This window comes from Loxodonta africana, chromosome 6 (genome assembly GCF_030014295.1).
Source record: "Loxodonta africana isolate mLoxAfr1 chromosome 6, mLoxAfr1.hap2, whole genome shotgun sequence".
NCBI classification, from domain to species: domain Eukaryota; kingdom Metazoa; phylum Chordata; class Mammalia; order Proboscidea; family Elephantidae; genus Loxodonta; species Loxodonta africana.
The window spans coordinates 14,374,987-14,447,075 of NC_087347.1; the positions used below are offsets into that span (position 1 = coordinate 14,374,987).

The 72,089-nt window shown below is 41.2% G+C and overlaps 1 protein-coding gene across 1 annotated transcript; it reads right to left on the bottom strand.

Moving 5' to 3' along the window:
- Nucleotides 1–650: 650 nt before the first annotated feature.
- On the bottom strand, nucleotides 651–35,468 carry DAW1 (dynein assembly factor with WD repeats 1). Its single transcript, XM_064286607.1, has 12 exons — nucleotides 34,990–35,468; nucleotides 30,970–31,114; nucleotides 29,161–29,219; nucleotides 26,155–26,277; nucleotides 20,188–20,287; nucleotides 16,275–16,382; nucleotides 13,574–13,680; nucleotides 12,581–12,683; nucleotides 11,704–11,818; nucleotides 5,452–5,528; nucleotides 2,436–2,598; nucleotides 651–1,455 (listed from the first exon to the last, which is right to left on the bottom strand). Exons 1-12 carry the CDS (start codon nucleotides 35,142–35,144, stop codon nucleotides 1,421–1,423), a joined length of 1,290 nt encoding a protein of 429 aa, XP_064142677.1. The 5' UTR covers nucleotides 35,145–35,468; the 3' UTR covers nucleotides 651–1,420.
- Between the last annotated feature and the right edge of the window lie 36,621 nt (nucleotides 35,469–72,089).

Consider the following 72,089-nt stretch of genomic DNA (forward strand, 5'->3'; position numbering starts at 1 on the left):
CAGGAACGTGGAGCACAGTGCTGCTCTGACACAGGTGGGGCGGTCATGAACGTGGAGCACAGTGCTGCTCTGACACAGGTGGGGCGGTCATGAACGTGGAGCACAGTGCTGCTCTGACACAGGTGGGGCGGTCATGAACGTGGAGCACAGTGCTGCTCTGACACAGGTGGGGCGGTCATGAATGTGGAGCACAGTGCTGCTCTGACACAGGTGGGGCGGTCATGAATGTGGAGCACAGTGCTGCTCTGACACAGGTGGGGCGGTCATGAATGTGGAGCACAGTGCTGCTCTGACACAGGTGGGGCGGTCATGAATGTGGAGCACAGTGCTGCTCTGACACAGGTGGGGCGGTCATGAATGTGGAGCACAGTGCTGCTCTGACACAGGTGGGGCGGTCATGAATGTGGAGCACAGTGCTGCTCTGACACAGGTGGGGTGGTCATGAATGTGGAGCACAGTGCTGCTCTGACACAGGTGGGGCGGTCATGAATGTGGAGCACAGGCTGCTCTGACACAGGTGGGGCGGTCATGAATGTGGAGCACAGTGCTGCTCTGACACAGGTGGGGCGGTCATGAATGTGGAGCACAGTGCTGCTCTGACACAGGTGGGGCGGTCATGAATGTGGAGCACAGTGGTGCTCTGACACAGGTGGGGTGGTCATGAATCTGAACCAACTTGGTGGCAATGGTTTGCTTTTTATAGCTTGATCCATCTAGAATATGTGTGCTATCAAATGGGGTATATTTTATTTTCGCTATAAGCTTCCCTGATTGGATTTAAAATTTTTTTTTAATATGGTGTAAATACACAACTTTTGGGGTTTTTTTTGGTGGGGGTGGGTAGGAGGGAGATACATTCTTGACGATGAGGGAAGGAAAAGTTAAGCTTCTATTCCAAACTTGTGGTCCTCATTCTTAGCTCCAAAATGCAAAATAAGGAAATAAATAACAAAGCTGCTAATCAAATTCCCAACACACATCCCCTTGAAAACATACATCATGAATATAGACATATAATTCAAAGAATTGTTTCCAAAAAGCTTTACGTAACAAATTATAATAATAACAGCCTTTAAAGTAAAATTGTGGAGACACATTGTTAAATTACTCTGGTTTCATTTATCAGTATCATGATGCTATTCATATCTTTAAAAAATTAAACAAAATTGACATAACCAGTGACGTCTGTCAAACATTATGCTGTTTCCTATCCTGGCCATCAAATAATATAAAAGAAACCACAGAACTACATCAGTTTTAATAGTCATGAGTGTGAAGCTAAGAAGACAGTGTGTAAACAGCCAACTTAAAAAAATAAATAAAGTGTACAAAGTATCAAAATAGCTTGCTTGCTATCTCTGAAGTTCAAATTCTTTATCACCATCACTGGCAAGTTTGTTCCCCGACAGGCTTCCTTCAGTCAACGCCATATCCTACAGGTGTTATCCTTGCTGCCTAATAAAGCAAATTTCACAAAGTTATTTCTTCTTATATTTTATTCACTGCACTTTCTCCTTTAGTAGTTGACATTTTCTGGGTCATTGTCAGGTATCAGTGTGTGAAATGAGCCAGATTCCTGGCACCCAGCTGCGTTTTTGAAGGCATGTTCCTTTTTTTTTTTTTTTTTTGCATGATGCTAGCTGGTGTTAAACGGGCCGGTCCCGTCGTACTCACGCCAGCAAGACTTAGGTCATCTTAGGATTGAAGAGAACCTGAGAACTCAGCCTCCTCAACCACCCGCTTCTGCTTCTTCCTTCTGCCCTCCCCCCAACATGCTGCCAAGTAGAAATGCAGTGAACTTGGAACATCTCCAGGTTTGGGTGATTCACGTGCCATGAAGCAGCACCTTCCACTCAGAACGTTTCAAAATGTCACTAGATTTTTTCTTATACTCAGCCAAAATGTGAAATTTGTCTCCTCTCCACCCTCCCCACTCTTCCAAGGCAACCTTGACCCCTCCTCTGGGGGCGCCATTCACCTTCCATCTACGGAAATGCCAATCCTGGCCTGGAGCAGTGCTCGGTGCTGCTGGTTCCCTAACCTTCAGGGTCCAAAAATCAAAAACCAAACCCACTGCCATCAAGTCAATTCCAAATGATAGTGGCTCTATGGGACAAAGCAGAACTGCCTTATTGAGTGTCCAAGGCTGAAATCTTTACGGAAGCAGACTGCCACATCTTTCTCCTGTGGAGGAGCTGACCTTTTGGTTAGCAACTGACTGCTTAACCACTGTGAACCATGGAGGGCAGAGCTCACTCCTGTGGTTTCTGAGCAACTATGATTAAGTAATGGAGCTGGAACAGCGTACCAAGATGAGCCAGGGCCCGAGGGAAAAGGGGCAGTGGTGGGGTAAACTGCTTTTGGTACTCAGCGTGGGAACACTAATAGCCAATGTAAAAGGAAGGCTGAGCCTGTGGAGTTTACTTCTCCCGTACCTGTGATGATGGTATCGCCCTTATAGTTGAAAGCACAGGAGAAGATCTCATCTGTGTGCCCCTCCAGAACCTGGAGGCACTGGCCAGTGTGAGCATCCCAGAGCCTAGCTGTTCTATCAGAGCTGCCAGTTAAAAGACGGTTTCCTTGGGGGTTGAAAGAAATCTGCAAAGGAGAAAGAAATAAGTAAATTTAAACACAGTATTTTATGAACACCAGATTGGTGTGATGAGTCCCAGTATGTTTTTAATCAGCACAAAGGGGGCATTACTAAAAACCTGTCACCTTCTCAACTTGGCATTTACTCCCACACAGAACAGTTCCTTTATGATAGGAAAAATCTTGCAGGGATTAATACACCCTCTCCTCACTTATCACCATGGTTAGGTTCCAAAGACTGGGTCGTTATGTGAAATCAGTGTTATGTGAAAATGGATGATGACTACATCATTTCATAGCCGCCAAATTACATCATTACATAACTACTAAACCACTGACAATCATGGCCCAGCCAATTTGACACGTAACCTTAACCATCAAGCTAGCACCTCGTCATTCATTACTACCAGATGTATGCCACTAGTCATAAATGTGAAATGTCGGATGACAAGATAGTCGGTAAGTGAGGAGAAAGCGTATGTGAAAAGTTTAATGATCAAGCCACCCTTGTAAGCTGAATACCCCTTCCTTCGGCCTATCTTCCTTCCAATGCCCCATGATGCCTCTCTTCATGCAAAGCTAGAATCAGGGCCCTGGCATTGATGAGAGCACAAGTCAGGTTCCTTCGTACCTGAATCCCCATGCCATCCCTGCTACCCAACTGTTATAAAAGCAGGCAGATCCTCTGCAATCTGTGTCATAGAATAAGTGACATCCCATCTATTGCTATCCAAAGCACAGCACTTTCCATCAGTATCTTCTGAGGGCCTCCCATGTGCAGGGCATTGCAAATTAGTACCTGAGTGGCTGTCAAAGGAACCTGCTAGTTATCCATCCTTAGGTGTCGCCCTTATGTCCCCCTCTAAATCATCAGAAGACAACTCTTTGAGCCACCTCCCCCATGACTGCAGGTTTGTTGAGGACACAGCCATCGATCACAAGGGCCAGGCACAATGCCTAGCTCCAAGGAGCTCTCACTAAGTATTTGATGAAGGAACAAATAAACGAATGCCTTAGCTTTACCCCTCACTGAAATGCCATTACCAAAACCAAACCAGTTGCCATTGGGCCAATTCCAATTCATGGCAACCCCATGTGCTGCAGAATAGAGCTACGCTCCATAAGGTTTTCAAGGCTGTGACCTTTTGGAAACAGACCACCAGACTTGTATTCTGAAGGACCTCTGGGTAAGTATGAACCGTCAACCTTTCAGTTGGTGTTCGATTGCTTAACCGTTTGTACCACTCTGGGACTTCAGAAAAATGCCATCACCAAATGGCAATTCATGAAGTAATATATTCACTTAACATAAAATGGAATAATATGGAGTTTGAAAAACTCTTTGTATTTACACACACACAAGAGATATGTGTACTTGTTGAGTGGGATACTTCAGGTGTGTCTATAGCTACCTGGCCAGCCACTCAGAAACATGGTTCGAGCTGTCCTCAGCCTACCTCCCACATCCACGCTCTTCACCCCCTTCCTGCCAGTCCTGAAGGCTTTCCAGCCTCCCAGGCTGTGAAAAGCCTCTGCCGTGGAGGCCAGTGTTGACAGGCCCAGGGCAACGGCCACCAGGATTGGACACAGAGGCTTGTGAAGACAGTGCGGCAGAGGCGGCCTGGGGTCTGGACAGAGCCTTCAGAGACCTGAAACCTTTCAGCTGACATATTAGAAGGAAAGGGAAAATCTGATCTCAGGTATGAGGCCAGGGAACTGGGTTGAGCTGGGAGGCAAAAGTCACTGAGTCCCAGCTGACTCTTCAATTTTCTGATCTAAACACATCTAAACCTCAGATTACTTACTGAATCACCCTGTTCTGCTAATAAGTTTTTTGGGGGGTTATGGCACTACAGTTAAGCACTCTGCTGATAACCCAAAAGTTGGCAGTTTGAACCCACCCAGTGGCTCTGTGGGAGAGAGACCTGGTGATCTGCTCCTGTACAGATTACAGCCTAGACCCGAGGCAACAGGAAAACTGGTAACAGGGAACTCACGGTTGAGAAGGGACAGTGTTGACACGTCGTGGGGTTGTTAACCAACATCACAACATCACAGAACAATGTGTGTACTAACCATTTGATGAGAAACTAGTTTGCTCTGTAAACCTTCATCTAAAGTACAATTAAAAAAAAAAAAAGATTACAGCCTAGAAAACCCTATGAGGCAGTTCTACTCTATCACAGGGGTCACTACGAATCAGAATCAACTCAACAGCACCCAGCAACAACAACAACAACATAGAGGATTCTCAGACACAGGTTTAGTGTTTCAAAATGGACAATTTTATACTTTATGTGCTAAATATTTCCAGATAATACTTCAGGTTCACCTAATTTATGGAATATTTGATACTCACTGCAAGGCACGATTTTATATAATACAAACATCTGTTTACTAGAGATAGGAAAAGCACTTCATAAGCTTCTTAAATTGCTTTAGTAAGTATTTTCGGCTAGCTAAATCTTTTCCTGATGGCTGAGCTGAAAACCGTTTTATATTTTTTAAAAGCTTTTAGAAATCACTTACCTTACTGCATTTGAGAACACACTTAAAAATTAAGTCTTTAGGTAACTGATTTCTATAAAGAATAAGACTGAACAGGCCTTAGTACCTCAGTTGCAGCAAAAAAAAAACAAACCCATTGCTGTAGAGTCGATTCCAGCCCATGACGACCCTAAAAGTGCAGCTGGTGGATTTGAACTGCGGACCTTTTGGTTAGCAGCTGTATCACTTAACCACTGCACCACCGTTCCAACAAAGACCACATTAAATAATAGGTCTGTTATACTAAGCATATTGGATTTTTTTTTTCTTTTTGTAAGTAAATAAACTGCTCCAAATGAGAAAGCAACTCACCTTTGAAATTTCACCTTCGTGCCCTTCCAATTTGGTAATGCATTTTCTTGTGGCTGCACTGAACACTCGCGCTGTTCCTTTTTAAGAAGGGCAGGGAGATGTGTAAATTTATCTGAAATACAGAACTTTGAAGCACAGACCTTGAATTATCCAAATATCTATCCCACTGACATGCGAGCTTTGCTCTAAGTTTGTCTTCTCGCCTGAGGTGAAGGCCAGCCACTAAATACAAGCTGTCCCACGGTAGGAGAGGAGGGTGGAAAGGGCCCAGTCTCCAGGAGGCTCTCCAGCCCTGAGCTTATTAGAGGAGACAGTGGGTTCCCAGGTAGAAAAGGGAAAAAAATCAAACAGAGAAAGTTTTTGAAGGGAAAGAAAGGAATAAAAATAAATTTCAAGACAGAAGAGCAGCTAGGCCAGCATCATGCACCAGGTATGAGTCCACAGGTCTGGGAGGTACACGAGACCTTCCAAAGAGGCAGCAGCAACCACTACTCATTGTACAGACAAGAGTCACTGTTGTTAGCGTCCACTGAATCAGGGGTTCAGGGTGACCCCACGTACAGCAGGATCACACCATTGTGATCCATAGGATTTTCATGGGCTGATTTTCAAAAGCTGATCACCAGGCCTTTCTTCCTAATCTTTCTGTCTTAGTCCGGAAGCTCTGCTGAAACCTACTCAGCATCATAACAACACACAAGCCTCCACTCACAGATGAGCAAGCGGTGGCTGCTCATGAGGTGCACTGGCTGGGAATCGAACCCAGGTCTCCCACATGGAGGCAAGAATTCTACCACTGAACTACCACTGTTCTCTAGGAAACTCTTTTCAACAGAAAGAACTAATAGGGCGTTTTCTTCTCTGCTGTAGCTCCAGTGACTAGGAGAATGCCGGGTACACAGGAGACAATAAATAAACGTAGGATGGGTGGATGGGAACTTGGATGAAAAATGTAGTAAATACATTTTCTTAGAATTAAGGAATAGAGGAGTTAAATAAATGTAGAAAGAGAAAAGCAGCAGCAGTGAAATTTTTTAATGGTTACATAGCAGATAAACCGTAAATTTGGTGAAGTGTAGGACAGTACACAATACTGCAGAAGTCAGCTCAACTTGACCAGGGCAAAATCACAGAAGCTTCACAGACACCCCCACACGCCCTGAGGGACAAGCTACTGGGCCAAGGGCTGCGAACCTTGATCTCGGGGGCATCTAACTCAGCGAGCATAACATAGTCTATGAAGAAAATGTTTTACATCTGACTGTGGTGAGTAGCATCTGCGGTCTTAAAAGCTTGTGAGCAGCCATCTAAGACACATCTACTGGTTCCATCCAGGTTGGAACAAAGAGGAATGAAGAAAACTGAAGATATAATGGGAAAATTAGCCCAAAGGATGAATGGACCACAACTACCACCACCTCCACCAGACTGAGCCCAGAACAACTAGATGGTGCCTAGTTACCACCACTGACTGCTCTGGAAGAGATCATAATAGAGGGTCCTGGACACAGCAAGAGAAAAATGTAGAACAAAATTCAAATTTACATATACACACACACACACACACACACACACACAAAGACCAGGCTTTCTGGCCTGACAGGGACTGGAAAAAACTCCAAAAGTATGGCCCCCGGAGACCCTTTCAGCTCAGTAGTGAAGTCACTCCTGAAGTTCATGCTTCAGCCAAAGATTAGACGGGTCTATAGGGCCAACAATAACACATGTGAGGAATGTGCTTCGTAGTTCAGTCGTGTATATGAGACTAATGGGCACACCAGCCCCAAAGCAAAGACAAGAAGCCAGGAAAACTGGATGAATGGAAACAGGCAACCCAGGGTGGAGAAGAGGAGAGTGTTCGCGGGGTTGGCAACCAATGTCTCATAAAGATTTGTGTATTAACTGTTTAACAAGAAATTAACTTGCTCTGTAAACTTTCACCTAAAGCACAATTTAAAAAAAATGTTACAGTTCACCTGGTCAGACGAACAATGTTCTCTTAATTCAAATTAAAATATGACATAGAGGTAAAATACTTAATTTTCATATGTGGTTTCAAGGAGATGAAACCTAGTGGAGAATCGTAAGTTTTCACCAAGGAAATGATGAAGACATGATACAGCATCTAAAATGATCTTCGGGGAGACAATGGCTGGAGGAGGACTTAGTGGAACATCATAAGTGGTTTCAAGGTGACGACACAGTCATAACATAGCATAACACACAGTCTTCAGGCAGAAGATGCAGGCACACTTGGTATCATAGATAGTCATCAGGGAATTACATAGGCACAGTGTAACATACTACACCATCATGAGGAAGATGACCTGGAGATAGCGTAGCATCATATGTTAGATTTCAGGATCTGACAGAGATTGGTTGTAGGATCATACAGGGCTATCAAAGAGATGACATGAATGTAATACCATATGTGATAATAAAGGAGATGACATAACACAGCATCATACATGGATATCAAGGATATGACAGAAACATAACATAGCACCATTCATGTACTTCATGTAGATAACGTGTAACATCAGAAATGATTATAAAGGATATGAAACATAAATAGCAGAGTATCACATACTGGGGATTCAGGAGAGAACACAGACATAGCACAGTGTAGCATTATACATGGATTTCAGCCAGATGGAGCACACACAGTACAGTTTTACACACAGTTAATCAAAGTGAGGTCTCAGAAATAGTGTAACGTAATACATGGTTATAAAGAAGACGACATACAGTACATGTATCATGGTTATCAAGGAAATGAAGTATAAGTAGTACACCGTTATACGTGGCTATCAAGGAAATTGTGCAGACTTGTTGCAGCATCGTACCTGATGACAAGGAGATGATACAGACAATGGGTAGGGCCATACACAGTCATCAAGATGATCCTCAGTATATCACACAAATGGCAGAAAAAACTTAGACTACCTTAAACAGATTGCTGGTGGAAATATGGACATTAAAGTTGCTGCAGGTGAGGGCTCAGAGGGAAGTGAGGCGCATGGTAGTAAAAGCTTGTATCATCTTAGTGAATATTTAAATTGTCAAAAACAGAATGCTGGTTGAAATACAAATGTAAAAGGTGACTGCTGGTGAGGGCTCTGAAGGAAACGAAAAACATTTTATTTGAAAGTGGAAGAAAGGAGGCCCTTGCTTTGTAGCAGCAGTAAGTTTAGGTGAATTGTGTCTTAGTTATATGGAAAGCAGAACTTGTAAATAATGATGCTGAATACTTAGCTGAGGAGATTTCCATGCCAAGTGTTGAAGGACTGGCCTAGTTTCTTCTTACTGCTTAAGTAAAATGCAAGTGGAGAGACATAAATTGAGGGAAGGAACATAAAAACAAAATAGAACCAAGACTTAGTGATTTGGGAAAACATCTGCCTATGCAGATTGCTAAAGATGATTCAGTCAGGAGATTCACTGCAGAAAAGGGTTCACCAAATACAGACCCAGGTGTGTGGTTAGACAACCTTTTGGTAGTAATTCAGAAGAGCTAGAAGTTCAGGATACGCTTTTACACAGAGGACTCTTTGATGAAATTAAGTATGCAACTCTTGGATACCTTCACCTATCTCATGAAACACCAGAAATAAAGATATTTTCCAGGAAATACCTATGGAGAATGCTGTTGTCTAAGAAAGTGAATCCCCATGACATAAATGGGAGATCCACAAGGTTCTTGAGGATACTATCACAGAAGAAACACTGCCAGGTTGGATTCAAAGACAGAAAGGAGGAAATAAAAGAAGGCTGTTGGACTCTCAAAAGTCCACAGGCAGGAAACAGTCTACTATAACTACTCTGCAGAAAAAGCATGCTACCCTTCATGAAAAAAGAAGGTTGGCTCAGTGAGCAAACCCTTGTCTTAGTTACCTAGTGCTGCTATAACAGAAATACCGCAAGTGGATGGCTTTAAGAGAAATTTATTTCTTCACAGTAAAGTGGGCTAAAAGTCCAAATTCAGGGTGTCAGCTCCAGGGGAAGGCTTTCTCTGTCAGCCTTCTCATCAATCTTCCCCCAGACTAGGAGCTTCTCTGTGCAGGGACCCCAAGTCCAAAGGACACACTCTGCTCCTGGCACTGCTTTCTTGGTGGTGTGAGGTCCCCCTTTCTCTCGGCTTGCTTCTCTCTTTTATATCTCAAGAGATTGCCTCAAGACACAATCCGATCTTGTAGTTTGAGTCCTGCCTCACTAACACAACTGTTGCGCATTCCATTCTCCCTCATTAACATCACAGAGGTAGGATTTACAACATATAGGGAAATCACACAATACCAGGAATCATGGCCCAGCCCAACTGATAACACAGTTTTGGGGAGACAATTCAATCAATGACACCCTGGGCACAGAAGGTGGATGCTTTGGCCCTGAGGGTACAGCCATGAGTCCAGAGGATAGAGCCATGAGCCCAGAGGATGGAGCCTTGAGCCACAGAGCATTGTTCCCATCCCTTGAAACTGAATGGTGTTTCCCCAGTTGGGTTTCAAAATTGCTTGGAGCCAATGACTCCATTCTTCCTTCCATTTTCTCCCTTTTGGAAAAAGACTGTCTATAACTGTTTCCTATTGCTATACCACCGCTATATTTTAGGAGCAGATAACTTGCTTTCTAGTCTCACAGGTCCATAGATGGAGAAGAATAGTGGCCCAGGATGAATCATATGGAACTTCGCCCATACCTGATTGATGCAGAGTGAATAACATCACATATGCAAATCATGGAAATCAAATACGGTACTTCAGAGATGATGTATGTGTAGTACAGTGTCAGAAGCATATATCAAAAAGATGACCAGACATAATGTAGAATCATACATTTTCATAAAGGAGGTGATGCAGACATAGTGTAGATCAGACATGGTCATCAGGTAGATGAAACAGAAATATTCTTCAATCATACGTGGATTTCCAGGAAATGACGCAGATATGGCATAGTATCATATATAGTTATGAAGAATTAAAGATATAGTGTAACGTCACAAGTGGTTTTAAAGGGAATGACAAAGACATAGCATAATGTAAAACATAGTAGTGAGGTATATGATGCAGACTTAGTGTAGCTTCACACACGGTCATCAGGTGGATGATGGAGACACACGGTAAAATCATCTGTCCTCGGACATAGAGATATCACAGACATAGTGCAGCTTCATATTTGGTTGTCAAGGGGATGTCTCAGAGAACAGAATGACACACTGTAGACTCACTGTTGCATCACATGTGCTTGTTGAGGAGAGGATGCAGACGGAGTGCAGCATCATCCGTTGTCAAGGAGATGATGCAGACATAGTATAGTACCAACATGGTTATCAATGACATGACGTAGGCGTAGTGTAGTGTCACACAGGGGTGTCAGGGAGATGATGCAGAAATTGTGTAGCATCAGGCGTGTTTGTCAGACATACGATGCAGACATAGTGTAGCATCATAAACGCTTGTCAGGGAAGTAACACGGACAAAATGAATCATTATATGTGCTTTCAGAGAAACAACACGAACATAGTATAGCCTCATATATGGTTGTCATGAGGATGACCCATTGTTTAGTATCATAAATGGTTATCCAGGATATGACGCATACATGGTATACCAATATATATGGTTGTCAATGAGATGATGTAGACATAGTATAGCACTACGTACAGCTTTCACGGAGATAATACAGACATAGAGTAACATCATACATACTTGTCAGCAAAATGACTCATAAAACAGCATCATACATGGTTTCCAAGGATGTGATGTAGGCTGAGTATAACATCATATGTGGCAAATCAAGGCACTGATGCAGGTATAATGTAACATCATACCTGCTTTTTAAGAAAATGACACAGGTATATGCATTATCATATGTGGTCATCAAGAAGATGATGCAGACAAACATAGTATAGTGTCTACCTGGTCATCAGGGAAATGATGAATACCTAATACAGTGTCCAGATGGTGATCTAGAACATACCATCATACGTAGTTATCAAGGAGATGATGCCGACATACTACGGCATTCTACATGGTCATCAGGAGCTGACTTGGACATAGTATAGCACCACATGGGGTTGTCAAGGATATGATAAAGACATAACATAATACAATACATGGTCATGGAAACGAGGCAGACACAGTTTCCATTATAACTGGTTACCAGGGAGATGACCCATACTGCAGAATCATACATGTTTACCAACAAGGCATACATCTCTCTGTAAATTAAAAGGATGAACTAGTTACCTACCATCAGCTGAAGCAGTTGCAATAAACTTTCCAGTGAAATCAAAGCAGCTGTCTAGTATTTCGTCATCATGGCCTGTTAGGGTTGCCACACATTTTCCATTTGTAGCATCCCATAGCTGCAATTAGAAAATTAAAGGACTGTGATTTCCTGTCTGCAGGGTAAATATGGCCGGAAGTAGTGTTTACGACATGCTTATGACTGGCTAACTAACTTTGCCAAAATCACGTGTGTAATTCTTGTGTGTTTGGTTTTACCGTAATTCATGGTCAGAGACCGCAGCCAGCCATTTAGCAAGACACGTTTCAGTTATACAGAAAACCAAGGCAGATATTTGAATGGGTCCATGCAAATCTGCCACTGCATTAGGGAAAAATTCTGGAAGTGCATGCTTTACTGATGAGTGGAGGAGTCCTCTCCGCATACAGATCACATCACGATAAAACCACAGTTCCCGGGAGTGGAAAGTACACAAGATTCAACAACTTTTTACATATAACCAAATAATAATTTCAGAGCATAAGCTCTCAGCCATTTTTAATAGTACAGTAACTTAGAGGCAAGGAGACCCTGTGTTGAGACTCCTTGAGGTTTACACTAATCAAAGTTTATAAATGAACGGGAAGACATTTAAAAAAAAAATACTGTGTCTTCTGAAACAAGATATTTAAATGAATTTGAATAAATTAAAATTACTACATCGTAATTTCTTCCAACTGGGGAAATCAGAAACTTGAAGTAAAAACAATGACCAACTATTACTCCTAAATTAGTATTTTAATTTTATAGCACCTTTGCAATGTGTTAATGTTACAATGAATAGTCTGACACTGAAAAAAGGACAGATACAAGAATTAGTGAAGGTATTTCTTTAGCTCACCATGCAGGTCTTATCCATCGAGCCAGTTAATATTAGGGAGCAGTCCCAGTTGAATAATGCACTGCTAATCTCAGCACAATGACCAATTAAGGTATACACCTTCCTACAAAATGGAAAAAACATTAAAACTGGTGAAAGACACCTGACTTCAGGATATGCACACAAATAATGAGGTCAAGTCCACCGATGGAAAGTAACCTAAATTTTGGTTTATACAAAACAGTGTCCCTGATGACAAAGCAAAAAGAGTTCTGCTATAGCTCAAAAAGAGCCAACCCAGCTCCTAATTTTATTTCAACAAAAATTTTAAACAAAGGTAATAACACTTAAGACGTAATGCTTCAGAAAGGAATGGGTAAAAAATACCAAAGGTAGTACAACGCTCTGGAAGGACTCTTAACACCAGCTGAGTAAATCCCCAGTTGCTCAGGAGCTACTCATCAAACATCTGAAAGGCCCTGGCTTCTCTCGCCTTTTCTTATTGCATACATTTTGGTCATTACCCGGGGTAATTAGCTCCTCCATCAAAATGCAGACAAGAGTGGAGTTTTATAACATAAAGAGGCTAATTTAGTTAACTTCTTAGCAACTAGAACTAAAAACCATCAGGAAGGAAATTGAAGCTCTGTAACTAAATTGAATTTGGGGAATTAGCTATGAGTTTTATTTATTGATGATATCCATGCCTACCACAATGACAGGCCACTGGGACTTCATTATATAGAACAGGGAACAAATCATCGAGCTATAATACATCACACTCCTTCTAATATTCTCCTTTCACGTTGCTTTGGCATTATCTGCCAAGCATTCCTAAGAAACACACATTTTTGTGGGTTAGAAATATCCCTTAAAAGAATAAATTAATTTATGTAGCCTATGTTTTTATTATTCCTATAAAAAAATATTCCTATAGAAGTGAATATTAGATTAAACTAATAAATAACAAAGAGTTTCTTCGTAACGGCCTGATCCAGGCTAAAAAATTCATACCTCCCCGTCGCAGCGTCCCACACGGAGACTGTGTGATCAAAAGAGCCCGTGATGATTCTGTTTCCAGCTGTGTTGAATGACAAGGAGATGATTTCAGCTGAATGTCCCTAGAAAGAGCAGGTATGTACACCCCTTAGATAAAACAATTTCTACACATGTATGATAACACAGCCTAAAAGGAAATGACAGAAAGGGCAAATCTAAAGAGGCTAGAAGTAGATAAGTAGTTGCCTAGGGCTGGGGTGGAGTCCTTGGGTGGTACAAATGGTTAATGTGTTTCATTGCTAGCGGAAAGTTTGGAGGTTCGAGTTCACCCAGAGGTACCTCAGAAGAAAAGCCTGGTGATTTATTCCAAAAAATCAGCCATTGAAAACCCTGTTGGGCATAGTTCTGCTGTGATACACATGGGGTTGCTACAAGCTGGAGTTGACGGACTCAATGGCAACTGGGTTTTTTTCTGTCTGTCTTTATTTAGGGTTTGGGTGGGAATGGGGAGTGACTGCCAATGGGCATGAGGTTTGTTTTCGGGGTGATGGAATTGTTCTAAAATTAGATGGGGTGATGACTACAAAACTGTAAACTTACTATATATCACTGACTTGTACATTTAATACAAGTGAAAGTCACGGTCATAAGTCTACCTCAATAAAGTCGTTTAAGAAAAAAATTCTAAGGAAGAACAGACGTGGAGGACATGCCCGGGGATAACAGAGGGCTTCTTTTGCATTGCCTTGGGGAGCTCTAGGAAGTATTGTATCCTTCAGGGGCTGATAGTAGATGATACCCACCATCCCAAAAAGAAAACCCAACTACCATCAAGTTGATTCCGACTCATAGGGACCCTACAGGACAGAACAGACTATCCCATAGGGCTTCCAAGGCTGTAAATCTTTACGGAAGCAGACTGCCACATCTTTCTCCCACAGGGTGGCTGGTGGGTTGGAACCACAGACCTTTCGGTTAGCAGCCAAGTGCTTAACCACTGCACCACCAGGGCTCCTTATAGCAGGTGATCCAGGCAAAGAAAACTGTTTACTAAGTAAAGCTGACAACTTTTTTAAAAGGGAATTCATATAAATTGACGTTTTATATGAAACAGATAAATGAATGCCGGGCCTTGGGCCTGACTTCGGCCTGGCTACAGTCTAGCGCTGCTAGGTCCAACAGTAGATTCGCTGCAGCAGATTCACTGATAACAGGATCCCACTTGGGGTATAACCCTGCTGTCTCTAATTATTTAAGTAAATTGACATCATTGCACGTTTAAAGTAATACAAAGAATTAGAAAAGTTCATTTACAAATTTGTTTTCTGGCTGATTCCAAATGACAATAACTAAACGCAGTTGCACGTTAGAATTCAAAACACACCAATGCCTTCTCTGGTGGCAGACAGGTACGCAGCACAGGATTATTCCTTCAAAGGCTCTTAGACACAGCCAGTGAAAGGAAGGATTTTAGCCGAAGCTGCAGGCATTCATGGGGCTTTTTCCTTCATATTTTGCCTGAAAGAAGAGGTAATAAAAAGGTAGGGGCCCACGAAATAATAAGAACTAAGGTCAGAAAGGAAACCCTGGTGGCGTAGTAGTTCGGAGCTACGGCTGCTGACCAAAAGGTCGGCAGTTCAAACTCACCAGGTGCTCCTTGGAAACTCTACGGGGCAGTTCTACTCTGTCCTATAGGGTCGCTATGAGTTGGAGTCAACTCGATACCAACAGGGTTGTTGTTGGTGGTTTTTTTTAAGGTCAGAAGGAGTGTACTTATATTATTAACACTCGGTACTCAGATTTAAGAAATAACTGGATGTTATTTAAACATGGTGCTTTTTCTCTCTTTTCAGACCATTATTTGATTTTCTTTGAAAAGGCTTTCTTGGAAAAGGGGTTCTTTTTTTTTTTTTTTTAAATCCACCAATAACTCTGATTGCCAGAGAATAGCCCTATTACTGCTTTGGAAGTTTGGGCTGGGGTGGGATGAAGTGAAGGGTGGTAGGTCACAGGAAGGTGCTAGGAGCGTGGTGGGGGTGAGTCAGGGATCCTGGGTATTTCCTCCAGCAGCACTCAGTCTGTGGGGCAGTATTCTTTCACCCTTTTACCTCCTGTCACTTGCCCCTTGGCATTTCATACTTAACACAGGAGGGTCCTACACCTGGAGGGTAGAGGAGAAGACTGTTAACTGTCATTCCTTAAAGGAATCTTCTGAAATGGTTCTCTAGTTCTTCCTCATCCAACAAGCTCTGGCCTTCATCTACTTTGCATTTAATCAGGTAGATACCAAAAAACCAACTGCTGTCAACTCGATTCCGACTCATAGGGACCCTATAGGACAGAGTAGAACTACCCTCACAAAGTTTAAAAGGACCACGTGGTAGATTAGAACTGCTGACCTTTTGGTCAGTAGCCGAGCTCTTAACCACTACGCCACCAGAGTTTCCAATCAGCTAGAGGACAAGGGGTTTTAATCTATAGTTTATGTTTTACAGACCAAAGTTAGTCAAAATAAAATGCTTTTCTGGCTTCCCTGGCATTTCCATCCATGTCTTTTGGAACACTCTTACATTACAATTTGAAAACCAATGGCTTAAAAATATCTTCTAGCTTAGAATTTATTTTTTAAACAAAAACAACACAAACAGTAGGCTTATCCTAAATAACAACTAATGAACATATAACGCCTTTGAAACTGTTGACATTGTTAACATACTGTCAGGGTGAACACCTCCTCTCCATTCTGAACATCCCACAGTTTGGCAGTTGTGTCCATACTTCCTGTAGCCACCAATGTGCTTTGGGGGTTAAATGATAAACACACCTAAAGTACATGAAACAGAAGAAATTTTTTAAAAGATAGAGTTTCAAACTGTTAATCATATAGGGGAAAAGTTTCAAGATGCAACTACCTCGGCAGATTCCATTTAGTTCCTTGTACAAACGCATAGCGAAGCACCAAATATGAGTGAGTAACCTGCAGTCTCCAGGGAATCCAGAAGCAACTCCCTCTTGAAAAGAGGTTGCCTATTCTCCTGCATTCCCCAGCTCGGGCGCAGAGGGGCGCTGGCTCCCTCTGCCATGTCCAGACCAAAGAAGAAACAAGAACAAAAGCAGAACTCTTCTTCCTTGAGATTCATGCTATCTGGGCCTCATTTTCCTTATTGCTGCCATCACAGTCTTTTCATGCACCTCTTCACCCATCAAGGGCTTTGGCTGCTGGCTCACAGTCTCAACTCCAAGTTCTAGTGGCCAGGATCTTTGTGTAGGTAATTCATCCAGTATCCTAGATTCTCTTCCGTAATCCCTCCCATGGCCAACCTGGACCTTGGCATACCTTCTCTAGAAGATTCAACTCCAGCACATTGTCTCCAGTTACAGCTTTCTAATGTGTCAGCTTCTCTCTTCCATACCACCCCAACAGTATCTCTTCCATGTCATTGGACCCCTTTCTTCTCTCCTGGTTCATCATCTCATGTAGCCGGCACCCTGTGAGGCTTCACTCCTGCCAGCTTCCTTGACACCCTTAGTACCTATCTTTCAACTGCACCCTTCATGCACACTCATGATATTAACTTTTATCAACCTGGGATTTTATCCAGTCATCTGCTCTCCCTGCCTCACTACTCAGCTAAAGTAGCTAAAGCAAACCGCACAGCAGATTATTGGTATTGTTCGTTCATGCCTTCTGTCTTCAGGTGAGTCCTGGGTACCACTCCATACTTTGTTCTCATGTGTCTGCCTCAGTACATTCCCCCATTCTCCACTCTTGTCCTCAGCCATGTCCTCATCCCTCCTGGGCAGATAACCTGGCCTCCTGCTACTTCCCTGAGGACACTGGCCTGTTAGGTGGGACTTCCTTACCTGGCCCTCACTTTCCTTCCTTCAGTCTCAGATGAAGAGTGCAATCCCTTCACTCATTCTAGAACCTTACCTTCCATGTATTCTGGCAAGAGGTACCCACCAACTCTTCCTGCCCTCCAGACTAGATCCTTGCTGGTGGCCTACGAACATGCTTGAGTTTCTCTCACATAATAAACAAATCCTCCCTTGACTCTCTGTACGTGTCCCTCTTAATTTACCTTTTTTTCCCATTTTACAACCAGATTCCTTGAAAAAATAAGTCTGCTAGCAATGCTTTTCACCTTCCATTCACTGTTTCTAACTCGCTCTCCTATTCATTCTACTGGAACCCTGGTGGCACAGTGGTTAAGAGCTCAGCTCCTAACCAAAAGGTCAATAGTTCGAATCCATCAGCTGCTCCTTGGAAACTCTATGGGGCAGTTGTACTCTGTCCTGTAGGGTCACTATGAGTCAGAGTCAACTGGATGGCAACGTGATTCATACTACTAAAACCAGTCTGGCTAAATGTCCAATCCAAGAGGCTCGGTTGGTCATCCCATTTAACTTCTCCGGCATCTGGCACCTCTGACTTCTTGGTTCTTGATATTTTCTCCCTTCTTGACAGCTCTCTCCTTTTCTTGCCATGCTTTTCTTTTCTGGTATCTTGTGAAGGTTTCTCCTCTCCTTCTTTCCAAGATTCTGATAGTCTTCTCTCCATACTCTACTTTTCCTCTGGGAAATTCAGTTGGCACAGAGGTTTCAACTGCCACCCCTATGCCAGTAACTCACAAATCCATATCTCCTTCCCAGACTTCACTTCCAAGTCCCAGCCCCAAAGAGCCAAATGCCAAACGGCTGCCCCTATTTGGACATCATCAATCAGCCTAAGACATAAGTCAGATGAACCAAACTTGTTCCTTTCCTTTTATTTAGGAATTGGTGAATGGTGCTGCCAGTCACTTAGGTCCAAAATCAGGGAATCATGCCTCTTATCTACCTGGTAACCAGGTCCCACTCATTCCATTCCCTTAATATCTCTCACAGTCTCCTCATCTGCCTTTATCATTTATCACTTGGACTGCAATAAGATCTTATTTATCTCCCATTCCTCCTTCACCCAACCACAAGAATGATCTTCCCAAAGAGCAAAACTGATCATACCATCTCCCAGCTGAAAAGCCTTAATAGTGCCAGGTTGCCTATAGGATAAAGTCCAAATTCCTTAGCATGGTACGGAAGGTCCTCTATAATTCCGTAATATGGTCCTCGCCTGACTCTTCATTCGCCCCCACCTTATGCTCTGGCCTTGAATGGGCTACAGGTGTGCCAAAGCATTGACACCCTTAACCCTCAGCCTGCTGGGGGAGGCCGGGGTCCTTACCTGTCACTTCCGGTCATGGGCCTCAGACAGACAACCACAGTGTGTTGCATGCCCGTATTATCGTATTCTGTGCATGCCATCACGTGGGGGAGGTAGGGTGGCACTGCACTGGCCCACAGAGCCACACAGGTTCTCAGACACACACCACTGCTGGCCACCCCTCTGGGCACTGGCCAGTGCTGTTCCCTCTGTGTGAAATGCTTGTAGCTCCTCTCTGTGAAGTCTTTCCAGGACACCTCCTCCTGCCCAAGGAGACTTGACCCCTCCCCTCTATGCCCTCACTAAACTCCTTGTCCACTTCTAACATACCTGTGGCACTTCTTCCGACTTAGTCATTGACACCCAACTCCTTCTACTAGACTGCAAAGTCATTGAAGGGCAAGAATTGTGTCTGATCCTATTTTGGTGCCTCAGGCACGTAGGCCAAGGCTGCATGAAAAGTCAATATTTAGTAAATATTTATTGGACAGATGTTGTTGACAACGAAAAATATGTCTTCCTAGAATCTATGTAGAAAGAAAACCTTCTCAAAATCCCAAAGTGTATGTAAGTATGGTTACTCTCTGAGAACAAGGATTATACCTTTCTTGTGCCCTTGAACAAGTTACTTAAGCTCTCTGTGACTCAGTATTCTCAACTGCAAAATGGGGACATAACAACACCTACTTTCTAGGGTTGTTAGGAGACCCAACTAAGCCAATAAATGCACAGGGCGTGTGACAGTGCCTTGCCCACGGTAAGCGCCATTAAAGTGCTAGCATGCAGCCAAGTGCCTGGAGCACCTGTTGGATGAATATACCATGAATTCAAAGGGTGAACATAAATAAATTTCACTCCTAAAAAAAGCAGGCTATTTACTTTTAAAGGCCATCACTTGTTTCCTAGGGTGCCAATTATCTTACTAATTGCTATAAAATGTAACACAGAATTGGCCAAGGACAAGGGCTTCCCAATAGTGAAAGTTATTTACAGTATCAGGAACTATTTATGCAAATATGAACTCTAACGATATCAAGAAAACAATCAGCCTAAATATTTTACATGATAATAATAAAAAAGTTGTTTTAAAAGCTATTTTAATAACTTCATCAACTCTCATTAAGCCTGTCCTTTAAAGACAAGTCAATGAAGAAGAAAAAGTAAGACTGCATATTGTACTCATGTGTTTATCATACGACGTGTCTACTCAGTCAATGCAGGACACAGGTCCTTGCCACTATATGGGAGATGTGACAACCTAATTTTTTTTTAATTATATCGACACCACCACATAAAACATATATAGACTAAAGCATTAGGAAAATTAGAAAATTAATTATAAGGGCAGATCCACTACCTTTATAATAGAATTCTAAAAGAAGAAAGTGTAACATAAAAAATATAACAAAATGTAAAATATACTCACTATTTCTGCTGTATGGCCCCGAAAGGTATGATAACATTTTCCTGTCTCTACACTCCATAGTTTACATGTCTTATCGAAGGAACCAGTGGCAATTTTGTCACTAAAAGTAAAAAATATATATATATATGGTTATTAAATACAATTTAAAGTATAGTATTGATACACTGAATTAAGACCAGAAATACTAATATATGAATCTAGCCAAAATGCTCCTTAGATGTGAGGACGGTGAGACCTCCCCTCACATACTTTGGACATGTTATCAGGAAGGACCAGTCCCTGGAGAAGGACACTATGCTTGGGGAAAAAGAGGAAGACCCTCAATGAGACGGACTGACACAGTGGCTGCAAAAATGGGCTCAAACACAGCAACGACTGTGAGGATGACGCAGGAAAGGGCGGTGTTTCATTCCATTGTAAATAAGGTTGCTATGAGTCAGAACTGACTTGACAGCACCTAACAACAACATTTAAAAATTTACTTCACTTTTAGAATAATAAACAGTCCGTTATTTGTTTCAGTGGATGATAAATGTCCCATCTTCTAATGCCACCATGTTTATTTTAAAAGATTTTACATTAAAGGTATAAAAGTATTTGTTTAGGATTATAATAATTTTTAAATTAACAAATGTGACAAAGTATTTAGTTTGGAAAATTACTAACAAATGAAAATCAATAATGTATATAGTAGGGACTATATGAACATAGTTGTGATGGTTAAGGTTGTGTGTCAGCTTGGCCAGGCCATGGTTCTCCGTGTTTATATGTGATCACTCCCATGACGGATTTGCTGTGAGTAGCCAACCAGTCAAATGGGAGGTTCCTTGGGCGTGTAGACTGCATCCGAATATAAGTGGATGTTCTGGCTTTTGCTGTCTCTGTATCCTGCAGCTGCCTCCTGTTCGTCTCACTTCCAGTTCTTGGGACTTGAGCTAGCAGCTCACTTGCCAATCCTGGAATTTGTCAGTCTTCACAGCCTGCGAGCAAGAGTCCTGCTCTCTGACCTGCCCATCTCGGGTTTTCCAGCCCTTGCAGCTATGTGAATTAGGAGAAGCCTCTATCCTGATCCATGGACTTGGGACATTCCAGCTTCTATAATCTCTTGAGGCATTTCCTTGATATAAACCTCTCTCTCTCTCTGTATTTACATATCTATATATATACATATATATATATTTTTTTTTTTTTACTGGTTTTGCTTCTCTAGAGAATCCAGCCTAAGACAATAGGAAAATTCACTTAATATTATCCATAAAATGATAATACTGATTTTCAAAGGAGAAAAATGAAAAGATCGTAATCCAACTAATCAAATGGCTAGATAGGGCTTTGAGAAGTTATATAGTAAGTGTCCCCTTGGAAAAATAATATCGGTATCATGCCAGTTGTAAGGTCTTTTTGAAGGAAAGTGGGTTTAGACAGGAGGTTTGACAAAGGCCACAGTCACTTTCAAACAAGAGGTTTCGTACGTTTACCGTGGGGCAGGTCAATACCCAACGGGGAAGAGGAGATTGGCCCATTCAGCCTTTGATCTTGGGACTAAGACCTTTTCCTTCTCCCCTGACCTAAGTCTGTCTTTTATAGCAAGTCCTCAAAATGGATCATTATTTACAGTGCAAGCTCGTTGTTCATAAACATCAGGAGTCTTGAGACACGATAGCTATATTCTACAGCAAAAACCCTGGTGGCGTAGTGGTTAAGTACTATGGCTGCTAACCAAAGGGTCCGCGCTCCTTGGGAACTCTATGGGGCAGTTCTACTCTGTCCTATAGGGTTACTATGAGTCAGAATCGACTCGATGGCACTGGGTTTCTGGGTATAGCAAATTATGAGTGCTCAGCCCAGCTTCACACTTATATCTGTCCAGCCTAATGCTGATGTCTTGCTTCTCTTCTTGGTTCTGAATATCTTTGTTCCCAGGCCACTCACAGAGTATTTCTGTGGTGTCTCATCCTAAAGGATGCTCCAGGGACGGCTAAGGTTTCCTGACACCCAGGGCTGGTTCTCACATCTGAGTCTCTGATCGGCTCTCTCCTTTGGCTTCCAGCCTCGGGCACTTTGATCAGCTGCTGATGTCTTCTGACTTCTGCCCAAGGTGAGCTCAAAGCCCTGTGATGTCTTAGTCAGTTGCCTCGCTCCATTTTTCCAACCTTCCTGTCCCGCAAACATATTAGGCTCAAGTTACTGTTGCTTCTTGATCAATTTCTATCCTATCATATTGCCATTCTCTACATCCATATAACACGTTTTATAAAAACCAAAACCAAACATATTGCCATCAAATTGATTCCAACTCATAGCGGCCCTACAGGACAGAGTAGAACTCCCCCTTAGCGTTTCTAAGGAGCAGCTGGTGGATTCTAACTGCTGGCTTTTTGGTTAATAGCTGTAGCTCTTAACCACTGATTTCAATGTTTTTAGAATTACTTTACTATTGAATCAAAAGCTTAGTCCTGACCTCATATATAAAAGAGATAAACACTTGAAGTTTTTTCACATACACACGACAGGTTTTTCTTTACTCCTTGGTGGGTGTTATGGTTTGAATTATGTCCCCCCAAAATGTGTGTTAGCTTGGCTAGGCCATGATTCCCCATATTGAGTGGTTATCCTCCGTTTCGTGATCTGATGTGATTATCCTATGTGCTGTAAATCCTGATGTGATTATCCTATGTGCTGTAAATCCTGGCCTCTATGATGTTAATGACGCAAGATTAAAGGCAGTTATGATAATGAAGCAGGACTCAATCTACAAGGTTAGGTTGTATCTTGAGTAAGTTCCTTTTGAGATACAAAAGAGAGAATCGAGCAGAGAGGAGAGGGATCTCGTTACTACCAAGCAAGAAGAGCGAGGAGCAGAGGACATCCTTTGGACCCAGCGTCCCTGCGCTCAGAATCTCCTAGACCAGGGGAAGATTGATGACAAGGACCTTCCCCCAGAGTCAACAGACGGAGAAAGCCTTCCCCTGGAGCTGGTGCCCTGAATTCGGATTTCTAGCCTCCTAAACTGTGAAAGAATAAGTCTTTGTTTGTTAAAGCTATCCAGTTGTCGTATTTCTGCTATAGTAGCACTAGATAACTAAGACAGTGGGTGACCTTGAACTGACTCTGCTGAAACCCTAATGCCCCAAGGTGGGATGAAAAACACCTCTGTACCCCATATATAAACTATCAGACTGGATAACTATTTAATTACAGAGGGGGGCTTTTCATCAGGGGTTCTTGATAGAATCCAATAAAAGGGTCAAAAACATTCCTCACCTCTCCACCCCATGAAACTTTTTTCCCTAGTAAACTTCCAAAGATAATAATAATAATGGCTGTTCAGTAGACTATGAACGGATATGGTATCATATACTCTAAAAATTCTTCAAATAACACTGCAATGAAAGTAGAAATTATACTAAAAGTAAAACAATTATCATTTATAATTTCAATAAAATCTTTCTCTTTCACAATTTGGTACAATAAGGCATAAAAACTGTCATTCTCTAGAATCTACAATTCAAAGATCAGAGTTATATGCTCCGTAATTGAGTATTTAATCATTTTGAAAGTACCAATTCAGTGTGTACCATCACAATTAATATATTTTGAAAGTGTATTACATTTTTAAAAGACATGACATGAGCAACCTAGATGCCAAGTTTTGAAAAATTGCGGTATAAAATCTCTACTTTAAGTGAATCAAATGCTGATAAAATCCCTGCCATTTCTTCTGTCACTATCTTGGTCTAAGTTTTCATCATCTCACCAACATATTATTGTATGTCTCCTAACTACTCTCTTTGTCTCCTGTTTCTTCCCATCTCAAAATCGTCTGACCCCCTCTCTGCAGAAGCAACGTTCACTGTGACACTCCTTTGTTCACCAATCTTTGATAGCAACTCAGTCCTACGGGATGGAGCTCAGACTCCAGACTGCCCTCGCCTCACCCACTTCCCGTTGCTCAACCTGAAATCTTCACTAGAGAGTCTGGTCACCGAGCATGCCTGAAGAATCCTCACCTAAGCTGCTAAGTCCCTGCACGCAGGCTGTCTGGTCTACTTCTCTCCATCTATCTGGTACACGCTCTAGTCTCACAGCATCCTGAAAGACTCTCTACCCAGGTGAAATCACCATGATCTCTTTCTCCCCTTAACTTCTGAGCCACTGACTGTTCTGTTCTAGTTATCATAACACTGTAGTACAAGCTCTTTGATTGAACCAGCTGGGTTAGTGGAAAAAGTCCCTTCAAGTGGGCAATCATGAAAAAAAGGATACACAGGTCAAGCATTTTAACTTAAGTATATGCGAATGCACACTCATTTGCCAGCGTCCAGATGAGAGGAGAAGCCCTTTTCTTTGAATGTGGGGCAGCTAATGGGAGTTCTCCATCTGCCTTACAGAAATCACATCCAACCTCCACAATTCCCAATTTTCTTTAAAGTGGAATTAAAACTTAAAGGACTTAAACATCCTTGCAGAACAATCCAAGCACAGAATTCTTTTAGGTTTTATGACATCTTTTCTAACTTCTACACTGAGCTCATGCACAACTTTATTTAATAACAATTTTCTCAAAGACTTACCTTTAAGTTTTCATGGGAAACAGCAGCTTCCTTTTCACAATCAGATTTCATGTATTTATGTTTTATTTAATTAAATTTGTTGCTGTTATTAGCTGCCGTTGAGCTGGCGCCCAACTTACGGCAACCCCTTGCACAATGGGATCGAGCCATTGTGATCGATGTGGTTTTCATTGGCTGATTTTCAGAAGTAGATGGCCAGGCCTTTCTTCCTAGTCTGTCATAGTCTGGAAGCTCCGCTGAAACCTGTTCAGTGTCATAGTAACATACAAGCCTCCACTGACAAGTGGTGGCTGTACTTGAGGTCCCTTTACCAAGAATCGAACCCAGTCTTCTGTACAGAAGGTGAGAATTCTACCTCTGAATCATTGTTGCCTTATTAATTAAGTTACACAATTACAAGTGAAAGCTCAACCTGCAAAAGCAGGTTTGGGAGAAAATACAGCCCACTCTTGATAAGCCTAGAACTCGACCAGTGGGAAGAGAAGTTAAGCATGCCAGTGCATAACCTAGCTGCTGCAGGCATTCAAGGAGCCATGAGTAGAGGTAGAACAGCATACAGAAAGGACAGAGAACACTTATTCATCTATTGGACCCGTTAACTGGAGGTTGGTTTAAAAATGCTTCTCTTTTACTTGGTATTGTTATTTAGCATGCCATCGATATACATTTTTTTATTTCTCCCTGGCAAGACTGTAAAGAAGCTTCAAACAAAGTAAACCATGCTATGTATGTACGTTGAATTCTCCAGAGCCATCAGCCAAGCGTATAAGCACCACAGAACAGCCTGTCAGAGAACTCCCAGGTGCCTAAGAGTCAGCCTTACTTGATCTTGAACTCCAGTTCTCCTCTTTACTTCTGTATGATCCTGGGAAGGGCACTTGAACTTTATATTCCGCCTGGCAATATAATTCTGAAAAGTCAGTCATTGAAAATCCTATGGAGCCCATCGTCCTCGAGCCCTCTCCTTCCCTCACACCGCACATCCAGTCTGTTAGTCCTGTTAACACAGGCTGTGTCTACTCTGACACACATGAAGTCAACCGGGAGTTCGACTTGACTCAACAGCAACCAGTTTACGTTGTTGTTAGGTGCTGTCGAGTCAGTTCTGACTCATAGCGACTCTACAGGACAGAGTAGAACTGCCCCATAGCGTTTCCAAGGAGCAGCTGGTGGATTCGAACTGCCAACCTTTTGGTTTGCAGCTGAGCTCTTAACCGCTGTGCCATTAGGGCTCCCAAAGGGCTTTTATAAGTCTTAAAGGAGCTATTTTAAAGACTTCCAAATCATACATCAGGCACTCAGTAAATGCTGTTATCTTCTTCCTTCCTCCCCCAAGAGATGGATGAATGAATAAGTGAACGCAGTAAGGAATAAGTGAAAGACGTCCATTTACCCATAGGGATTGTTGAAGGCTATGGCATAGACCACATTCCTGTGGCCCTCCAGGGTGTGGAGCTCCTCTCCTGAAGCGGTGTCCCAGAGTTTGCACGTCCGGTCATAGCTTCCTGTGATAAAGCTGACACGAGAATACGTTGCAGGGTGAGAGCACCAGTGTCTTACTCAACACTACGTTCACAGTAATAATCCAATTTACTTTCCTTTTTACAATGCAGGACAAATTTAGTGAAATTGGGAACAATTTCTGAATCTGTTGACTTAGAAACTTTCCACTTTTATCGCAAACCCAAAAATGAGTCATGAAATAAAATACAGTAATGCTGCCAGCAATCATTTTTATTTTCATAATATGTTATTATATGTTATATGTAATTATATACTCTGTGCAATAATCAGTGGGAGCCCTGGTGGCATAGTGGTTAAGAGCTCAGCTGTTAACCAAAAGATCGACAATTTGAATCCACCAGCTGCTCCTTGGAAACCCTACGGGGCAGTTCTACTCTGTCCTGTACAGTTGTTATGAGTCGGAACAGATTCGACGGCACCTGACAACAATAATCAGTAACGCTTGTGAAGCTCTAATATATCTCAATAAATTGCATCGCCATTCTCCCAGTTGGTCAGACCATAAGATCTTGGCATAGTCCTTGAGCCCTCTCCTTCCCTCACATCGCACATCCAGTCTGTTCGTCCTGTTAACACAGGCTGATTCTCCATAACTCCAATGCCTCCATCCCTTGTCTAAGCAAACAAAACAGAATTCTAATGAGTCTCGGCTCACTCATGGCCCTTACAAATCTATTTTCCACTAACCTGCCTCAGATAGCTTCCCAGCAAATCTAGAGGAAAATCCAAACTTCCATGCGCAGGCTGCAAGACCTCCAGGGCCCTGGTTACCTCGGGAACCTCAACTTCTCCCACTGCACGTCCTGACCAGTCACGTTCACTTCCCTGCTAGTCTCTGAAGAGTCAGACTGTTTCTTTGACTCATGCTTTTCCTTCTACCCATTGGGTTTGCCACCACCATCTGCAGGAGCTAGCACAATGGCTGGCAAACTATTAAATGTTCGATAAATATTTATAAAATAAGTAAGTTGATCCTTTTAAAACAGCTACTCTACTACAGGAGCAGTTAGTATATTTTAAAGTAAAATAACAATATCTTAGTCAATCTTTCAATATTCTAACAGAAAAGAGATTTTCATTTTTTAAATAAATCTCTGAAATAGAAATTGTTTCAAAAGTATAACAAAAAGACTTTTTTTCTCAAAACAGAAAAAGAAATAGACAAAATTGAAAAGCCAGTCTAGATTTCAAATGATAATGAGAAAAAAAGAAAACAAATTCTAGAACCTAAACCCAACTAAACAGGCGTGTTAACAAGGTAACGCGTATCTCTTATTCTCTTCTAAGCATTCTCTTTCTGGCTGCTTCTCTGATGACCTTCCTTTATATTTACAAGTACACATATATGCACATGTACCAAAAAAAAAAAAAAATCATTGCCGTCAAGTTGCTTTTGACTCATATCGACCCTATAGGAAAGGGCAGAACTGCCCTATAGAGTTTCCAAGGCGGTAATCTTCATGGAGGCAGACTGCCACATCTTTCTTCCATGGAGCAATTGATGGGTTCAAACTACTGACCTTTTGGTTAGCAGCCAAGTGCTTAACTACTAGACCATCAGGTCTCTTTATGCACACATAAAACCCGTTGCGGTCAAGTAGATTCCAACTCGTGGCAACCCTGTAGGACAAAGTAGAACTGCCCTGTAGGGTTTCCAAGGAGCACCTAGTGGATTCGAACTGCCGACCTTTTGGCTAGTGGCTGTAGCTCTTAACCACTATGCCACCAGGGCTTCCATTATGCACATATACATATACACGTTTATATTTGTCTAGATCAAGACAACCCTTCTACTTCATCTTTCCTACTTAGCACCTTAAGGTTACAAGATGGTCAAAGGCATACTCAAAACAGGCTTGAAGGTCCTATTGGTCACACCCCAAGACGCTGATCTAGGTGGAAAACACCTGCTCTGAATCTGTTCATTACAAGCAACCATGATGCTGCCCCTGTCTGACTGCTCCTAATACCAAGCCGAATATGAGAGAGCACCCCTTTCCCATGCTGCTTCAATGTCCACAGAAGCAGCAGTCAAGAAATCAGACAACATACTGCACTGGGCAAATCTGCTGCAAAATACTTCTTCAAAGTGTTGAAAGGCAAGGACATTGTTTTGGGGACTAAGGTGCGCCTGACCCAAGCCAAGGTATTCTCAATCACCTCATATGCATGTGAAAGCTGGACAATGAATAAGGAAGACTAGAGAATTGATGCCTTTGAATTACGGTGTTGGCGAAGAACACTGAATATACCGTGGACTGCCAAAAGAAAGAACAAATCTGTCTTGGGAGAAGTACAACCAGAATGCTCCTTGGAAGCAAGGATGGCGAGACTGTGTCTCACATACTCTGGACATGTTATCAGAAAGGATCAGTCCCTGGAGAAGGACGTCATGCTTGGTAAAGTAGAGGATCAACGAAAAAGAGGAAGACCCTCAATGAGATGGACTGACCCAGTGCAACAATGGACTCAAGCATAGCAAAGGCTGTGAGGATGGCGCAGGCCCAGGCAGTGTTTCATTCAGTCGAACATGGGGTTGACTCGGAGTCGACACGACGCCACCTAACAACTACAACCTTCCCCATACACACCAGGAACACCTGACCCGTGCCACAGTCACCTTATGCAGCACCTGTCCTATCTGCTGACGTCTCAACATGCCCCCCACCCACAGGTTACCACAATGCACAAACACAGAAAGTTCAGATTTAGGGTCAGAGGAGAGAAGGCTTATATTTCTCCTCTATATTCAGTAGGGTACCAAAATAAGAGATATGAGCACATTATATACTTAACTGGCATCTTCGACAACCAAAGCCTTAGAAATTTTCTATCCTTTGATTGTTGAAAATCAGAAATAAAAAGGGAATCTTACCATGAGCCCGACTTGTTGAGCGCAACATTGGTCAGTGGTAGAATGTGTGCTCTGAGGACCTTTGGGGAAAGGAAACACGGTTTTAAACCCAAACCAAATTCAATCCCATTAATTTAAACTTCAACTAATTCAATGTTGTGATAACTATATGCGATAAATGGACAACTATCAATATCTGAACAAATGAGAAAAAAATACACCATACCTTCTATTTTTAAGACCAATAATATATTTCACGGCTACTGATAATTGCAAAAACATGACTCTGTGTTTTCCATCAATTTAAGATAAATTTATGGATATTAAATAAGATGCCCAAACCCCAAAAAACCCACTGCCGACGAGTCGATTCCAACTCATAGGGACGCTAGAGGACAAAGTAGAACTGCTCCACAGAGTTTCCAAGGAGTGGCTAGTGGATTCGAACTGCAGACCTTTTGGTTAGCAGCCGAGCTCTTAATCGCTGTGCCACCAGGGCTCCAAATAAGATGCCAAATAGCACTAATTTATGATATTTTCTTGTACCTATTGCATATGGGTCTGTGTATTTGCATGCATACAGTAAATAGAAAATATATTAAATGTTTCAAATATAGATTTTACAATGTATTATTACTTTTTGAATCCTAAAGTTCCTTGAGAATCGAGGTGACATGTTATTTTCTCTTATTTATCTTTCAATCCCCACATTGTCTAGCCCATAAAAAACATAGCAGATGCTTAATAAATATTTATTGAACGGATATGCATAAACTGGATAATCTGTTTACTGAGTGATTTACTAGGCTGGGACAGTCCTGGTTACATCTGTTGCCAGGGTGTAACTACTAAGAGTGTCCCCCTTCATTATCAAAACTGTTCAGCCTTGGAGGATAAATTACAAGGTCAAGCTATGGCGCCTATATTTGAAGATAAACACTGCCACCTGCTGGACAAAGGGATACTACAAGAGTAACCTCACCCTCTACACTTGAACAGATGACTGCAAAAGATTGCCTGGATATTTTGTACCAGATAGAGTATGCTGAGTACATAAATCATAATATTTTACTATAATAATTACATTTAAATCATGAAAAAGAATAACAGTGTAATATGAAGCAATCAGGATAAACTATTAAGTATTATTGAATAAAGAAAATAGCTGTTCTTAATGACATTTGTTATATTCTTTTAATTAAACTACAAAAAACCACAGAGTAAGCATATTTACAATTAACTAAAATTATATAAGCTATAAACAAAAAAAAAACCAAACCCAGTGCCATCGAGTCGATTCCGAGTCATAGCAACCTTAAGGACAGAATAGAACTGCCCCACAGAGTTTCCAAGGACCGCCTGGCAGATTCGAACTGCCGACCCTTTGGTTGGCAGCCGTAGCGCTTAACCACCAGGGTTTCCATAGAAGCTATAGCAGTACACATTGTACTGAAATACAGTTTAAATCATATGGAAGTAGAAAATATGAAATGTTGACATACCATGAGATACAATTTCTTAACAATTTAAACCGACCTTAATGGTACTCCTTAAAACGTCATTACACTGAGGAGCTAAAATTACTACAAATCTTTTTTTCAACCTCTCAAGAAATAAATGTTTTGAATTTCATTTATTCATTCAACAAACATTTATTGAGAGTTACACTTAGTAAACATAGATAAGGCACTGAAATAAAGCACTGACAGGTATTTTCTTGGAAAAAATGTTTTTAGGGAAAGAGAAAACATGGTTCGTATTTTACTTCAGATTAATACAAAACCAGTTTCACAGAAATTTTTCTACCTAGTATTTTAAAACATACATTACCTTAAAAAGATAGAATTTGTGGTCCTTGTGCTGGCCAAGTTTATCCTGTAATCTCTGTATTAAAAGTTTCACTTGTTCTGTTCGTGAAGTGGTGATAAGAGGTTCCGCTTTCTGGATCTCATCTACTAAGGCCCTGACATCAGTACTGAAATTTACCAAAAAGACAGGAATAATAGTAAGTCACTTTTCTTGTATTTCAAAAATTGCACATACATTCATTACATGAAAAACTGTATTGGCTTATGAAACATGATATTTATAAGATGTTGGGGATTCCATCATCTTTCTCAAGAAATTTCTAGAAAAACAAATCTATTACATAAACCAATAAAGGACATTGACACATGAATGAAAGAAAGCCTCTCGTATTATGTAGATGCTTTTTTCAATACCTGAGACCTCTCCCTTGGAAGGTGTGCAGAGATTCTGATTTGTTCTCCTAGGAAGGCAGAATGTGTGCTGGTTCTCAACATGGGCTCTTTTTCTTTCTTTTCTTTTTCTGGCTTCTTTTTTTCTTCTAAGATAAAATGCATTACATGTGCTGGTGATACCCGGGGTGGGAGGGAGGGAGTAACATGGAGCCTTTGTTTGGGAAGCATTGTCTTTCTGTTTATGTTGTTGTTGTTGTTAGGTGCCCTGAAGTCGCTTCCGACTCATAGTGACCCTATGCACAACAGAATGAAACACTGCCTGGTCCGGCGCCATCCTCACAATCTTTGCTGTGCTTGAGCCCACTGTTGCAGCCACTGTGTCAATCCATCTCATTGAGGGTCTTCCTCTTTTTCGCTGACCCTCTACTTTACCAAGCATGATGTCCTTCTCCAGGGACTGATCCCTCCTGACAGCATGTCCAAAGTATGTGAGACACAGTCTCGCCATCCTCGCTTCCAAGGAGCATTCTGGCTGTACTTCTCCCGAGGCAGATTTGTTCTTTCTTTTGGTAGTCCATGGGATAGTCAATATTCTTCACCAACGCCATATTTCAAAGGCACCAATTCTTATTCTGTTTTCCTTACTCATCGTCCAGCTTTCACGTGCACATGAGGTGGACTGAAAACACCATGGCTTGGGTCAGGCACACCTTAGTCCTCAAGGTGACATCTTTGCTTTTCAACACTGTTTATGGTGAAGGAAATTTGGCAGCAGATATTGGTGACGCTTGTACAACATGACGAATGTAATTGATGTCACTAAAGTGTACACATGAGAAACCTTAAGCTGGTAAATGCTATGCTATATACGTATTTTACAACAATAAAAAAAAGTGCCGTACTATACTTTTCACTTTATACATGTTCTCTCATTTAATCTTTATAGCAACTCTCTAATGCTTTCATCATAAATATTTTAGAAATGATGAAACCAAGTTCAAAAAGATTAGGTTTTTAGATAAAGAGATTAATCCAGTGCCCAAACAAAAATAAACATCCAATGAATTACAGTTAGTAATATTTCTTACGGGCTATAAGTTCCTGAAAGAAAACTGGTTTGAAAACAATTTACAGACTCAAGTGTTTCCCATGGTATTCAAAGAATCCATAAAAATTCTGGTAAATTTTTCTACTCCAGAATAACATTAGTTGAAAAAAAAAAAAAGAATCAATGTACATATACCATAAAAAAACAGCCATTTTGTAAAATACGTCACAAACATGTCCCCGAGATACACTCCCCCTGGTCTAGACGGGACTCACGACCCAGCTGTGAGGAGTTTAGTTGGCTGACAGCCTCCAGCTGTGGCTCCTCCCGCACTGCCTTCAGCATTTGAGCCGAGGGCTTACTCTTCTCTGGTGGCCCTCGGCCAAGGACTGAGCACAGGGCTGGTGCCAGGCCTGGCCATTCCTGCCCCACATGGGGCTTCTCTGGCAAGCTTTGCTCCAGAGTTCCCCTCTGGGCCAGGCGACTGTCATGTCTTTCTGTTGGCGATCTGATTGTTCCGCCTGCCTGATCCTGCTTCATCCCCAGTCTTTCAGGGGTGCCATTGCCCAATAGGCCTTTTGCCCACCTAACTCCATCTCAGAATCTGCTTCCCAGAGAACCCTACCTATGAAAAACCTCATCTCCTCATCATAAAAGGCTGAGCTCCAGTTCTGGGCAAAGCACTGAGTTAGGTTCTCTGAGGAACACGAGGATGGATGAATGAGACTACTCATTCGGTTAACACTTATTGGATTCCTACTACAGGCTTGGAGCCGTGGTGGGGCAGTGGTTCAGAGCTCAGCTGCTAACGAAAAAGTCAGCAGTTCAAATCTACCAGTCGCCCCTTGGAAACCCTATGGGGCAGTTCTACCTTGTCCTGTAGGGTCGCTATGAGTTGGAATCGACTCGATGGCAACAGGTTTACTATAGGCTCAGCCCTGGGAGCATGAAGGATGTGGTTCCAGGCCTCAAGATACAACCTATTTACAATTCAAAGGTAAGAGTGAATGATCTGAACTGAAATGAATCAGAGAGAAGGTTTATAATTATGACTTTGATAAACTCCAAGGGACTCAGTTGTCCAAACAGTTAAATTTTCATAAGACTGAAAAGGATAACGAGGCCTCTTGGAAAGGTTTCTAACAACAAGTATGAATCAAAACCAATATTCCAACAAGATCTAAATGAACCAGGTACTTACTCAGTACATCCTAACCCTGTAGTATTCTAATTAACTGCTATTTTCCAGTCCAGTAACTCCAGTATGTCGTCTACAATGAAAGCGTTTTTAGGAGCAGAACATGTCCAGATTCTCGGGCACAACTAGAAATAAGACCTGGACTTTTTAAATTTAACACCTGTGCTTCTCCCGGCTCTCCAGCTGGAAGTTATTCTCTCCCGCAGAACTTGATCTGTCCCGCTTCACGAGGTTCCATGTTGTACGTGCTGTTTCTCCAACTTGACAATAAGCCCCTTGAGGGTAGGTCTTATGCTTAGTATCTCGGTAATCTCTTACAGAATCTAACCTACAGCTTTGTATCTAACCCAGTACCCAGGTCTAGTAGGTGCCAAATATATATTTGCTGATGGAATAAATGAATGTCTAACAAAACATTCTGCGTGCTGGCATAGTCACAAGAATCAGTATTATGGCCTATCTACAAAAATCACAAAGCTTGAGTTGATATTACACCTTGTCTTCCCCCCCAAAAATAGATTAAACAGGATTGTTGTAGACAAAATTCAATGACATTTTATGTGCCACTGTTCATTCTTTGATTTAAATACATGTATATTAATTAAAAGGACAATCACACTGCAAAATTGGTTGTTTCCCTGGGCCATGCCTCTGAAGCACATACGGTGGTATTTTTGTTCAGTTTTTATTTTCACCTATTGAAAATATCTGGACTTAGACTCCTATAGGTCTGATCACTAATCTGTCTCCGTCTTTTGAAGTGGAGTTCGACATAACATTTCCTGACCAAAGGAAAAACCAAACCTATTGCCATCAAGTTGATTTCAACTCAGAGCAACCCCATAGGACAGAGCAGAACTGCCCCATAGGGTTTCCAAGGAGTGCCTGGTAGATTCAAACTGCCAACCTTTCAGTTAGCAGCAATATCTCTTAACCACTATGGCATTTCCACTCTATAGCCAGTACCCCCAAAACCCACTGCCTTTTAGTCAATTGTGACTCATAGTGACCCCATGGGGTTTCTACGGCTGTAAATCTTTACGAAAGCAGACTATCACATCTTTCTCCCACAGGCAGCTGGTGGGTTTGAATCACCAACCTTTCAGTTAGCAGCTGAGTGATTTAACCACTGTGCTACCATGCCTTCTTCTATAGTCAGTAAAGGTTGTTTAATAAAGAAAAAAAGGGCAAACTGATCATACCTTTTCCCTCCTTATTCAGCAAGACACTCAAGTAGAACACATTGAAAGTGAAACAAGAAATAATACAAAGGGATTTTTTTTAGCAATAGATTTTCTATTAAGTTTATTCAGCTCATCCATACACCATTCATGTCAGGGTTTTTCAATAAAAAATTTTGGAGTTGAAATACATGTTGCCTTTACATTATATAGCTCACTTACCTAGGACTGAGATCAAGCAAGTCTATGGATCTGGTCTTCAATTCTCCATTTTTTTCATATTCCAACATAATTCCTATAGAAACGAATAAACATGCTATAAAATACATATGATGACAGCCCATGCTGAAAGCTAATCTACTGTGATATTTTTTCATTTATATTCTTCAATTTGAAGATTTTTCACTGTAAAAAGTATACAGTGATGTTTGGTTTTGAAACAAGATGTTGTAGACTCACTATTCCTTGGTCCTCCCCTCTAAATACAACTAAATTGTCCAACAGACAACAATAAAAGGACTCTGAAAGCTGGATAGAAGAACGTAGACTGGCTAGAGACCTCAAGATTTAAAGAATGACAATATGGTGAGTTTCCTTTACAACTTCAAAAGAAATCACTGAATACCTAAAAATAAAATCAACAAGAAAGATGCAAGACCTAGTTGTACTACAAAAAAAAAGTTGATGTTGAATCAATTCCAACTCATAGTGACCCTACAGGACAGAGTAGAACTGCCCCATAGGGTTTCCAAGAAGCAGCTGGTGAATTCAAACTGCCGACCTTTTGGTTAGCAGCCAAGCTCTTAACTACTGTGCCACTATAGGATATACTAAAAGGTTTAGATAAATGGTGAGATACACTTCTGGATGAGAAAAAGCTATGTTGTAAGTGTATCAAATTAACCTCTGGAGTTAATATTGTAAGAATATGATTTTTTTAACTTACAATTTTAATCTACCAGATATCAAAAAGAACTATAGAACAATAAAAAGTGGTTCTGACAAAAAATATAATAGAATCATCTATATATAGAAATTTAAAAATAAGGTGAAGCCAACATTTCATATTAATGGGGAAAGAATGGATCATTCAATAAATAATGATGGAACAATCAGTTGGATTTTGGAAAAATTAATAAAATTAGGTTTCTAGCACACACTCCGTACAGAAATATATTGCAGGTTGATTACAGATTTTAATATTCAAAACAAAACATAAAATATTCAAAACAGTAGAATATATTTATATCTTAGTGTCTGTAACTGGCTTTTAAGCACGATGTAAAGCACAAAAACTACAAAAGAAAAAATTAACCGATTTACGTGATATAAATTTTAAACTTGGGCACAATAAAAGTTACCACAAAGATAATGACAAATAATAATCAGGAAAAAAACACAAAGCTTTGTGTGTATGTGCGTGTGTCTTAAAGAACTTAATACAAAAAACTTTGAAAATATTTTTTAAAAAAGGCATGAAGAGTAAATCTACAGACAAAGTACGACAATGGTCAATAAACACATCAAAATAAAAGGTTTGCAACTTCATTAATATGAAGAAACGCAAAATAATATAAACAGGTCTGTTTTTCAACCCATCAGATTTGCAAAGATTCCAAAGACTAATAATACTCAACATTACAAGGTTGAAGACACAGGCATTCTTGTATACTGTTGGTGGACATGCTAGGTGGTCCCTTTCACAAGGGGGCCACAGAACACTGTCTAACGAAATTTTAAGTGTCATATTTTTGGTGTGATATCCTTTGTTTCTTGAATGAATAAGTGTTAAATGGTTCAGCAATTTCACTTCTAAGAATTTATACTAAAAAATATTGCACAAAGATGTAATATTCAAGGTCATTCATTCCTGCATTGGTCATGATAATGAAATTTAGAAAAATCTAAATGTCTATCAATAATGAATTGATACAATGAATTATGGTAGTTCCTAATCAAAAGTCAATCAAAAGGATAAGTCACACATGTTAGATATGGAAAGATGCTCTAAAAGGGTTTTTTTTTTTTTCAGTTAAAAAAGGTAAGCAAAAAATAATCTTATTAAACTTGAATTCCTTAAAAAAAAAAAAAAAGCCAGACTTACTGGACCCATAGGGACTAGATGAACCCCTAAGACTATCAGCCTGAGATACCCTTTAAGCTTGGAACTCAAACCACTCCCAGAGGTCACCTTTCAGCCACATGACAGATCAGCCCTATGATCATTAAGGTTGTGTGTCAACTTGACTAGGCCATGCTTCTAAGCGGTTTGGCAGTTATGATGTAGTTTGGCAGTCATATAATGACGTAATCACCACCATGGTAGATCTCATATAATCTGATCACCTTCATGATGGGATCTGCTGTGAGTAGCCGGTCTGCTGAAAGCGAGTTTCCTTGGGGGCATGGCCTGCATCCAATATAAATGGACTTTCTGGCAAGGCTCGTAGTCTTTTGCTTACTCTCAACCCTACAGCTGGCTCCTGTTCACCTGACTTCCGGTTTTTAGAACCTGAGCTAGCATCTTACCTACCGATCTTGGATTCAACAGTCCCTGCAGCTATATGAATCAGGAGAAGCCTCCAGCCTGTTCCACAAACTTGGGACTTTGAGCTTCTACAATTGTGTGAGCCTAAGACAGGCCCTTAAAATAATATCACCCGTGAGTACTATGCTCTTCAACATAATCATTTAAATGAAACCAAATGTTAAACATTTACCCTAGACCAAAGGTAAGACGGCAAGGGGAGGCAGGGAGGCTAGATTAATGGAAACAGAACAACCAGAAAGGAAATAATGAGAATGCTGCTGTATCATGAAAAATGTACAAATGTCACTAAACAAGACAGAGAGAAATCCTTAAATGAGAACCTAATTTCCTGTGTAAACTTTCACCAAAAACACAATTAAAAAATTGTATTACATTGTATGTTGATATATATGGATAAAAAAGTGGCTTTGTCACGGACAACTATTTGCAGGGGAAAGAGGAGTCAGGATAGGTGAAACTTTTATGCATTAAATATTACATATTCCTATAACAAGCATGTATTGCTTTTATAATCAAAATTTCAACTTTTAATTACGATGAAAGTTGACATGAGTAAGAAATGGCAGTTTCTAAGGTATTAAACAGTGTGACAGGCCATTTTATTTTAATGTATATGGGTGCAAAATGAGGAAAAGAACAGAAACTAACAGAATCACCAGTGATTCTTATTTTATTCTTTATATCAATGTATTTTTCAAAAGTTTGGTTATAAGTAAATATTACTTTTATAATGAGAAAAGTAACAGAAAATAAGAAAAGGGGGAAAAGGAAAAATATCATAAAGATCACTGCTATTAGGATATAAACTCTTGAAGGTGAAGATCCCCACAAGGTTATTTGAAAACTCAAGTAAGATACAGAACTGTGAAAGATACAAAGTCTATATCAATGCAATGTTTCTTTTACTCTTACACAATTACATATTTTTTTTAATTAATTTTGTGCATTATCCGTGGCCTCTATGATAGAAACAACATTGGAGATAGCATGACAGAATTTTGTAAGACCAATGACTTATTCATTAAAATACCTTTTCTCAACAACATAAACAGTGGCTATACATGGAGCCCTGGTGGTAAAGTGTTTAAGAGTTTGGCTGCTAACCAAAAGGTCAACAGTTTGAATCCACCAGCTGCTCCTTGGAAATCCTATGGGGCATTTCTAGTCTGTCCTATAGCGTTGCTATGAGTCGAAATCAGCTCAATGGCAATGGGTTTTATACACGTGGACCTCACCTGACGGAATACACAGGAAATAAAATCAACTACATCTGTGGAAAGTGATGATGGAGAAACTCAATATCATCAGTCACAACAAAGCCAGGGGCTGACTTTGAAACAGACCATCAATTATTCATATGCAAGTTCAAGTTGCAGCTAAACAAAATTAAAACAAGTACACAAGAGCCAAGATATGACCTTGGGTATATCCCACTTGAATTTAGAGACCATCTCAAGAATAGATTTGATGCACTGAACACTAAAGACAAGCTATGGAATAGCATGAAGAACATCATATATAAGAAGGCAAAAGTTTGTTAAAAAGACAGGAAAGAAAGTAAAGACCAAAATGGATGTCAGAAGACTAAGTTTCTTGAACATCAAGTAGCTAAAGAAAATACAAGAAATGAAAGAAATGATGAAGTCAAAGAGCTGAACAGCAGATTTCAAAGGGCGGCTCGAGAAGACAAAGTACTATAATCATAGTACAAAGACCTGGAGTTAGAAAACCACAAGGGAAGAACATGCTCAGCATTTCTCAAGTGAAAGAACTGAAGAAAAGCTTCAAGCCTTTAGTTCTAATATTGAAGGATATGGTTAAAATATTGAATGACATAGGAAGCATCAAAAGATGGAAAAAATACACATAGTCACCGTACCAAAAAGAACTGATAGACATTCCACCGTTTCAGAAGGTAGCATATGATCAACAACTGATGGTATCTGAGGAAGGAGTCCAAGCTACTCTGGAGGCATTGTTGAAAAACAAGGCTCCAGGATCTGACAGAATATCAACTGAGATGCTTCAACAAACTGATGCAGTGTTGGAAGCACTCACTTGTCTATGCCAGGAGATTTGGAAGACAGCTATCTGGCCAAATGACTGGAAGAGATTCATATCTGTACCCATTCCAAAGAAAGGTGATCCAACAGAATGTGGAAATTATCCAAAAATACCATTAATATCACATGCCAAGTAAAATTTGCTGAACATAATTAAAAAATGATGGCAGCAGTACATCAATAGGGAACTTCCAGAAATTCAAGCTGGATTCAGAAGAGGACATGGAATGAGGGATATCATTGCTGATGTCAGATGGATCTTAGGTGAAAGTACAGAATACCAGAGAGATGTTTACCTGTGTTTTATTGACTATGCAAAGGCATTCAGCTGTGTGGCTCATAACAAATTATAGGTAATATTGTGAAGCATGGGAATTCTAGAGCACTTAATTGTGCTCATGAGGAACCTGTACATAGATCGAGGCAGTCACTGGAAAAGAAGAAGGTGACACTGCATGGCTTAAAGTCAGGAAAGGGTTGTATCCTTTCACTATGCTTATTCAATCTGTATAGTGAACACATAATCCAAGAAGCTGGACCATATAAAGAAGGATGCAGCATCAGGATTGGAGGAAGACATTGACAATCTGCAATATGCAGATGACACAACCTTGCTTGCTGAAAGTGAAGAGGGCTTGAAGTACTTACTGATGAAGATCAAAGACTACAGCCTTCAGTATGGATTACAACTCAACACAAAGAAAACCAAAATCCTCATAACTGGACCGGTAGGCAACGTCATGAGAAATGCAGAAAAGATTGAAGTTGTCAAGGATTTCATTTCACTTGGATCCAAAATCAATGCCCATGGAAGTAATAGTCAAAAAATCAAACGACACATAGCATTGGGCAAACCTGCTGCAAAATGGTCTCTTTAAAGTGTTAAAAAGCAAAAATGTCACTTTGAGGACTAAGGTGTACTTGAATCAAGACATGGTATTTTCAATCACCTCATATGCATTTGAAAACTGAACAATGAATAAGGAAGATTGAAGAATAACTGATGCCTTTGAATTATGGTGTTGGGGAAGACTACTGAATATACTGTAGGCTGCCAGAAGAACGAACAAATCTGTCTTGGAAGAAGTACAGACAGAATGCTCCCTAGAAGCAAGGATAGCAAGACTTCGCCTCACATATTTTGGACATATTATCAGGAGAAATCAGTCCCTGGAGACGGACATCATGCTTGGTAAAGTAAAGGGTCAGTGAAAAAAGACCCTCAATGAGACAGGCTGACACAACGACGGCAACAATGAGCTCAAACATAGCAACGATTGTGTGGATGGCACTGAACGGGGCAGTGTTTCATTCTGTTGTACAGAGAATTGCTACGAGTCGGAACCGATCTGACAGCACCTAACAACACTATTTAATAGTGAGATAAGTAGGCACTCATTAAACTTTTGAGTAGATAAATGATACAATGAACCACAACAAAAAAAAAGCCAGTTGCCATCAAGTTAACTCTGACTCGCAGTGACCACGTATGTTGGAGAGTAGAACTCTGCTCTACAGGGTTTTAAAGGCTGTGACCTTTCAGAAGTAGACTGCCAGGCCTTTCTTCTGAGGCACCTCTGGGTGGGTTCCAACTGCCAACCTTTCGGTTAGTAGCTGAATGCTTAACAGACCCCAAACAATGAATAAGTAATGTAATAGTAATCAGAGTAATATAATAATAATCAGTAAAATAATAACAATCAGTAATATAATAATAATTTAGAGTAATATAACAACAGAGAAAGATTAAAAAACTAGCATTTGAGAGCCCACACAGAATAATCTATATTATCCTAAGGAAATGCAGCAAATTAATAATAATCTTTCTTTACTCACTATCTAGTTACTAATAAAATGAAAAATATTAGAAGTCTTTAAATTGACTGTTAAATACATTTGACCGCTGAATGGTGACAGAACACCAGTACAGTATGCCCATCCATCCCATGACAACAGAGCACCAATATGGGCAAAAGGCTGTGACTTGCATTGTGAATAATACAAACAGATGAGAGACAAAGATGCTGCCAGAAATACATGTTTTCCTACAATGACTGCTTCCAGTTGCATCTTTATTTTCTTGCTCTTTCCTTGGTCACGAACTTTTATGCAATAAGTATAATTTGCAAAACACTTAGGTAAGAAGGCTCTACCCCCAAAATTCTCAATGTATTAAAAGGCTATGCTTTAAAAGATGTTAGTATTCTTTACTCAGATCATATTTCATCAACGCAAGTGCTTGAAGAGCTCAGAATATTAACCAGTTTAACTAATATTTGTTTTAGTTCCTTCTCATGGCCAAAGAACACGGGGACTGCACATGATAAATAAAAGCCAAGACTGTTATAACTGAGTCAGCTGAAATGCAGGAATCATTATTATAATAATAGTCAGAGAAAGATGGAAAAAAATTAGCATTTGACAGGCCACACAGCATAATTTGATATTATCCTAAGTAAATGTAGCAAACAAATTAACGAGAGTCTGTTTTCTTAACTCACTACTATCTTGTTTCTAAGAAAATGAAAAACGTTAAAAGTCTTTATGCTGACTATTAAGTTAGTTGGGTTGCTGTACAAATGGATCTAGACAATGAAGTGCAGTATCTTCACAAAGTTAAGAGTGGGTGTTGCCTATGTGCTTTTCAACTGACTCAGTCTTGGCTTTCATTTATTGTGCAAAGTCCCCTTATTCTTTGGCCATGAGAAGGAACTAAAATAAATATTAATTAAAGTGCATTACACAAGTGAAGAGTATATGAAATACACTAAGCGAACAGTATGTGAATTAATGAATGTGACCGAGATAAAAAGGGAATGCCCCATGTTTGGTTAGGGATATTACTGCTATGTACACTTAGTCGTCAGGAATTTAGGTAGGGGGAGAGATAATCCAATAGATGCCCACAAGAGAATGCTCCTGACTTTGTATGTTAGCATGGGAGCCAACTTTCAGAGCAGAGTGGGAGGACTGAAACCATAGAATTAGGGGTAGAGGCAAATTGCTTTCCATGCTGAAGGGATAAAGGTAACCTGGGAACAATTCAGTGGTAAGGGCTTTTTTTTTTTTTTCATAATTGATAATGCTATTGCAAACAGCCACCTGCTATTCAGTAGTACCTGGGTAAGTTGCATATAATATGGCACACCAAAGATTGGAATTCAGGAATTACATTTTGAACATGTTAAATAATATGACCTCTTAATCATTTATGAAAGCAAGATTCAGAAGTATGAAAAAGGAAGACGAAAGAAGAATTGGCATATTTGAATTATGGTGTTGGTGAAGAATATTGAATATACAATGGACTGCCAGAGCAACAAACAAATTTGTCTTGGAAGAAGTACAGCCAGAATACTCCTTAAATGAGAGGATGCCAAGCCTTTGTCTTGCTTACTTTAGACACGTTATCAGGAGGGACCAATTCCTGTGGAAGAACATCATGCTTGGTAAAGTAGAGGGTCAGCGAAAAAGAAGACCATCGATGAGATGGACTGACGGAGTGCCTGCAACAATACATACTACTGTGATCACCAAGTAATGTTTCATTTTGCTATACATAGAGTCGCTATGAGTTGGAACCAACTCAATGGCACTTAACAAAACAACAACATAAGTCTAAAGCCTAACTACTTGAATTTAAGATGGCTATTAAAACCCTCCACCACTTGTCTGTCAGTTTGTCATACTTCGGTGGCTTGCACATGTTGCTGTAACTCTGGAAGCTATGCCACCACTATTTCAAATACCAGCAGAGTGACCCATGGTGGGCAGGTTTCAGCAAAGCTTTAGACAGAACAGAAAGAATGACCTGGCAATCTACTTCTAAAAAAACTGACCAGTGAAAACCTTATGAATAGCAGTGGAATACTGTCTGATATAGTGCTGGAAGATGAGCTCCTCAGGTTGGAAGGATTTCAAAATATGACTGGGGAAGAGCTGCCTCCTCAAAGTAGAGTCAACCTTAATGACATGGATGGAGTCAAGCTTTCGGGACCTTCATCTGCTGATGTGGCACAACTCAAGAAGGGAACAAACAACTACAAACATCCACTAGTAATTGGAACACAGAATGTACGAAGTATGAATCTAGGAAAATTTGAAGTTGTCAAAGATGAAATGGAACACTTGAAGATCGCTATCCTAGCCATTCGTGAGCTGAAATGGACTGGTATTGGCCATTCTGAATTGGACAAACCCATGGTCTACTATACTGGGAGCGGCAAGATGAAGAGGAATGGTGTCGCATTCATTGTCAAAAAGAACATTTCGAGATCTATCCTGAAGTACAACACTGTCAATGACAGGATAATATCCATACGCCTACAAAGAAGACCAGCTAATATGATTACTATTCAAATTTACACACCAACCACTAATTCAAAGATGAAGAAATTGAAGATTTTTACCAACTTCGGCCGTCTGAAACTGATCAAACACACAATCAAGATGCATTGACAATTACTGGTGTTTGGAAAGCTGCAAAAGACCTGTTCAAGGTGTTAAAAAGCAGAAATGTCACTCTGAGGGCTAAGGTGCACCTGACATAAGCCATGGTGTTTTCAATCGCCTCATATGCATGGGAAAGCTAGACAATGAATAAGGAAGATAGAAGAAGAATTGATGTATTTGAATTATGGTGTTGGTGAAGAATATTGAATATACATCATGGATTGCCAGAAGAATGAACAAATCTTTCTTGGAAGAAGTACAGCCAGAATGCTCCTTAGAAGGGAGGATGACAAGACCTCATCTTAAGTACTTTGGACATGTAATCAAGAGGGAGTAGTCCCTGGAGAAGAAGACACAGTGGCTGCAACAACGGGCTCAAACACAGCAATGATTGTAAAGACGGCACAGGACCGGACAGTGTTTTGTTCTGTTGTACATAGAGTCTCTATGAGTTGGAACCAACTTGACAGCACCTAACAACAGTAACAGTTGGAATCCTAGGACTCCCTGGGTGGCACAAAGGGTTAAGCGTTCAACTGCTATTCTAAAGGTTGGGGGTTCAAACCCACCCAGAGGCACCTCCGAAGACAGGTCTAGTGATCTGCTTCCAAAAAGTCACAGCCCTGAAAACCCTATGAAGCAGTTCTGCTCTGTAGACATGGGGTCTCTGCAAGTTAGAATCAACTGGATGGCAACTTATGATAACAGCACTGGAATACTAGATTCTTAGAGTCCTAGAGCTGAAGGGAAACCAGAGGCCATCTATCCGATTCGTTCATATTTTCGGAACAGTTCCAGGCATTCTACTTAAAACACATCATTTTAATAAACTCCTATTTATATACCAGGCACTGTTTTTGGTGCTAGAGATACCGTAGTAAGCAAAATCGACAGAAGTCTCTACTCTCATGAAGTGTTTATTCTAGTGGGGGACAGTAAGCAAGATAAATAAGAAAAACAGCGTATGTTGGATTGAGATGGCACTAGAAGAAAAGACAAAGCAGGGAAGGGGGGTATTAAATATCTTGGGAATGAAGTGGAAATTCTCAGAAGAGTTGCCAGTTAAGGCTTCACTTTAGTAACTTAACAGAAAAAATCTAAAATATGTGAAGGAGCTAGCCATGCAGACGTCCAGGGAAAGATAATCCCAGGCAGAGAGAACAGCAGCTACAAAGACCCATGTGGGGCTACACCTGGCCTGTCCAAGGAGTAGTATGGGAAGGCAGAAAAGGGAAAGTAGAAAGTGGCAAACTCAGAGAGACCCTATAGTGTCTTGGAGATTCCGGCCCTTTTACTTTAAGTGAAACAGAAAGCCATTGGAGTACTCAAGCAGAGAGGTGACACAGTCAGATTTACCTTCTAACAGAATTACCCCCACTGCTCTTTTGAAAATAGAATGACATGGGGCAATGAGGAAAGCTCTAGCAATAATCTGGGCAGAAGAGAGAGACTGATAGCAGTTAGGGTGAGGAGAAGCTATTGAATTCTGTATATATTTTGAAGGTAGAACTGACAGGAATTGTTATTAGACCAGATACAGAATGTGAAAATAAGAGAGGAAGGAGACATGGTTTAAGTCTAAGGTTTTGGCATGAGCAAATGGAAATCGGAGCTGCCTTTACCTGAGAAGGGGGAGACTAGGGGACCCTACGTGAGATGTGCTTGGACATCCAAAGCGAGATGGCATGCAGGTAGTTAGGTCCTCAGGTCTAGAGTTCCCAGGGGAGGTCTGAGCTAGAAACATACATCTTCACTTCAGTGGATGGTATTTAAAGCCTTGAGGATGGAGTAATGGTCTAGCAAATGAATATAAATAGAAAAGTGAAAAAATCTAAGGACAAGGCCCTGGGGCACTCCAACATTAAGATATCAGAAAGAGGAGGAACCAACAAGACAGAATGAGATGGTGTGACCAGGAGTAAAAACAGAGTGCGTGTCCTGGAAGCCAAAGGAAGACAGTGATGGAACGGGTAGAAGGCTGCTGTCAATCAGGAAAGACCAGGGCTGAGATATGGCCAGCAGATTTAGGGGTGTGGAGGTCACTGGGATCTTGAAAAGGGCAGTTTCCGTGGACTAGTGAGGAGGGTTCAAGACAGAAGGGAGGAGAGAAATTGAGGACAATGCTCTTTCAACCAGGTTTGAAGGGAATGAGACAAATGAGATGGCAGCTGGAAGGGGTCAACAGATGTCTGCTGTTGTTGTTGTAGTTGTGTGCCATCGATTCCAACTCGTAGCAATCCTATAGGACAGAGTAGATCTGCCCTGCACAGTTTCCTAGGCTGTAATCTTTATGGGAGCAGATCACCAGGTCTTTTCTCCCACGGGTCTTTCCTGCCCACCTTTCAGTTAGCAGCCGAGCACTTAACCATGGCACCACCAGTGCTCCTTAGATCTCTGAGGTGGGTGATACTATTATGATTACCTGAATGGCAGTGTGACAGGTCAAAATAAGTTGCCCACGTTAGAAAACGTTCATATGGTACGAGTCAGTTATTCTGACCCCAGAGCCCATGTTCTTAACCTACACTCCTCAAAAAAGGGATGAAGGCAAGACATTCATTTATCCAGCTGAATATTCATAGGAACCAGCAGCACTGTTCTAAGTTCAAGCACAGCATAAATAAAATTGTGGAGAGCAGGCTATCAATAGTCATTTTAAATTTACCATATGCTGCTTCTCATATATAGAGTCTTGAATTGGAATTCTATTAGGGAGAAAATGAGTGTCTCCCTATATACATGAACTTCACATTGGAGAAAGTTGCCGTCCAACCCCACTCTTGGGGGAGGCAGAAGCAGCACCCTTTGAGGTGTATATTCTCAATAATTTCTTCACCTGAATTGACCTCCTTAATCATAAAAAAATCAAAAACCAAACCCACTGCCGTCAAGTCGATTCCGACTCATAGTGACCCTATAGGACAGAGTAGAACTGCCCCACAGAGCTTCCAAGGAGCACCAGGTGGATTATTCATGCATTCACCCCACAAACACTGAAAGCCTCCTATGTCCCAGGATCTCTTCTAGGAGCTGAGGATACAGCAGTGAACAAGAGAGACACGGTCACAGTCCTCTGAGTACTTGACATTTTATGGGAAAGAGGCAGGCATTTAAAATGTAAACAAATAAAATTTCAAACGGTGATAAGTATAATAAAAACAACAAAACAAAACGGCATAGAGTAAAATCAGTGAGGGGCAGGAGCTACTTTAGAATGGGTGGTGTTAGGGATTGAATTGTGTCCCTCAAAAATATGTGTCCATTTGGCTAGGCCATGACTTCTAGTATTGTATGGTTGTCCACTATTTTATCATCTGATGTGATATTCCTATGTGTTGTAAAGCCTACCTCGATGATGCTAATGAGGCAGGATTAGAGGCAGTTATGTTAATGAGGCAGGGCGCAGTCTACAAGATTAGGTTGTATCTTGACTCAATCTCTTTTGAATATAAAAGAGAATCCGCCAGAGAGACAGGGGACCTTATACCAAGAAAGTAGTGCCAGGGGCAGAGTGCGTCCTTTGAACCCAGGGTTCCTGCACTGAGAAACTCCTAAACCAGGGGAAGATTGACGACAAAGGCCTTCCCCCGGAGTCCACAGAGACAGAAAGCCTTCCCTGGAGCTGACACCCTGAATTTGCACTTCTAGCCTCCCAGACTGTGAGAGAATAAACTTCTGTTTGTTAAAGCCATCCCCTTGTGATATTTCTGTTATCTCCCGTTGCCATAAACCCGTTGCCATCGAGTCAATTCCGACTCGTGATGTGTTTGTTTCTGTTATAGCAGTGGTAAATGACTAAGACAGGTGGTAAAGGAACATCTGATAGGTGATATGGCCTGAGACCAAACAAAGGACAGGAGCTAAACCTTCCAAGGTCTAGGGGAAGGTAGGGCTGGAGAGAAAACAATGAGATAAAGGCCTCTCAAGTCTGGGAGGACTCCCTGGGTGTTGGAAACAGTTAATGCCCTTGCTGCTAACCAAAAGCTTGGAGGTTTGAGTCTACCCAGAGGTACTGTGGAAGAAAGGTCAGGCGAACTACTTCTAAAAAGTCAGCCACTGAAAACTCTACGGAACACAGTTGTTCTCTGACACTCATGGGATTGCCATGAGTCAGAATCGATTGTACTGCAACTGCAACTAAGTCCCGAAAGAACAGAGATCTGAGGTGCAATGAGAGTACAGGAGTGAAGTTCTAGAAGTCAACTGAGTAGTGCACCAAATCCTGCAGAGAGTGGATTGTATTCTAAGCGTAATGGGGGCTGGTTTTGCAGACTCTTTGTTTTATATTCCTCTTATTTTTAATGTGAGATCTGAATTAGGAGCCAAGAGTTCTATTCCTATTTCTACTCCTAGGCAGCTGGGTGGCCAGTAGAATCCATTTATTCCCGAAAGGTGACCACATCCTCATCTATAAAATAGAGGAGTAGGCCAAAGATGTCCTGCTAAAACTATAGTATTCTGTGAGTTGGAAACCCTGGTGGCATAGCGGCTAAGTGCTACAGCTGTTAACCCAAAGGTCAGCAGTTCGAATCCAACAGGAGCTCCTTAGAAACCCTACGGGGCAGTTCTACTCTGTCCTGTAGGGTCACTATGAGTCAGAATTGACTCGACGGCAATAGGTTTTTTTTTTTTTTGGTTATTCTGTGAGTTTGTGTCATCATTTGTTAACCTACTGGAATGAAGGACGACGGAACTTTTTTAAAGGCCTATGGCACGGAGCACAATCCACCGACACATCCATTGAGGGTCTACTGCATACAATATTTTGTGCTTCGTGCCATGGGGTTTTAAAAACTGTACAGTATGGTCTGCAACACAGACACTAATGTTATAGGCTTTGTTGTGTATGTATTTTTCTTTTCTTACTTCATCGACACACCTTGACTTGGTCTTGCTGTTGTTTTAAATAAAAAGCAATGGCTTCCTTGGTGCCGTCGTCCCTTCCAGAAACTAATCTCCTGGACATCACCAACCACCACCACTCCCTCCCCACTCCCCATTCCTAAGCAACCAGAAAGCATTACCATTCAGCAATTTAAAAGTTTAAAGCCTCCTGAAAGAACCATTTTAAAAGTTTCGAGTCTCAGAGTCCAGCACCAAAGAAGCAAGGCGCCCAAGTCCCACATCTGTCTCCCCACTCGGGGTCCCCGTCGCTCCCCGGGGGTCCCCGTCGCTCCCCGGGGGGCCCCGCACCTCCGCCGCCCAGACGCTCCGCGGGCGCAGTCCAGGGCCCGATGTGGGGGCTGAGGGGACTGCATACCTGGGGGGTAATACCGAAGCAGAAGGCTCTTCAGCTTCATTTTCTCGCTCCGGGACCCCTGGCCCAGCAGCTTCGTAGCCATGGAAACTGCCAAACAGCGGCGGGACGCGGATGCGCATGCGCCGCGCGTGGCCAGAGCGCGGGGTGCGGGGCTGGGGCTTGGGGCGCGCGGGGGCTCCAGGACGCGGGGCGGGAGCGCTCTGTGCCGCCGCCGCCGGCAGGTACGCTTCGGGTTCCGTGGGCCGGCAGGGGTCGGGGGGGTGGCCGGGGGCCCCAGGGCACCGAGAGAGGAGTGTGCACCCCTCTAAGGCCGCCTCCACCCACGGTGCCTTGGGCGGGCAGGGCGGGGTCCCCTGTGCCCGCACTAAGCCTGACTTCATGAGGGGTCTGCTGGCCTGGTCACTGCGTGGACCACAAAGGAGAGGTGGGAGAAAAAAAACCCGGTCCAGTTACCATCCCCGTCCTCTTCCCCTGCCAAGTCCCTGACCCCATAAATGAAAAAAAAAAAAAACTTCAATGTCATAGCCTACACAGAGTCACTGAGTGGTCCAGTCAGTTAATGCTGCTAAGCAAAAGTTGAAGGTTTGAGTCCTTCCACACGTGCCTAGAAAGAAAGAAAGGCCTGACAGTGTACTTACAAAAAAGCAGCCATTGAAAACCCTATGGGGCCGTTCTACCCTGTCACACGGGGTCGCTATGGGTCAAAATACACTTGAGAGCACCTAACAACAACAACAGAGTGGTAAATTACACTGGTTTAGCCAGAGCTCAGTGAGTGAGAATGGGCACCCTCCCTTCACAATCAGCCCGTTGGGTCTTCTGGACAGTCTCCCCTGAGGGTCAAGGTCAGTCCCATCCTCAGATGTGAATCGGACCCATAAAAAATGTGGAAGAAACTTGAGTTTCTAACTGGGTTTCACATGCTCAAATGCGTTGAGAGAGGTCAAATGAACCTCATAATGAGGGGTGAGGAGGCCCCCGAGGGAAAGAGAGGAGACCCTGGGTGGTATAAGCAGTTAATGTGCTTAACTGCTAACCCAAAGGTTGGAGGTTCCAGTCCACCCAGCAGCACCTTGGAAGAAAGGCCTGGCGATCTACTTCTGAAGAATCAGCCAGTGAAAGCCCTGTGGAGCACTGTTCTGCTCTGATACACACGAGGTCTCCATGAATCAGTCTACTCAACAGCAGCTTATAACTGGAGGGGAGAGAGGAGGGGATAGACCTCCACAGGCAGGAGACGGAGACATGGAGGGAGAAAAGGAACAAGGGAAGGAGAGAAGAAGGGAGGGAGGAAGAGATGGGATCAGCTTGGGGCACCCAGATTCAGCACTGAGGCGGGACAGGTGGGGAAGGAGTAGAGATTCCAGCTATAGCTGGGTTTGGTGAATTCCCATTCAGCCCAGCCCCTCCTGGCAAGGATCATAGCGTCAGTGATAGAGCTGTATCACTAGTCTTTGGGGCCCTCACTGAAAACAGTGGAGAGAAAAAGAGACACGGTTCCCTCCTGGAGAGAAAAACAGAGAAGGACTGGAGGTTCAGAGGTAGCTAGTAGAGGTCAGCTGTGCAGAGGGGTGGCCTTGTCCCAGCAGGCTCCAGAGCAGAGGGACTGACTGCATCAGGGCAGGGAACACTGCTAACACCTTACTATTTATCCTCTTCCCTGCCTGCCTCCACCCCCACCGCAAGACCTCCAAAGCACCCTCTAACCCTCAGTTACTCATCAGCAAATGTTTTTCTTTCATTCCATTCAGTGCTAGCATACCACAATTTGCTTATTCATGCTTGAGACCTTTATTCTTGGCATTCCTTCCACCTGACGAGCCTCCCACTTCATATGTACTAAAGCCTTGCCAAGCTGGAATCACTTTCTCCCAGCCCTCAATTCATTTTAGTACAACAGTGTGTCCATTTCACATCGCAGACTGAAATTTCCATCCCATGCAGTGCCTGTCTCAAGCACCATTTGAAAGACTGCATCTCGCCCCTTTCAGATAAGCTCGTGTGAACCTTGTGATTCCTCACTCGTTCATGTTTGAAACTCCGTTACATTCAGGGTTGATTGGTTTGCTTTTTCTTCCTTCTAAAGGGTTTATTCTAAACTCCAAAGGGATTTTACATAAGAGCGACTTACGGTAGATTGATGGAGAAAAAGGTATTAAATTCTCAGTCTTGGATATCCTCAGTCCATCTTCACCTTCTACTGGCAATTATAACTGCTTCCCCTGCTTGTGGAGATGCCCTTCAACACCTTTGATGCAGACAGTTTGCCAAGATGTAGCTGTGTCCTGGATCGGCCTCCAGCCGAGTGTCCTACATCCCACTTCTGCTGAGTCTTCTCATCAAGCCATGGAACCCTGTCTTATATTAGATCTCATCATGAAGGTGATTATATCATTATACCACTGGCAAGCTACATCACGACTGCCAGACCACTGAGAATCATGGCCCAGCCCGTTGACACAACCTTAGTGATCACAAGCCCCTACTTCTCCTCTCCCTCTCTCTCCTTTTGACTCTCATTCCCCCTTGGGAACTTGCAGATATCTAAACTCACCAGCCTGACTAGAGCAACTAAGGGTGTCTCCCCAGTTGGCATGACGCTGCCATTTCCATTCAATTCCCACCCATTTCTGAGATGTCTGAGAGCTTCACCCCAGAGAAGCTTGGCATCATTCTTCCCTCTTCCTGGAACCCAAAAGTCCACAGAAATTTCTGTTCCACCCTCTCACATCTAACTATGATGAATTGCCTCCATTTTTCCTCTCTCTTCTCAGCTAAAAGGGTCATTTTCTAAATGTGGCAGTGGTGCTACTGGTAGAGTCCCTGGCTGGCAAAAGGTTAACATGCTTGGCTGCTACGTGAAAGTCTGGAAGTTTGAGTCCACCAGAGGTACCTCAGAAGAAAGGCCTAGTGAGCTACTTCTGGAGAAGCGTGTCTTTGAAAACCCTATGGAGCACAGTTCTACTCTGACACACTTGGGGCCACCAAGAGTTGGAGTCAACGTGGTGGTTTGGAATCAGTTCTATGATGCCTTCTGCCTTTTTCTGGGAAAAAATGCCCTTGTAAAGCTCGTGAATTAAGTACGGGCAGGCAAACACACCCAGGAAAACTTTACATGGGGCCAGCCATGCCTTGGGACAAATTATAAAAAGGTGTCACCTCTGGCAGGAGAATTACAAAAGTACCTCTTCTAACCTCCAGGACCTCCAGGGTCAAGCTTCTTGTGGGCTTTCTCACAGTTGGACGGCCTAATTTGAGAACAGACCAGCTTTAGCCCCACTCATCCTCTCTGACAGGGGTTTACACGCTGCTCAGACTGTAGACCACACACAGTGGCTGCAACAAGGTTATCACAAGATTTCCTTGATTGCTCACAGAGAAACATTTACCCCTTAAGTGAAATCTCTAGAATAGGCAAGGGTCTAGACACCACGAACACTTAATTGTGTTCATGCGGAACTTGTACATAGACCAATAGGCAGTCGTTGCAACAGAACAAGGAGATACTGCGTGTTTTAAAATTAAGAATGGTGTGTATCCTTTCACCATACTTATTCAATCTGTATGCTGAGCAAATAATCCAAGAAGCTAGACCATATGAAGAAGAACTTGGAGGATTGGAGGAAGACACATTAACAACCTGCAATATGCAGATGACACAACTTTGCTTACTGAAAGTGAAGAGGACATGAAGCACTTACTGATGAAGATCAAAGACTACGTCTTCAGCATGGAGTACATCTCAACATAAAGAAAAAAAAATTCTCACAACTGAACCAATAAGCAACATCATGATAAATGAAGAAAATGGTGAAGTTGTCAAGGATTTCGTTTTGCTTGGATCCACAGTCCACATCCACGGAAGCAGCAGTCGAGAAATCAAACGATGTATTGCAGTGGGCAAATCTGCTGCAAAAGACTGCTTTAAAGTGTTGAAAAGCAAAGATGTCACCAAAACAAAAAAAACCAAACCCATTGCCATCGAGTTGATTCCGACTCATAGCGACCCTATAGGACAGAGTAGAACTGCCCCATAGAGTTTCCAAGGAGCACCTGGTGGAGGACTAAATAGTGCCTGATATGCATGAGAAAGCTGAATAAGGAAGACTCAAGAAGAATTGATGTCTTTGAATTGCAGTGTTGACAAAGAGTATTGAATATACCATGGACTGCCAGAAGTACTAACAAATCTGTCTTGGAAGAAGTACAACCAGAATGCTCCTTAGAAGCTAGGATGGCAAGACTTTATCTCATGTACTTTGGACCTGTTATCAGGAGGGACCAATCCTGGAGAAGAACATCATGCTTGGTAAAGTAGAGGGTCAGAGAAAAAGAGGAAGATCCACAACGAGATGGATTGACGCAGTGACTGCAACCATGGACTCTAACATAGCAATGATTGTGAGGATGGTGCAGGACCAGGCAGTGTTTCATCCTGTTGTACATGGGATTGTTATGAGTTGGAACCAACTCAACAGCACCTAACAACAACATAGAGACCAAAGTTTATTAGTGGTTATCGGGGAAGGACAGCAGGGAAAGGAAAATGAGGACCCATTGCTTAAGAGACACTGAGCCTCGTTAAGGGTAACGGAAAAATTTGGAAACGGATACTGGCGATGGTGGAACAACATAATAAACACAGTGTCACTGAATTGTACATGTGGAGAATGTCGGAATGGTAAATATTTTTTCCCATATATATTTACCACAAATAAAAAAAATCCTTTACCCTCTAAACTTCTTTAATCAACTCATATTCTACTGAAGTCCATTTGCTTGCAAGTTGTTGGGTGCCTTCGAGTCTATTTCGACTCATAGAGACGTCATGTGGCAAAGTAGAATTGCCCCGTAGGGTTTTCTTGATTGTAATCTTGAGGAGAGCAGATCACCAGGTCTGCCTCCCGTGGAGCTGCTTGGTGGATAATGATCTACTACTGTAACTGAATTATTTAACTCTGCAATACATATTGGCATGGCTAATATATCTAACTATTCAAAATAAAATAATCGCTTTGAGCAATTTTGGGAACATGCAGTCACGGTTGTTTAGCTGCAAAATAGTTTATTGGCAGTAGGGGGCAGCAGTGTACTTGCATTGTATATGAGTAATAATACCTGTTTCCTTTGAAAGAAACAGCCTAGAGTCAAAGTACTGAACAGAGTAACCCCTCCCTCTGGTTGCCTACCGCCTATCTTTGAAGGTAATTCCTTGAATGTACCTAAACAGTATATAAGACAGATTCTTGATTGATTTTTTTTTTCTTTTTATAATTCTGCATTTATTTTAGAGGTTTTTGTAATTTGAAAGTGTCCCTGTCTTTGCTTTGAAAGACTACTCAGAATTGTTGAGCTAGATTTATTTCTTGTTTTCTATTGCATTTAACTTTGCTGACATGTTAATGGTGTATTCCTAGCCATAACCTAGTATACTTGAGAGAGAAAAAAAAAATACCTTATCAGTTTGTAGATATATAATAATTGTAGTTGATATAAAATCAAAACCTACACTTTTAATTGTCCTGCTGATGACAGTTACAAATGCTAATAATAGCAACAAGAATAATAATTAACATTTATTGCAGTGCTTACCTTTCACCAGGTACTAGATTGAGTGTATTACGTCAACTATTACCGCATTTTATCTTCCCAAAAACACTTTGAAGTAAGAACACTTAATTCCAATTTTATCATGAGTAACTGAGGCTCTGAATAGATAACATAGCTTTAGCCTCCTCATCCTTCTGTTTATAGATTTTTTTTTCATGGTCCTTTTATTTAGTCAAAGATGCCTGAGTGGCACAAACAGTCTGCACTCGACTACTAACTTAAAGGTTTGTTGACTGAACCCATACAGTGGCACCGCAGAAAAAAGTCCAGGCAATCTGCCTCCATGAAAATTACAGCCAATAAACCATTACAAAGTGTTGTTGTTTTTCCCTTTTTCACTCTTCAGTTTTTGTTTTTGTTTTTTGTACTAACTAGCTTCTCATTAAACAGTTAGTACACATATTGTTTTAGGACATTGGTTAACAACCCCACGACATGTCAACACTCTCCCCTCTCAACCTTGGGTTCCCTGTTACCAGCTTTCCTGTCCCCTCCTGCCTTCTACTCCTTGCCCCTGGGCTTGTGAGCCCCTTTAGTCTCATTTTATTTTATGGGCCTGTCTAGTCTTTGTCTGAAGGGTGAACCTCAGGAGTGACTTCAGTAGTGAGCTGAAAGGGTATCTGGGGGTCATACTCTCAGGGTTACTCCAGTCTCCATCAGGCCAATAAGTCTGGTCTTTTTTTGTGAGTTAGAATTTTGTTCTACTTTTTTCTCCAGCTCTGTCCGGGACCCTCTATAGTGATCCTTGTCAGAGCAGCCAGTGGTGGTAGCCAGGCACCATCTAGTTGTACTGAACTTAATCTGCTGGAGGTCATGGTGGTTGTGGTCCATTAGTCCTTTGGAGTAATCCTTACCCTGTGTCTTTAGTTTTCTTCATTCTTTGCTCCAGATGAGGTGAGACCAGTGGAGTACCACAGATGGCCACTCACAGGCTTTTAAGACCCCAGGCGCTACTCACCAAAGTAGAATGTAGAACATTTTCTTTATAAACTATGTTATGCCAATTGAGCTAGATGTTCTCTGAGACCATGGTTCCCACAGCTCTCAGCCCAGTGATTTGGTCCCTCAGGAAGTTTAGCTGTGTCTATGGCGCTTCCATGACCTTGCCTTGTACAAGTTGTGCTGGCTTCCCCAGTGTGGTGCGCTGTCGTACCTTTACCAAAGTTAGCACTTACCTATTGTGTATTTAGTGTTTTTCCATCCCACCTTTCCCCTCCCTCGTAACCATCAAAGATTGCTTCTTCTTGTGTGTAAACCATTTCATGAGTTTTATAGTGGTGGTCTCATACAATATTTTCCTTTTGTGATTTACTATTTCACTCAGCATAATGTGGTCCATATTCATCCATGTTATAAGATGCTTCCCAGATTCATCATTGTTCTTTATCGTTACACAGTACCACATTGTGTGTATGTACCATAGTTTGTTTATCCATTCATCTGTTGATGGGCATCTAGGTTGTTTCCATCTTTTTGCCATTGTGAACAATGCTGCAATGAACATGGGTGTGCATATATCTATTTGTGTGATGGTTCCTATTTCTCTAGGCTATATTCCTAGGAGTGGGATTGCTGGATCATATGGTATTTTTATTTCTAGCTTTCTAAGTGTCATATCATTTTCCAAAATGGTTGTGTCATTTTGCATTCCCACCAGCAGTGCCTAAGAGTTCCAATCTCCCCTCAGCCTCTACAATATTTGTTATTCTGTTTTTTTGGTTTGTGCCAGCAATGTGGGGTTTTGATTTGTGTTTCTCTAATGGCTAGTGAGCATGAGCATTTCTTCCTGTGTCTGTTAGCCACATGAATGTCCTCTTTGGTGAAGTGTCTGTTCATTTCCTTTGCCCATTTTTCAATTGGATTATTTGTCTTTTTGTTGTAGAGGTGTTGGATTTTCTTGTAAATTTTGGAGATTAGACCTTTGTTGAATTTGTCATAGCCATGTTTTTCACAGTCTGTAGATTCTCTTTCTACTCTTTGGCGAAGTCTTTTGATGCACATAAGTGTTTAATTTTTAGAAGATCCCACTTATCTAGCTTATCTTTTTTTTTTGGATTGTGTCTTGAGGCAATCTTTTTTTTTTTTAATAATTTTTATTGTGCTTTAAGTGAAAATTTACAAATCAAGTCAGTCCATCACATGTAAGCTTATATACACCTTACTACATACTCGCATTTACTCTCCCCCTAATGAGTCAGCCCACTCCCTTCTTCCAGTTTCTCCTTTCGTGACCCTTTTGCCAGTTTCTAACCCTCTCTACCCTCCCATCTCCCCTCCAGACAGGAGATGCCAATACAATCTCAAGTGTCCACCTAATACAAGTAGCTCACTCTTCATCAGCATCTCTCTCCAGCCCGTTGTCCAGTCCCTTCCATGTCTGATGTCTAGCTTATCTTTTAAAGTTTGTGTGTTGTTAGTTATGGTTTGTATCCTATTAATGCCGCATATAAGGGTCTGTAGTGTTGATCTTATTTTTTCTTAAATGGTCTTTATATGGATGCATTTTGAATTAGTTTTTGTGTATGGTGTGAGGTATGGGTCCTGTTTCATTTTTTTTGCAGTCATCTAGTTTTGCCAGCACCATTTGTTAAAAAGAATGTCTTTTTCCCATTTGATGGACTTTGGGCCCTTGTCAAAGATCAGGTGACCATAGGTGAATAGATTTACATGTGAGTTCTCAATTATGTTCCATTGGTCAGTGTATCTGCTGTTGTACCAGTACCTGGCTGTTTTGAGTATCGTAGCTATATAGTAGGTTCTGAAGTCAGGTAGTCTGACTCTTCCTACTTTATTCTTCTTCTTCAATAGTGTTTTACTTACCTGGAGCCTCTTCCCTTGCCATATAAAGTTAATGATTAGTTTTTCTGTCTCTTTAAAGAATGTTGTTGGTATTTGGATCGAGATTGCATTGTATTTGTAAATTGCTTTGGGTAGAATTGTCATTTTCACAACATTGAGTCTACCTATCCACCATGAGCATGGTATGTTTTTCCATTTTTGTAGATGTCTTTTGGTTTCTTGCAATAGTGTTTTATAGTTTTCTTTGTATAGGTCTTTTACATCCCTGGTTAGACTTAAAATCTAAGTATTTTATTTTTTTAAGGGCTGTTATAAAATGGTATTGTTTTCCTGATTTCCTTTTCATTGTTCTCTTTATTGGTGCATAGGAATCCAACTGACTTTTGTATGTTTATCTTGTATCCTGCCACTCTGCTAAATCTTTCTCTTAGTTCCAGTAGTTTTCTCATGGAGTCTTTTGGGTTTTCTATGTATAGTATCATATCATCCACAGATAGGGACAGTTTAACTTCTTCATTACCAATTTGGATGATTTTTATTTCTTTTTCTTGCCTTATTGTTCTAGCTAGGACTTCCGGCACAATGTTAAATAAGAGTGGTGATAAAGTGCATCCTTGTCTTGTTCTGTTCTCAAGGGGAATGTTTTCAGCATCTTTCCATTAAGAATGATGTTGTCTATTGGTTTTATATAGGTGCCTTTTATTATGTTGAGAAATTTCCCTTCTATATCTATTTTATTGAGAGTTTTTTTTTTTTTTTAATCAGGAATGGGTATTGGACTTTGTCAGATGACTTCTCTGTGTTGATTGAGATGATCATGTGATTTTTTTCTTTTCTGTTATTTACATGGTGGATTGCGTTGATTGATTTTCTAATATTGAACCATCCTTGCATACCTGGTATGAATCTTACTTGGTAATGGTGTATTTTTTTTTTATATGATGCTGAATTCTATTGGCTAGAATTTTGTTGAGAATTTTTGTGTCTATATTCATGGGAGATATTGGCCTTCAATTTTCTTTTTTTTGTGGTGTCTTTGCCAAGTTTTGGTATCAGGGTTATGTGGCTTCATAGAATGAATTTGGAAGTATCCTTTCTTTTTCTGTGTTCTGAAATAGTTTGAGTAGTACTGGTGTAAGCTCTTCTCTGAATGTTTGGTAGAATTCTCCATTGAAGCCATCTGGGCCAGGGGCTTTTTGGGGGGGAGTTTTTTTTAATTACCTTTACAATCTCGTCTCTTGTTATGGGTCTGTTCAGATTTTCAACATCATTTTTTGTTAGTTTGGGTGGGTAATGTGTTTCTAAAAATTTGTCTATTTCCTTTAGGTTTTCAAATTTGTTGCAGTATAGTTTTTCATAGTACTCTGTTATGATCCTTTTTATTTCAGTTGGGTCTGTTGTAATGTCTCCCATTTCATTTCTTACCTGGGTTATTTGCATCCTCTCCTGTTTTTCTTTTGTCAGTTTGGCCACTGGTTTGTCAATTTTGTTGATCCTCTCAAAGAACCAACTTTTGGTTTTGTTGACTCTTTCTATTCTTTTTCCATTCTCTATTTCATTTATTTCTGCTCTGATATTTATTATTTCCTTTATTCTGGTGGCTGTGGGCTTCTTTTGCTGTCCTCTTTCTCTTTGTTTGAGTTGTATAGCTAATGTTTTTATTTTGTCCCTTCTTTTTTGATATGTGCATCTATTGCTATAAATTGACTTCTGGGCACTGATGTGGTTTCCTTCTCATTTGATTCTAGGAATTTTTTTATTCCATCTGTCATGGGTTGAATCGTGGCCCCCAAAAATATCTGTCAGCTTGGCTAGGTCATGATTCCCAGTATTATATGATTGTCTACCATTTTGCCATATGATGTGGTTTCCCTATGTGTTTTAAATCCTATGACTATGATGTAATGAGGTGGATTAGTGGAAATTATATTGATGAGACCTACAAGATGAGATAGTGTGTTAAGCCAGTCTCTTCTGAGATGTAAGAGAGCAGAGAGACAGAGACATGGGGACCTCATACCACCAAGAAGACAGTGGTGAGAGCAGAGCGTGTCCTTCTAGACCAGGGGAAGATTGATGACAAGGACCTTCCTCCAGAATTGACAGAGAGAAGAAAGCCTTCCCCTGGAGCTGGCGTGCTGAATTTGGACTTCTAGCCTACTGGACTGTGAGAAAATAAATTTCTCTTTGCTAAAGCCACCCACTTGTGGTATTTCTGTTATAGCAGCAGTATATGACTAAGACATCATCTTTGATTTCTTCTATTACCCAGTGGTTTTTAAGCAGGGTGTTATTCAGTTTCCATGTAATTGATTTTTTTTTTCCCTTGCTCTTTTTGTTGTTAATTTCTACTTTGATGGTGTTGTGGTCAGAGAAGGTACTTTGTCTTATCTCAGTGCTTTGGATTTTGTTGAGATTGCTTTGTGGCCTAAGATGTGGTCTACTCTGGAGAAAGTTCCATGTGCACTGGAAAAGAATGTGTACTTTGCAGCTGTTGGGTGGAGTGTTCTATATATGTCTATGAGGTCAAGTTGGCTGATTGTGTCTTTTAGGTCTTCTGTATCTTTTCTGAGTTTCTTTCTAGATGTTCTATCCTTTACCAAGAGTGGTATGTTGAAATCTCCCACTATTATTGTGGAAGTGTCAATTTCTCTTTTCAGTGCTTTGGAGTTTATGTATTTTAGAGCCCTGTCATTGGGTACATAGATACTTATTATGGTTATGTCTTCATGATGGATAGTCCCTTTAATCATTAAGGGACCCTTCTTTGTCTTTTATGGTGGATTTTTTTGTTTGTTTGTTTTAAGTCTGTTTTATCTGAGATTAGTATTGCCACTTCTGCTCTTTTTTGAAAGCTGCTTGCTTGATATATTTTTTTCCATCTTTTGATTTTTAATACATTTACCTCTTTGTATCTAAGGTGTGTCTTTTGTAGACAGCATATTGATCCCACTTTCTTAATCCATTCTGTCAGTTTCTGTCTCTTTACGGGTGCATTTAGGCCATTTACGTTCAGTGTAATTATTGATAGGTGTGAGATTATTGCTGTTATTTTGTAATGCTTTTTTTTTTTTGTGGTGCTGACATTTTCTTTGTTCCTCTTACTCTCCTGTACTGAATTCCTTTTGTCTGTGGATTTGTTTTTCATTTCTTTTGTCTTTATAGATTTTGTTTTTACTGAGACTCTGCATATTTCTTCTTTATTTTGAAAAATAGGTTTCTTAACTTTCTTTGTGGTTACCTTGAAATTTACCCCTATCTTCCTACATTTGAACCAGTCTATTATTATTGCTATCACCTGGCCTTCTTCTCTATTATAAAGTTCTATACCTATACCATTTATTTCCCCTTTTATTGTTCTGACGTTGTTGTCATTTACAAATTAACCTCTCTGGTTCCCTGTTGCAATTCTTTTGGTTTGAATAGTCCTTGAGAGTTCATTTCCTAGGTTGGTATCTGGTGGTGCAATCTTGCATCCTAGATTCAGGCTGTCATCTGATGTTGTTAGTTCTCAAGCTAAAAAAGGACCCCCTTTAATAATTCTTGTAAGTTTGCGTTGGTTTTTACATATTCCCTTAATTTCTGTTTGTCTGGAAATGTCCTAACTTCACCATCATACTTGAATGAGAGTTTCATAGGATATGGTATTCTTGCTTGAAAATTTTTTTCTTTCAGGGTTTTATATATGTCATCCTGTTGCTTTCTGGCCTACGTGGTTTCTGCTGAGTAATCAGAGCTTAGTCTTACTGTTTCCCTTTTGTATGTTTTTCTTGAACTGCTTTCAGGATTCTTTCCTTATATTCTGTTTTAGCAGGTGTGATTATGATGTGTCTTGGTGATTTTTTGGGGGGGTCTATCCTCTATGGGTTCATTGAGCTTCTTGGATGATCAGCTTTTCATCTTTAATGGTATTAGGGAAGTTTTCTGTCAGCAATTCTTCAATGATCCTTTCTGTTCTGTATTTTCCATTTTCTCCCCCTGTTCCAGAACTCTGATCACTCTCAAATTTTTGCTTTTGATTGTATCCCTCATCATTCTCAGGGTTTCTTCATTTTTCTTCATTCTTTTTTCTGAGTTTTCCTCAAACAAAGTGGTATCCAAGTATTTGTCTTCAATTTCACTGATTCTGTCTTCCATTGTTTGATACCTGCTCCTCAAACCTTCTATGACACTGTGACACCATCCATTTCTGAAATCTTGTTGTTTATCATTTGGATTACTAACTGTTGTTTATTGTATGATTTCTAGTTGTGAATTTATTTTGACATTTTGTTCCAGTATTATTTTCCTGAATTCTTCCATTGCTTTGTCTTCATTTTCCTTGAATTTGTCTGCCTTTTCCATGAATTTGTCTATTTTTTCCCCATTTTTGTCTGCTTTTTGCTTTAACTCTTGGATAGCTCTGAATATTAGAGATCTGAATTCCTTATCAGGTAATTCTAGTGCCTTTTCTTCTACTAGAAAGTCATCTGGTGTTTTATTTGGATGCCTACTGAAACAATCTTGTCCTTTTTTTTCAATATGTTTTGATATTGTCTGCTGCCTTTGGGACATTCAGTAGTTATTTTCTTTATTTATTGATTGTAGATTTGTTTGTTTCATCTTGCTTTTTTGTTCTATTTTGTTATGTCTAAGTAGGCGGACCATGCACTCTTTGTTGTTTGTTTGTAGGTATGATAATTTTCACCTTCTTGTCCAGTGGGCAGGGCCAGTGTTCAGTTATGGTGCAGCAGGGCAGGTACAGCTGAAGAGGAGGGGCTGGAAGGGGTTTTTGTGGCATGTACCGGGGCTGACAGGGTGGGCTGAGGTCAGTTCAGGGCAGGTTCCAGTAGGCCGTGCCTGTGCTGCTCTGGGGTGCAATTTTCAGCACATGGTGCATGTAGGCCAGAGGGAGGTGGGACATTGTGATGTGTGGAACTAAGATGGGTATGAGAAAGAAGAGAGAGAGGAGAGAGAAACAGTAGCAAAAAACAAAAAAAGGGCTGAGGGAGAGTTCCATTGAAATGGGGAGACAAGAAGCTGAGAAATGAAGAAAAAGAAAAAAGGAGAGAAAATAAATAAATAATTTAAAAAAGAAGAAGAAATGCTCCCAGGGATCCCACCAGCAACCACTGAGTGGCTCCCAGGCCTAGGGGCACAGCCCATCTAGAAGGGTCAGAGATTGCCCACAGCACCAGGTATTCAGGAGACAGGAAAAGAAGGAAAGCAGAGAGAGATGAGAAACAAAAAGGAAATGAAGAAAAACAAAAAGGAAAAAGGAAAGAGAAAATAATAATTAAAATTTTTAAAACCTTCCAGGCATCCCACCGACACAGCTGTGCAGACTGGGAGAGTGGCTCCCAAGCCTAGTGGTACAGCCTGGCTAGAAGGGGTGGAGATGGCACACAGTGCCAGGTATTCAGGAGACAGGAAAAGAAGGTAAATAGAGGATTGAAAAACTGAGAAATAAACCAAAACAAAAAGAAAAGAAGAATAATAAAAAGTAAAGAGAAATGCTCCCAGGGATTCCACCAATGTGGCTTTGCAGACTGGAGATGTGGCTCCCAAGCTGAGCAGTACAGCCTGGCTAGAAGGGGCAGAGATGGCACACAGTGCCAGGTATTCAGGAGACAGGAAAAGAAGGTAAGTAGAGAGAGACAAGAAACCAAGAAATGAAGAAAAACAAGAAAACAAACAGGAAGTCTCCAGGGATTCCACCAGTGTGGCAGTGTGGACCATGGAAGCAGTTACCCAGCCGAGCAGTGCTTCACAGCCTGTCAAGAAGATGCAAAGATGGCACACAGAGCCAGGGGTTCAAGAGAGAGCAGGGGGAGGAGGTGAGAGGCAGGGAAGAAACCAAAAGAAGCTGAAAAAAAGCAACACCAGCAACAAAGAAAAGGCACTGAAGGAGCCAGCTGATGTGTGGGGGGTGCGATTCTACACAGCATGGAGCCACTGCCTCCTAGGCTGCAGTCACTTGGCCCACTGGGAAGAAGGGTGGGGTGTGGAAAAGTGTGTATTGCTGTTTACTGGGTGCTCTGTCCCGTGGTGGAAGCTCCATGAACCTTGTCTGCTGATCTCCAGCAGAAGTCCAAGTTGGCGAATCTGTGCTGCATTAGCTGATAGATGACATTTGCTTGTATCTCTCTTCTCAAAACAACAAAAAAAAAATTTTTTTTTTTTTTACTCTTCTCGCTCTCTGTCCTTTGTCAGTTTCTTATTCCATTTGGTGCTTGATTGAGTTCTTTATCTCTTCATTTGATGCTTAGGGTTCCAGGATTGACATTCGTCTCTGTTTTACTTAGTTTTTTGGGTCTTTGCTGTGGAGTAATGGTGTGGTACTTCTGTCTATAGTGCCATGTTGGCGCCACCTCTCTACTAAATGTTTTGATCAAAGATTCTATAGAATAATTCTGATCAAAAATGGGAAAATCCAGAGCAGAATTTCACATTCTCATGGAATCCAGCCTTTCTGGAGCTACAGAAGCTGGATGAACCCCTGAAATTATTGCCTTAGGAAATCTGAAATAAAAAATATCCCCTGAAGTCTTCTTAAAACCAAACAATAGTTTAGCTAAACTAGTAAAAATGTCTGCCTTGGGCATTGTGCTCTTTTAAAATCTATCTGTACGGGATCAAATTGTTACCAGCAGCTTGAAAGATAAGAAACTTAGGGGGCAGTAAGTTTATGTTAATTGGAGAGAAACAACTTGGAGGGTGAGAATGGTTGCACAACTCAAAGAATCTAATCAGTGTCACTGAATCATGTATGTAGAAATTGTTGAATTGGTGTGTGTTCTCTGTATACTCTCAACAACAAAAAAATAAGTTGTAAAAAATATTACAGCCTTATGGAGCACAGTTTTACTCTGTAACACATGGAGTTGGAATTGACTCAACTGCAAAGGGTTTGGTTTTATTTTTTTATTTAGTCAACTTGTCCCAACTTTTTAGTCTAATTTTAAAAAAAAAGAAACTAAACGTCTATTTTCTTTAATCTTTCCCTTTGAGAATGTAGGCCTTTCATTTTGATTAAGGAACTGTTTTTAATACGACTTCCCTGACCCAAGTTTGTGGTAACTCTTCACCATACCATCTCTACAGGATTCACTGCTGTCAAGTCGATTCCAACTCATAGTGACCCTAGAGGACATAGTAGAACTGTTCGATAGGGTTTCCAAAGAGTGGCTGGTAGATTTCAACTACCAACCTTTTGATTAGCAGCCCAACGCTTAACCACTGCGCCCCAGGGCTCCCCGAGAGGATAGTAGCTTGGATATTTCTCAACTAAAAGTACAAGTCTGAACAAGGCTTTACACCCCCAGTGTGCCCACCTTGCTGACTGACTTCTCTTCCACAGCCCACACTGATGACCACGTGGAGCATTCTTTACAACCAGTCAACTGAGGAAGGAAAAAAAATCGACACCCAGAGATGAATGCTGCATCTGATGATATTTTGTGGCCTGTCCTTTGGGGGAGAAGTCAAATATATTCTTATTTGCGTGAGTTATGGTTTCATCACAGTAAGTGAGAATGCTTTTTGTTGCTGTTGTTATCATTGTAGTTTGAAGATTTAAGTGTGAGAAGAGAGTACGCATGGTGTTGAGTAGCCAAAGGAAGAAACGTCTGTGGAAGAAACTAGATATTGGCTCCATCCATTCAAACCCCTCGAACCTGGCCTTACTGCAACGGGGAGGCTGAGAAACTAAAGACTACATTTCCCAGACTCCCTTGAGCGCAGGTTTCCCACATGACATTGCCACCAAGCCCTCCTTAAACAGGGTAAAAGAATAGAAAGAGAGATGTTTAAACTGGGATTGAACAGGCTTTGTTCGTAGCTGTAATGGAAAATTTATGCGGGACTTGTATCCCAGCTCTGCTAACTAATCTTGTGAGAATTTGGGCGATTTACTGACCTTCTCAAAGCTGAGCCTCCATATCCCAATCGTGAAATGGTTAACTCCTACCTGGAATAATTGTTATAAGAAATAAATGAAATAATGTGTGTAAAGCACCTAGTAGAGTACCTGGCACAAATCCTTAAATGTCAGCTCCCTTTCCCTTAACAATTGACAGATCTGTTTGGCAGTTAGACAGCTGATCATATCCTTCCCAGAGAAGCAATCTGAGTGAAAAATGTGAACATTGCTGGAACAATAAGAAAGGAAACCATTGACAATATTATCTAACAGGGCATGAAGCCAGGGGAAATCTCACCCCACCTGGGGTCTGGTATCTTTTTAGAGGCATAAGGTTATCTGGGCAAAAGCCCTCTTTAGAATGCAGAGCCAATATCACATTAAAACTTACAGGCTATATCACTGTTTAAGCAAATATGTTGTTTAAGTATCTGTCTATAGTTTATACAGGTAGTAGAACCATGTTCTGTGCCACCCCCTGCTGCTTCTACCATCTTGATTTATTTCAATCCTGGAGGAGGAAGTAGAGAAGTTTTTTCAAAGTTTACTTTCCAAGTTATAGTTCATAAAATATGTTGTTACATGTTCGCTTTCGTGTCAAAGCAGAAGTATTTTAAATGTTTATTCTCAAAATTTACCCACGACTTTAACTGCCATGCACAAAAATAATAAAAATTCAAACTGTATTTCTTCACAGTGGAAACCACCACTTTTCAAACAATGAAGTGAGGTTACCTGTCAGCGTTGGCTATCCTGCTGAGGCTATTGTTCTAGAAGGGCTTGGTATCTCATAGCTCAAGAGAGAACAAGAAAGCTATTCATTATCCCGTAACAAAATATACAGTATGTGTTGTGTTTTCTGGTATATACTTCTCAGGACTTTCCATCTTCAAAGTGGAGGGAGGAAGTTCACCTCGGAGAATTTGTTTGAAGGAAAGGAGGGACTTATTTTTTCTTTTATTAAAACCTATCATGGGCCTGATGAAAGTTGTGTGTTATTATTAAATATCTGAAGACTATATTCATCTGATTTTTCTAATATGACCAGAGAATATTAAAAAAATAAAATAAACAGATGTTTGGGTATATAGCCATATAAGTATCGTATTTAATCATTGTTTAATAAATTTATTAATTCCATGCAGATATTATTGCCTAGCAAGAAGCAGGGAAAGGAGACAACATGAGGTAAAAGAAAGAAAACATAGACTAAGACAGTTCAACGGGGATGGAAAGGAGACACTAAAAGTAGAGAAAGAAGGAGAGAAAATATAGGGAGAATGAACAAAGGGAGAGAATGAAAGAAGAAAACGAGAGAGAGGAGTTAGCGTTAAGAAAGAAACGGGAAACTCGGTACTAAGGAATCTGAACCCAAATTCTAGGTCTCGGGAGCAAATGAGCTTAAGTGTGAGTTTATTTCTCTGTCTTCTCCACTTGCAGAATTTGAGTATTCACCAATGTCATTCTCGTGCCTAGTACAGAGCCAATAAACCTTTGTTCAATAGTTGAATTAGATCGAGGGGCCATCAGAGAATCACAGACTGTCAAAGTGGAAATATGTTGAACAAGCACTACTCACAGTAGTGCTTGTTCATCTATCTTGGTTCTGTTGAGTAATAAAGAATATACTCCTCAAGGCAGCTGGAGACAGCTTTCTTCTAATAGGATAAGTGCTCGTTTTAGCCCTCAGGACTGTCCTCAGCCAATCTGTCTTCTACATTACAGTCCGTCGGAAGCTGCTGTGCATGCCCATCAATTCACCTCTAAACACTTCTGGCTCCTTAGCCCGCAGTCCCCAGTCTCTTCATCATATTGACTCTTCCCTCTGAAGAGAGTTTCCTTCTTCTTCTTTAAAATATGGGTCATTCCTCTGGTGTGTTTTGAGCAACACAAAGGCAAAGGTACCGTTACCTCCCTCCCTCCGGAGATTGCAAGCCTAATACTATCGCTTCAATCGATTAACTTTTGTTGGGCAGCACCACTGACTGAGGAGCATTTTGCAGTTTCCAGAGCACGGTTACATGCCTCACTCTTAAAAAAACAAAGGTTTCCTTTCCCTTTTCAGTTACAAAGCTCTGGGAAATGGTGGCAGTAAGATAGAGAAGTTGGCCTTTGGCCGCCTCTCAACTCCCTTCAGCCACCGCTTCTCCTTCCCACCACGTCTGATCCCAAGTGCTCCTTGTCTTCATGTTCTGTCCTTCCTTGGAGAGGCTCTCCCAAACTCACTCTTACTGCCAGCGTGTTGGCAAGCCTCTACGTTAACTACTCTCCCTAACAACCCCCTCCAAGCCCTTGGCCCAACCAAACTCTTCTTCCTCCTGAGGAGCATCCTGGTGATGAGGGCAAGTGCCAAAGCCAGGCTGAGCGAGACTCAGCTGCATGCTTCCAGGCAACTGGTTTAACTTCCGTTTCCTCTCCGGTACCATAAGGATTAGCATTATAGTGCCAGCCGCCTGTGCATGTGTGAGAGTTAAATATATTAATACCTGTAAAGCATTTGGCACCTACAGAAACAGAAATAAATAGCTTCACTCCTATACTGCTGATCATTTGCTCTCAGAACCTAGAACCTGGGCCCAGATTATTTACTACCGAATGTCTGTTTATATCTTAAGGTTACTCAGTCTGTCTTTTTCTCTTTCTCTCTCTTTCTCTGTCTCTCTCTCTGTGTTTGTTTGTCTCTCTCTGTTTCTGTCTGTCTCTGTCTGTCTGTGATTCTGTGTTTTTTCTCTCCCTTTGTTCACTCTACCTATATTTTTCTCTCTTTTCTATAAGTTCTCTACTTAGAACAGGGCTGGGTACTCAGTAAGTTCTCAGGAAGAGCTAACTACTATCACAAAGGTTACCCTCCCTCAGCCTCCTAAGAAAATCCTCATGATTTACATGGATTTACACGTTCACACTAAGGAGGGCTGACCATTGGCTCTAAAATTCCACGTGCAGTGTTCCTTAATGTTGGACTCCTGAAATGGTATCTAAAATTATGTGAGTACTGGCATTTTACCTGTTATTCTCGTTCCTGCCCGCACACTAGCATCATCTGGGGAGCTTTTAAAATATTCTGATGCCCCGACACCAACTATTCCAATTTAAGTAACCTGGGGTGGGACACAGGCATTTTAGAGGGCAGCCAGGGGTGAGAATCACTGCTGCATAGCAATGGTCTTCTCCTGCCTGGGCATCAGATCACTTGTGTGGTTAAAAAAATACTCATGCCAATGCTTCACTCCCAGTAACCCCAATCCCATAGTCTGAGCGGACCAGGTGACGGCATTTCTAAAGTTCGATTGGTGATTTTGATGTGCTCTGGAGAACCTTTGGCCTGCAAATTTTCATCCTATTTCCAAATGTGGTGAAAAGAGCTTGGCTCCCAAACAGCAGTCTAAGCTGTAGTGCCTGTTGATAATGTTGATAATGACACGGCCACCACCTAGTTTCTCTCCTCTGAACTCCAATGCCCCAGGCTAAGCTCCTGGGGCCAGCTCTAGCTGGGACAAATGACCAACCAGAGCATCTTTCTTCACTAAGGGTGAGGAGTCTAGAATCTTTTAGACTGAGTGAAATAACCTTAAGAAAGTTATTTCTGTTTCTGTCAACATGTGCATGGGAGAACAGATGTTCAACAATAACTGATAAAAATGAAATCCAGGAAGATGGACATTGTCACTTCATTTTTACACAGCACCAAATATAGATGTGCAAATTGACAAGCTCATATAAAGAAAAAGACACTCTATTAATAAAGTAAAACAGTTATATTGTTATTTTTATCTACCAGAACCTTCAATGTATCCTCTTTTTTAAAAACATTTATTTATTACCACAAGTTTACCTCTTGTAAACCCATGTCCCTGGGTGATACAAAAGGTTTGCTCACCTAAAGGTTGCAGATTCAGGCCTACCCAATGGTAGTGGAAGAAAGGCCTGGCAACCTGCTTCCGTAAAGATTACAACCAAGAGAACCCTATATAGAGAAATTCTACACTGTAACACAGGGTGTCACCATGAGTTGGAATTGACTCACACGCAATGGGTTTTTTGTTTTGTTTTGTTTTTACTTCTTGTACCTTGTTAAGTCGAGCTTTCCATTCTTCTGAAATTGCTCTTCCCACATTTTATGGTGTTAAAGTGTCCTTTCCTTGAGAAAATGGTGTCATACTTGCTTGTTTTTAACGTCTTTGCTTTGAAAAATAAAGAACTAGACATTCTATTATTAGTCAGCCTCCCTTCGCTATGTGTTCTTCTCCCCATTTTTTAAAGCCAATCAGTGAAATCCCAGAATCTGGGAGTCAAGTAATCTCTGCAAAGCACTTTTTAAAGGACTTACCCAATATCGCAGAACTTGAGCCGCACCCAACACCTCGTGAATGTGAATCTCTAACACCTCGGCTTTTTAACAAGTGTTCCACATGTTTCACGTGCACCGAACTAGAGGTTGCATTTTTAAAAGCGAAGTTCCTTTCTCAAATGGATCCATTGCTAGTGACACAGCATGACGAAAGGACGATAAGTACTTTTGGAAAGTGAGAACTAGTGAATTGGAGAATTGCTTCTTTGGAGTAATGAAAATAAAGCAGTCAGGAGGATGATGGATGGATGGGTGGGTGGATGGGCGGATGGATGGACAGCGAGTGGAGAAAAAGATGAAGGGTGGAAATGGGAAGACCAGAGAAAGAATTGGGAAGAGGGAGAAAGATGAAGAGGAGGAAGAGGAGACTGTATAGAAAACAAGGAGGAGTCCCTGGATGGTGCAAACAGTTAATACGCTCGACTGCTAACCAAATGGTTGGAAGTTCAAGTCCACCCAGAAGTATCTCGGAAGAAAAGTGTAGTAATCTATTTCAAAAAAACCAGCCATTTCTAATCAGCACAGTTCTACTCTGACACACATGGGGTCGCCATGAGTTAGAATCAACTCAATGGCAACCGTCTGTTGTTTTTTTATACTAGTATCCAGCTACTACACTACTATACTGCTAAGTCTGTCTTGGAGGAAGTACAGCCAGGATGCTCCTTAGAAGCAAGGATGGAAAGCCTTCATCTTGCTTACTTTGGACATGTTATCAGAAGGGACGGATCCCTGGAGAAGGACATCATGCTTGGTAAAGTGGAGGGTATGCAAAAATTAGGGAGGCCTTCAACAAGATGGATTGGCACAGTGGCTGCAACAATGGGCTCAAACAAACCTACTGTTAAATGAGGATGGCTCGGGACCAGGTAATTTTTTGTGTGTTATATAACACAAAGGCTGAGTCAGAGATGATTCAACTGCACCTAACAACAACATGCTGCTATGCTACTGCTATATTGTGATTCTGGCATATTGCTATACTGTTACAGTACTATACTGTTACACTGTATTTTGGTATTCTGGTATACTACAGCCCTTAGCCTATCTCTGTAGCCTCATTTATTACTCACTCCTCCTCATTTCCCTAACTCCTGCCACACCTTCTTCTTTCAATCCCACTTAACAAATCTCTTAGCCAAAATATAGTTCATCTCACCTCAATAATTGCTCCAAGAAGGAGAAATGTCACTAATGAAATTAGCTGAATGTCATTTCCATTAACACACACGGTGGTGCAATGAGAAGGTCTGCAAGAAACTCTGCTTACTTTCCTGTGAAATGCCTGATTCCTCTTCAGTTCTCTAAGGATTCAAAGCACAATGTCTTTAACTACTCAGGCAGTTTTTATTACCAAACCAAAACCAAACCCATTGCCATCGAGTTGATGCTGACTTAATAGTGACCCTATAGAATGGAGTAGAACTGCCCCATAGGGTTTCCAAGGATCGGCTGGTGGATTCAAACTACCGACCTTTTGGTTGACAACTGACTTCTTGACCACTGACCACTAGGGTTCTATCTTTTGTTAACACCTCCAAAGGTATAGAAGAGAAACTGAATCTAGAAAATAGTACAAACTATGAATTTGTTAAAGGGTAGGTGGTTTGAAGGCTTCCGTTGTAAAAAATAGTCTTGACCCAATTTTCAACTAGGTCAAGATGTGGTAGGCTGAGTTAAATTGAGAAAAGCCCTTGAGCAGAAAATTTCCTGTATTCACTTCTGAACCGCTCTCTGGCACCAGCAGAACTTGCCTTTCCAGTTAAATGGGATGTATCCAGAGGGGGTGAGGCAAGGGAAACTCATGACAACATTTCTCCACTTGGATTTTCCCATCAGCCTCCCAATTTTTACCACGTTCCCCATTCCTTCCTACAATGGTTGGTTTTCCCCTGTTTAATAACTTCAGTCATTCAAAAAATACCAAACTCACTGCCATAAAGTCAATTCCAACTCATAGCGACCCTATAGGACAGAGGAGAACTGTCTCATTGGGTTTCCAAGGCTGTAAGTCTTTATGGAAGCAGACTGCCACATCTTTCTCTGGTGGGTTTGAACCACCAACCTTTTGGTTAGCAGCTGAGCACTTTAACCACTGCACCACTGGGGCTCCTTCTTCAGTCTTTAATGGGTGGTTTTGTGGGTTTTTTTAATCTTTACCGTTCTCTTTTTTCTTCTATTTTTAGTAGAGTAAGATGCAAGGAAAACTTTTAAAAAATCCCACTGCCATTGAGTCGATTTTGACTCAGAGCGACCCTATAGGATAGAGTAGATCTGCCCCATAGAGTTTCCAAGACCGTAATCTTCACAGAAGCAGATTTTTCTTTCTCCTGTGAAGT

Coding starts and splice junctions, on each gene's coding strand:
- DAW1 (XM_064286607.1), bottom strand. CDS start 35,144: ATGAAAAAATATCACAGTAGATTAGCTTTCAGCATGGGCTGTCATCAT. Junction 5,529..11,703: donor TGCAACTGCTTCAGCTGATG/GTAGGTAACTAG, acceptor CTTCTTAAAAAG/GAACAGCGCGAGTGTTCAGT. Junction 1,456..2,435: donor GGGCGATACCATCATCACAG/GTACGGGAGAAG, acceptor TTGCTTTATTAG/GCAGCAAGGATAACACCTGT.